The sequence below is a fragment of the Pinus tabuliformis genome, chromosome 9 (assembly GCF_031772625.1).
Source record: "Pinus tabuliformis cultivar Carrire ecotype Pingquan chromosome 9, CPIR1, whole genome shotgun sequence".
NCBI lineage: Eukaryota > Viridiplantae > Streptophyta > Pinopsida > Pinales > Pinaceae > Pinus > Pinus tabuliformis.
The window spans coordinates 1,574,540,434-1,574,612,522 of NC_142307.1; positions in this window are offsets into that span (position 1 = coordinate 1,574,540,434).

Here is a 72,089-nt window from a genome sequence, read left to right on the forward strand (position 1 = left end):
GATTCACTGTAACTTCTTCATGGCTTGTAGACTGATTGTTCCTGAGTTGGCTGGTTCTTCTTGTCGTAATTGACCGAGTTCTCTCCTTCATTGCTCATTGTGTTATTTTTGTAGTATGCCACTACTTCTTCTAGATGCTTGCATTTGGTTTTTAGATCCATGATCTCTTCTTTCTGCATCGCCATGCTTCTTTTTTGGTAGATGTATTCCATTCTCATCTCCCTTCTGAGATCCTTGAGTGACTCTTGCAGTCGATGAATCATTCTTTATCTTCCTCTTGTGTTGCTTATTGTTCCTTTCTCTGCTATGATTCCAGGGCCATGTCTTGACTTACCATTTATGGTGTTCATCTAATTCCTGGGTTGATGACTATGTTCTACTATGTCTTTTTCAGTGCACACTTATGGGTATTCCTGCAAAATGGTACATCAAGTTGCCTCGAGATGCTTATCAAGACTTCAATTCTTTGGCAATGGCCTTCCTTACTCACTTCCAGTTACCTGTTCGCTATGAAACTGGTACCCATCTACTTATGTCTTTGAAACAAAATATCGCTACCCACATCTCTGACCATATCCATGAATGGAGACGTCGACGTCACCTTATCAAGTTTGATATACTTGATGAGTTATTAATTGAATGGTTTACCAAATCATTCGTCAACAAAATTGCTGCAGACATAACTATGGGAGGTTTTGTAACAGAAGATCAAGCCATTTCTCGTGCTGAATATTTAGATTTGGTGTATTCCCAATCTGGCATGTTATATGATCTCTTGCATGATGCTCCGAGACCATCTATGGATCCAAAATCTTCTAAACCTCTAGATGTACCACTTGTCGATGGTATTATTGGATTAGTGACTCAAACTTCCAATAAAGCTTGTTCGAAGCAAAAATCCATCTCGAATTCTGCATCCAATCCTCCTTCGAATCCCTCTCCAAATCCTGGTAAAACCTCTGAGGTTAATGTTGTTCACTCTACCATGGCAGAAAAAGCCTCTAAGGGTAAAAACAAGGGTAAAGGAAAAGCAAAATTAGATACCCCAAAATACGATCCACTAAAGTCATATGCTAATGGTGCATCTAAATGTAAGCTCAAATTAATATCCTTGCCTATTTTGTGAGGAAGATCAATATACCAAGGATTGTCCCCATCGTGCAGAAGTTAGTTGCTTGTTAAAAGGCACTCAAGGGACACTGAATGTACTAAAAGAACCTTTCCCATCACAATAGACCCAATTGGTAAAACAACCGCAATCTTCCATGTCTTCAGGTTCTCATGTTTACATGAGTGGAACATTGCCTATTTCTATTGCCACCTAGTCAAAAGACTATCAAACTCCTCAAAAACAGACTATGGAGAAAGAATTTATTGATACATCTTCTACTTCTTCTCTGCCTAGTTCTGGTCCTATTCATATTAAGAGACCTAGCAATGACTCCGTTATCCAACCACCTCCCATGTGTGCCCTTTGGAAATCATCTTACAATATGAATGCGTGAGCTGCTCAGAGTTACAATATTATCGAAGATTTAGCTCAAGCACCTTCGACGATGTTTGCCCTATAAGTTCTCCAAACTTTTCCAACGCAACAGAAATCATTAATATCCACTATAGGATGAATTGACCCTATGGATTTGAATTTGATTACTTTTGACCTGGAAAATCATGTTCCTCATCTTCCCCATCAACTTGCATTTTTAATCAAAGTCATTATAAAAGGGAAGACGATTCATTGGATTGTGATTGATGAAGGTGCATCCACCTACATCATGTTTGTTTCATGTTGGAATGTTATCGGCTCTCCGCCTCTCAACCAGTTCCCGAACACCTTAGAAGCCTTTGATGGCAGAAGATCTTGTCCTTACGGTATTCTCACGAGTTTTCCCATCACGTTGGAAGGGAAAACTATCAAAATAGAAGTAGAAGTTGTTGATGCAAATTTGCATTAAAACCTTCTACTTGGACGAAGTTGGACTCATGCTATGTTTTGTGTGGTCTCTTCTTTATTCTGCATGCTCCGTTTTCCTCATGAAGGGAAAATAGTCACTATTGATCAGTCAGCCTTTTTCTCTTCTGGTTCTTCGAATGGCAACGTCCCATATGTGGGAAATATCGACATTCCTTATGAGAGTGTGGGGGCGGGTATTTTTAAAGAATCTGCTCTTATGGGAAAATTTTCCCTCCCACCTCCTCATGTCGCTTATGTCAACATGATCTCTACTTCTTACAATCCTTGGATCATTCCTTCACTCGATCAGGTTGATTCTTTTGGTGATGTTATGCCACTCATCCCAGTAGAACACGCTTATCAAGTTGTTTTTTGGCTTCAGCGGCTGCTTCTAAAAGTCATACTACTCTTAGTATGCATCTAGACACGTATTCACAATCCCCTTAGCTTGGTGCTTTGGATTCTCCAGATCCCTTGAATGAGACATTTCCCACTGACGAGAGTATCATCGAGGTTATGTCTCTTGAGGAAGCTCCCTGGAATGATGCTCATCATCGTTCCTCATTTCTCCCAAGTCTTGGATAAATTTCATCATGTTTGGATACCTTTGTTTCTTGTACACTCACCCTTCCACTTCAAATGCCCATCTTGGTGCATGAAGTTTTGTCTGAGGGAAACATGGGGAACATCACTACTACCTTTCCCATTGACATTTCAATCCAACCTGAGTTTGTCAAAAGCTTTCAACTGGGGCCATCTTTTTCTTGCCATGAGATTAAGATTTTCTTGCCTTCTTTTATGAGATCTTATCGCTGAATCTTTACTGTTCGTCCGTTATCACAATGGGGTATTCATCCTATTATGCATAACCCTCACTCGCCCGAGGGGTATGAGTGCATTATCATTTATGTGTGTTATTCCACTATTTGGTTGAGTCGATGATTACATGTCATGCCAACGGTGAAACTTCGGTTTTATTCTCTATTGATCGATTACCGAGTCTGCAAATAGGCTCCATATGAAAACATTTACACATTTTCCATGTAAATACTTATGTACATTAGTGTGCAGTGTGGTTTTGTTGTGTTAGTTTTCTTTTGCAAACCTTTTCCTCTACTTACCTCGTGCTCTACTTGGTTTGCAGATGACATCCAACCATTATGTCGGTTTTGTTGATGGTGCTTGTCATAGTACACATAATCTATCTTCTGCTGCATGGGCAATCTATGACCCTAATAGCAAGTTAGTGAATTTACAAGGTATATGTTTAGGTCGAACAACTAATAAAATTGTTGAATATAGTGCAGTCATCGAGCTTTTTTCAGAAGCTATTTCTCTTGGCATTACAAAGTTAATTGTAAAACTTGATTCATAGCTCATTATGCTAAACTTAATGGACAATATTCAATTTGAAACCCTCAAATTTTTAGAATTTATTTGCAAGTTTGTTTATTGGAATGAGAATTTGATTTTATTACTTATCATCACATTCCAAGATGCATGAACACATTGACAGATGCATAGGCTAAATATGTTTTAGATATACATTTGTGAAACTTGTAAATCATAAAACATCACATATCAGATATGGCAAACATGAAAACATGTATATATATATATATATATATATATATATATATATATATATATATAGCGATATATTTGCAAAAGAGTTTTCTACATCAAAATAACAAAATTTGTGTTCCAAGACACATGGCTTTATAAGCCTACATAGTGTAGAAAGTAAACTAGAAGTTAGCTATTCGCCCACATGGTACTCATGATAACATGAGACAACCCTAATTACTTGGCCCAACAATTGACACAATATGGTGGAAACCCCTACAATGTGCCTCTGGTAGCATAATGGCACCTCGTCAATTGAGGCATACTCAAGAATATGCCTGGTTAAATCTTCTAGGTTGCAGTCTACCTCGATGATAGGATCTGCTCCCTCCACATATGGAGGAGCCTGCTCAATCTGGAATTTCACTCTCCTGGCTATTAGAGAAACCCCTGGAGGTCTCTCTGGTCCAACATCTACACAACATTATAAGTCGAATCTCAGTACACATATACAAAAAAAATGATAAAAACTTCAAAAATTTCAAAAATAGTTTTTTATCTGAATCGGTCCACTGTTCCCCTGGAGGGAATGAAAGATTTGGATCCCCTCATAAATTTGTCCCTACATACACCCAATCATCGGCCATGATTAGCTGCTGACGCGTCCATCCAAAAAATGCTGGAGGGAATGACATCTATTGACGGCCCCCATGTCGCAACATCAACTCTCCCCATCTGAGTAATCATGGATCTCTAGGCGCAGGTGGATCCACTTCTAACCAATGATAGTGGAACAATGGCACACGTTCTAGGATGAATGTCACTAGAATAGATCTGAAACCAAATTGTTTCAAATTCCCCCTCTTTCACTTGGTTAGTTGGTGCTTCATGCAAACCAAAAAATCTTCACACCAATTGAAAACCGTGGGATTTAGGCACTCAATCACATACTAGAAATGAGACTTTGATGCCTCATGCAATGCTTGTGCCCCAGCTATTCGGGCCATAGTGTGTAGGATTGTTCATAGTGGGAGGTTGGTAATGGTCTTTATGTCAATTTTCCCACTGTTACCCTTTTTGGCCCCCAGACAATGCCTCGCAATGAGCATATCCGTGCTCTCTCCCCTAATACGTGATCTAGATAACTGCACTCATTATCCCTTTCTAGACAACCCAGTAATGAATTAAATGTTAGTGACCTTTATTTCGAGCTCTTGATCCCTGAACATGAACAGTTGGCAATCTACATCCCACCAACTGATTAAGTGTTGCAATAACTCAGGTTGTGCTCTGATCCTAGGAATCATGAATAACTTTATTAATCCACATGCTAGCAGGCATCAATATAGTCTTGATCCTGCATAGCATGATGGTCTTCAGCTTCATGACCCCTCTCTTTCCATTCAATCACCATTTTGGACTGGTTATCCTACAAAAAATCAACAAACCAACATTTCATGAGCATCCATGGAGATAAAATCCAATATTAACTATTGTACATGGAAGTTTCACTTCAAATTTTTTACCTCGGCACTAGTGCGTCTATTTAGGAATTTTCTTGCGCTACTAGCGAGAGTGCCTAATTGACCTTAGGGTGAACAACACAAGTCTGATGGGTGAAACCCGCGCTGATCACCCACGATGTAATTTTTTTGCAATCCTTCCTTGCAGCATATCCTATGGATGAAAATGCATAAAATGACTACCAAAATGAAGGGAAGGGACTGATCTCTTACTTGCAACAAGCGGCTCGTAAAATGGTGTTCTGAATTGACTGTGCTCCTTGCCTAAAAATTGATGCAAAATGAGGTAAAATGCTCTCACAATTGAAAATCGGTAAAATGGTAAAAATAACTTACTTTTTGCCCTATTTATAGTTTTTAGATAATATTTTTTACCAAATTAGGACATATTTCACTTATTTTTTAATAGTTTTCCTCGAAATCGGTAATGTGTGTTTCCTTGTGTAGCAACAGGTCAGATGTTCTTGGTGATGGTGATTTATATTGACTGATTCAATGAGTTTTATTTTATCACTTTTTCGTACTTGTAAAAAATAAACAAAAAGTGACCCCCTGGAGTCATCTTTAAGCTTTTTTCTGACTCTTGAAAAATGAAAAGATCGTCGAGTACTTGTCGTTTCGAACTTGTAAAAGTAAATGAAATGACGTCTACTCAGTATAAGTTTAACCCTTTTCCAGACTGAGATAGACTATTGTATGAAAAAGGAAAACCTTAGTCGAACATGGCTACGAGGTTCTCTTGGATATTGTTTTCTACCTTTTGGGGTTCAACAGATGATTTACGAAAAGGGACAGTTGGAGTTTTCTTTTTCGCTTCTTTTTCAAACTCTCTAAACATGAAAAAGATGCCAAGTTCACCTCCGTCAAACTTGTAAAACTTAAACGATGCAGGACTTGTCACCATGACGAGACCAAGTTCCTCCTTCCTATGGCTCGTAAAACTTACTAGGATGGATTCATCTGAAGGGTGAAATTATATGGCAAGCATATGCTATACCCTTCAAGCTTGCGATAAAAAATATATGGGGTACTCGCCAGAAATGGTGGGGGAAAAAGTGAAACTGTTCATCTCTTGTATCCTATAAAGGTAGCATGTCGCTCTTGAACTTGAAACTCATTTGTTACTCATGTTGTGTTTGGGACATCCTCACTTGGTCACTTTCCTTCTTGGATTTAGGGAATCCATTTTGTCTCTCATCTGATCCTACCATTATATCATAGTGACCTCTGATCCTATGTTGAGTCGAATGTTTCCAAGCTCCGGTGTCATGTCACCAATATGTTCAAGAGAAGTGCTATCTGCGGTTCTTTACTACCTATACATTGTCTTACTTTCTTCCACAGTCCTGGATCACACTTATCAACTCTACTACATCCTTTTGTTTCATGTCAATGATGTGGAATTTATTATGGCCCACCTTTGACGAATCACTTCCCGTCGACTTCGGTTCATTATCTGGGAAAGATGATCTAGGAACTCCCTTCCAGTACCTTAGAGCTTGCATGCCTCAATGGCAAGTTCTTTGCATTCGATGACATGTTTACATTATTGACCTTTGATCAGATGATTCCACAGGTGTTCGACTTTAATTTCACTATTCACAATTGTGGATTGCGCTGATTGTACCTTGAGAGCCATTGTCATTATTGGTGGTTTCTCTCGTGCATGTTAATTATTTACATCATTGACTGGTAATCAGGTGTTTTTTTATCATGTTCAACTTCGACACATCTATTCACATGTTAGAATTTGTACATTGATCGGGTTGAGATGGAACACAAGACCCTGGATTTTGTCTAATGAAGTCCAGGTTGCATGGAGTTATGAGTCATTCATGATTGTATACATGTTTCCTCTAGACAGATGGTTGCAACCATACTGTTGATCCATATTTATGATCCTTTCTATTAAGATAGTTGCGACCATACCGAGGATCTTTGCACATGATCCCTTTTATATGGATGGTTGTGTCCATATTGTGGATTCATGTATTATTAAATGCCTATTCTTGTATCATTGGGCATGATCATCAAATATGTCAGATATGTATATGTATATGCATATGCTTGTAGGTCTCCTAACGGTGTTGTTCTCATCCTTGCACTGACTTGTAAAGCATCTCAGCCATCACTCCATGTTCTTCCTTCATTCTTTAGGGGGCATCTATTACACAATATTTTGTCATACCTCTTGTTCACTTCCCGTACCATATCCTGAAGTGCCAAAACATTGACTACTGTGCAACATATCCATCATGATATATAGACCATAGCCACCCTGAAGAATCAAAGGAAAACTACCCTGAATCCATTCTAGAGAAGGTTGCCTAAAAACCTAATATTTGGCATCATCACATTTTGCTCCACTACATTCCCATGTTGATAGAAGGTTTCTCAGTTATACACTCATGTTTCCAGCATGGGTTTTTATAGGAAAACTTGCGCTGAACCAAGTTTTCCCAAACTGGAGGAGAAGCTTTTGTCACTAGAACCTTCGAGAACAATGAGATGGATATTAGTTATTGTTGATATGGTCAAGCTCTCTCATTTGGGCCTCTTGATCTTATCATCATGAGATCTCCCCTTGAATGTGGACCTTCCCATCTCTTTTGTGGATCCCTAACTCCCTCTCCCTTCCTATAAATTCACTCCCTTCCATCCCAAAATGGTTGGTCATTGATTGTTGCATCCCTATGTTGAGATTATGCTTACATGCTACCCATTCTAGCTTGGAGAAGGAGTGCTTGAAGAGTCTTTGCTTGGACTTGGACATCTACCAAAAGGAGGTCTCCAACATCAAGGCATAGGTTGTATGCTTCCCTTTTTATATTATTAATACATACATTTGATGTTCACTTTCCATAATTGTGTAAATGTTTATGTTATTAGCTTAATGTTCCTTGATTTGTTAAGTAGTTTATGTTTGATGTATGCCATATATGCTCTTGTATCTTGCATAGTAATTTGATCTTCCTTGCAGGTACCCAAACGTGAAGAACAATTAAGGAGCGAGGCCTGGAGTGAAAGATTCAAATCCATCTCCAAGGATTGAGCGATTAGCATCAGAGTGAGGTAGGTTTCTCCTTCTCTCTGCATTTGTCAAACATAAGCTAGGAAAGTGTATGTTAGTTTGTTTAGTTTGTTTCTAGACCCACTCATTGGGCTAGAGGGATCGCCTTTGTCTGTAGAGGGGATTTTCCTTCACAAAAATGTGTTTGAGCTAACTCGTGTTTTTATTATTATTGTAAACATGCTTCTTTTTCTTATAAGTAGGTTTTCTAGTGGTGGAATCATTATCATTACCTCCTTCTGTAATTTATTGTTCCCTTATGAAAAAATTAATATAACAAATTGAAGCTAGGTGATCCATCAAAGTTCATTATGGATCAAAATCATTTTATGCTTTAGTCTCTTTCAATTGAAAATGATTCAAAAACTTAGCCATCTCGGACAAATGAGACAAGATTTTAATTGAAATGTTTGTAAATTTTAAAGGTAAAGGAATAAATTGGGTTTTATTTTCTTGTCAAAGAAATAAGACAACTTTATAATGTCTAAAGACTTCAACAATAAAAAATATATCATAGAAAAAATGGGGAAGGATAAAAGGTTTCCCTTCAAAACCAAAGAGTTTGATATGAGTGAATTATTTTTCATATATATGAGTTCTCTTTCTAGCCGAAAAATATCCTCTATGAATATTGTGAGATCATTAGGGGATTTTTGAGGTCTAAAATGGGCCTCCTAAGCAAATTATAAAATAATAGTGGAAATAATAAAATAAGAATAGATTACATCATCAAATTTTAGAGGGAAAAAAGAAAAAACTACTTTTTCAACTTGTATTTTAAAATTATCTCCCTACGGATTTACTCAAATTTCGAGCGGGAACACTCGTTGGATGCATAATTTGATTCCTCATCCAAGGAGTACCCATGTTGCATGCTTTCGATGGACCTTGTTACACGAAAAATGAGAAATACGTAAAAAAATGTGATTGCAATCACATTTTTTCATGTAGCAGGGTCCATCGAAAGCATGCAACATGGGTACTCCTTGGATGAGGAACTAAATTTTGCATCCAATGAATACTTCCACTTGAAATTTGAGTAAAACATTAGGGAGATAAGTTGAAAAAGTAGTTTTATTATTTTTTAATCTTTTTACTTTTTTACCACAAAAATGGTGAATCCTCCCCCATGATTGACATCATCATCTTGAATCCTGTTGGTTCTTATAAATTTTATTTTGGTTGTACATTTTTCTTAGGAGGCCCATTTTAGACCTCAAAAGTTCTCTAATGCATCTCCAATGAGCATATATCTAAACTCCTTGATAAATAATATTGAACTTGGTAAAAATTGAACGGTGACTTGTGTCTCAACAATGTGGGGTACGATAACTTAACTATGTAATCATCAACATTAGCACTGCCCCTTTGTGGTAGGCCTTTAAATGTGTTGCAATATACTAGGGAAAATACCAAATATGAGATCATGAAGAAACTTTTAATTTGAATGAAGTTAGAAAGTTGGTAAGAAATCCCACAGGAGTTCATCAATGCCCAATTCAAAATCAATTTCATGTGAATGGAGAAGTGTGGGGCATACAAAACATACCTTGGAATATAAGTGGTGGTGTCTTGAACAACAAGCCATGAGAAAAGATAGGTGAAATATTGATAACATTCAAATAACATGCATATATAAATTTGATAGATTAGCTATCATGTAAATTGGTTGAGCTAGAAAATATTTTAGAAAACTTATTCCACCAGCTTAAAAATCAAGGAAATGGTCTACCTCAAAGAGTTTAATTACTTTATCTAGAGTTAGTAATTGCAACATTCTTCTAAATATGATTGGGTTCAAAGAATATTAGTTCTTCCACTTTCCTAGACTTGAATCATCCTATGTTTAGAAACAAATGTTTGCATATGTTGAGGGTGAATTTCTGATACTTCACACAAAACACTTGAATCTCTTCAGGTGGCAATATCACCTTTGGTTTATAGCCCTTAAAAATACACCAAGATTTCAAGATACAAAAATTATTGAAATCTCAAATTTATTTTTCAATATAAAATTTTATGTTTTTCATCTATAACAACTCTAAGAATAAAAGAATAAACTAATTGTACAAATACTTATGAACGGAAATTTTTCCAAATAAAATTTAAAATTCCTATAATAAATTATGAAATTGGAACAACAACATAAATTTAGAATAACTTTTTTCAGTAAGTCAATTAGATAAAGAAATTAATGATGATATTAATATAAAACAAATCTGAATATATGACCAACTATATTTACATATCCATGCAAGGATCAAGATCGAAGATGTCCTTAAAAGCCTTATATGTTACAATAACTCATTCAAAGGAAAATAAGTGCCACAAGAAAAGAAGAAAAAGAACAATAAATATAATCTAGACCACTTCAAGAGATGTGAAAAAGATCAACAAATGTCTATAAGATTTACACTAATTAGCACTAAATAAAATTAGAACTTTTAATAAGTGCAAACAAAACAAGAAAAATGGAAAACCTTGAAGAAAATCATAAATCAGTGCCAATTTATTTTTCCTTGCCACTTTTCACGATATCCCTTATATTAACAAGATAGTTTATCCCACATAAAATTCAAAACGGAAAATGAATATCACATAAAAAATCATTATCAAAACTTGGGAATACTTTCACTACCCGAAATTCCTCCATCTCTTCATGACTTCTCCTTTCTTTAAAGTACTTGAATAAAACAATTATTAAGTTCAACTATTTTCCTTAACAATTTGTTTGAAATTTAGTTTTAAAAATAGCATAGCAAAATAAAGTTAGTCGTAAAAAGACCATGAAGGTTTAAACATTCTTAACTAAAAGTAAATAATAGCTCTAAATCATTGTACACAATATATATTCTCCATATAATTAAATCATCCTTCAATAAAACTTTTAACTTTAAAAATAATATCAACCTTCCTCTTCTTTTTATTTTGAAAATAAGGTTGTAACTTTCATTTAAAACCATATGCTAATCATTTTCTAATCTTCAAAACATAGTACTTTCAACAAGTTAAGAAGTTCTATGCAATAGGAACATGAATTGGTTGGGAACCAAAATGAAAAAGTGGTAAGTATCAGTGAAATAAAAATCCATAATCATCATTTTAACAATATTTCACTAACATTTATTACAATTCCTTTCATAACTTAAATGCATTCACAAACATATAGGAGAATAATATTTTTAAACAATATATTTTCAACATTATTCATTTCATACATGACCAAATAGAGTATTCTAGCTAGTAGCATCATAAAGAAACAAGTGTATAATATATGAAAAGTGAGATAATGAATGATTGGAGTATGAAATCCTTGTAGGTTTCATTTTATCTTATTTTTTGAAGTGAAATAAGGATTCTTCATAAACATTAACCTTAACCTTTTGTACCTTAACACATAGTATTTCTCAAATCTCGGTAATTAAGTGTTCAAAGTTAATTTTTTTTAAGGGAAGGGTTAGTAGAATGGAAAATGAGCATGTGAGTGAATGGAGACTAAACAATGAGCTAACCTAGAACAATACAACATATTTTTTCAAAAGCCCTAAACTTGTCACCACACTCCCATCACTACAACAAAACCCTGTGATTAGCAACCCTTTTTTCTTCCTTTTTTGCGTCTAGAGCCCATTTTTGGTGCTATTTGTGTCCATTTATCAAATATGGTGCAAAGCATGATGCAAATTTTGCACCGAGTTTTTCACCAAGTCTTACACCAAGTTTAGCACCACGTATTGTAATAGGTTTTTCACCATGTTTTACACCAGGTTTTATGCCAAGTTTTGTGCTATCCTTTGCAACATGTTTTGCATCAAGTTTGGCACCTAATTTTGTTTCACCAACTTTTGTATCATTTATTGCATTCACTTTTTGTGCCTACACTTGCATCAACTTTTGCATCATCTGTTGCATCCTCTTTTGCATCATTTTTTAAATCATTTTTTGCATCCATTTTTACATCGTTTTTTGCATCCCCTTTACGTCAAGATTTGCATCAGGTTTTGTGTCTCATATTGCATCTACTTTTGCATTGAATTTTGTTGCATTAACTTTTGCATCATATTTTTCATCCATTGTTGCACCCATGTTTACGTCCACTTTTGCATCCCTTTTTGCATCTTATTTTTCATCTTCATTTGCTTATTTTTTTGCATCTATCATTACATCCACTTTTGTTGTGACACTATTTGTGCCATGTTTTGTACTTACTGTTGTACCCACGATTGCTTCCAATTTTGCATCCATCTTCGCATCCAATTTTGCATCAAAATATTACATCTATTTTTGCATCCACTTTTGTGTTGGGTTTTGCATCTCATTTTGTATCTTCTTTTGCATCTACTTCCATTGCATCCATATTTTTCATCCAATTTTGTTTCTAATGTTGCACCCATGTTTGCATCGGCACTTTTGCATCCCTTATTGCATCTTGTCTTGCATCCAAGTTTGCATATTTTTTTGTATTATTTATTACATCCACTTTCTCATCCACTTTTGTTGTGCCATATCTTGTGCCTATCATTGAAACCCACATTTTCTTCCAATTTTGCATCCACATTTGCATCTTCTTTTGTGTCCAAGTTTGCACAAAATATTTTTTTAGTTTTTTGCATCCCATTTTGCATCTATTTTTACATCCACTTATGGTGCGTCTAATTTTGTGTCCACTATTGCACCCATGTTTGGTACATGTTTACATCCATTTTTGAATCCAATTTTGCCTCCTTTTTGCATCCAAGTTTGTGTCTTTTTTTTGTTCATTGTTGTATCCACATTTATTTCACAACAATTCATGCTAAGTTTTTGCGTACTATTACACCCATGTTTTCTTCCACTTTTTCATCCATGTTTGCATCCTATTTTGTGTCCAATTTTGCATCAACTATTGCATCTACTTTTTATCCACTTTTGTGTCAATTTTTCTGTCTTGTTTTGCATCTACTTATGTTGTGTCCACCCTTCATCCAATTTTATGTCTATTGTTGCCCCCATTTTTTTTTACTTTTGCATCCATTTTCCAACACTCATATATTTTTTGCATTGATGATATTTCTTATGACATTAACAATTATGAAAAAATGATGACAATGTCAACAGTTATGACAATGATGATAATGAAGATGATGATGATGACTTGAATTGTGATTATTATGATAATCAAAATGATGATAGAGATGATGGGGGTTATAATGACAATGATGATGGTGATGCAAATGACCTTGGACTATCTTCCCAATTTTTAAATGTTGTCATGGTCATAATCATAATCATTATCTTTGGAGTCATCTTCCAAGTCATCATCATTTGATTGTCATTATCATTATTTTCATCTTGGTCATCATCAACAACAATAATGGCATGAATGATGATTATGATGTTCATGATGAAGTTGACAACAATGATGATAGAAATTACATTAATTATGATGACTGGGATGATGAAAATTATAATGATGATGATAATGGTACCGATGATGATGATCATCGATCATCTCTAAAAAATAAAGTTGTCATTTCTCTTGCATATATCATGTGTCCTAATAACCCTATTTAAGCACTCATAATATTTTTTGGGTTGATGATATTTCTTACGACACCTATAATTATGAGAAATTGACGACAACGTCCTTAATCATGATGATGATGATGACGACGACAACATGAATGGTGGTTATAACGATAATGCAATGATGAGATTGATGGTGGTGATGATGATGATAATGAAGATGAGGACACTCCCTCTAAACTATGGAGGTACTCATAATGAGACAAAAAAGTACTCTCAAGTTGAAATATTCATATAAGAATGGATCTGGATTGATAAGCATCAACGATGATTTACATCATCATAGCCAACATTGTCAAAATAGAAAGGCCTTGACTAACAAGTTATATCTCTCCATTAGATCATAGAACAATGTTGGAGGCATAAATTTGGACATCACTACCTCTTTAGGCACTTACCGTACTAGGATGTTCATCAGGCATGTCCTTGCATGATCATTTCATAATCCACTGTCATAATATTTGACACTAGGAAATGTCGATCCTCATGACTATTCTTATCTTTGATTAATGTACTTGACTTATGGCGGTTAGTCCTAGTCAAAGCACAAATTCTCAAATAATATTGGTCCCATATGTTTATCTAATCCACAATTCTTCCTACTAGTGTCTTTAGTAGGCTTATGACTATTAGTCTCGACCATAGTACATGACAAATGGATAATATGGTGCCAATGCTCACTCCCTCTCAACCAAGGAGGAGAAATCCACAAGCATAAGCGTTTCTCAAGAATACCCATCATTTTCATAGGGAATAACATCATTAATTTGTTTTCATCGCATGACACCTTTATGATTAAGCATTCATAGATTTGTGGCAAAATATTTCCCCTTTTGCCATTTGTGATGAAAGAAAATCAAAAAGTGAAAGCCAAAATCATTAAAGATACACTATAATGATTTATCTAAGTATAAACTCTAATGTTAAAGTGAAAATTTATGTAAATATTATATCTATGAGTTGTTCAAAACTTATGAAAACCTTATTTCCTAAGTCCTATATATAAGAAAAATCAAAAGAAAGAAAAATAAGGCCCAATGAATGGTAACTCATGTATTCACACCCTCTTTGGAAAACATATGAGTATAAACACTCCTAGTCACAATTGATCACATGTTTGTGATGGTTAAATCATGAAGTCCTCTTTTCCCCTTTCATTTTCACTTGATCATTTAAGCACCTAATTGAGGATCTAGGGAATTTCTCTTGCCTAATGGTTCCATGTCTACTCTTGGTTTACTTATGTCACACTACGGTCAATCATGTGACGGAGTGAAAGACTTAAGTTTGTGGAGTTATTAGAACAGTGTATTAAGTTAGTCACCACACACACATGTATTACATCTCATTGATCCACATGTGTGGGTTGGAGACTCATTGCTTGAGAACTTTAATGGATACTACTTTAGGGCTTTGATGGTATATCTTACAAAATCTCTTGGTAAACATTGTGATTCATCCTTTCTTTTCCTCGAGACACTTGATAATATTGAAGTCACTCCCAATAATCCATGGAGATGGGGAGTATAAATTACTTGTGCTGGAAATAGAATTGAGAAATAGAGGTTTTCCATTTGCGATATTGGAGTCATAGACATTGGATACATGGTAGTAGTACTCGATGTCAATTAACTAAAATTGTATTGTCATAATGTGAAAAGAGGTAAACATATTGGTAAGCTTGATGTCCTGATCATTCCAAATAATAGCCATTCCACCCAAGTATATCTAATAATCAATCACTACTACTTGGAAATTCCTCCCCCATTTGCTAATTATATGAGGTAGAACCTCACTTAATATTTTTATTTCTTATATCAACATTATTGGTGGGTACTTTGCGTACCATTTTTCTTTTAGGAGTATTTGTTTTCCTTTACTGTTGAGGTCCCTCATGCTCCATGAGACTATTTTCGTGGAGAATTTACACAAAAAGGAAGTATAATGTGACTAAAAAAAACATGTTCCAAGATTTAAGTTCTTGGACAATGCCACTTCATGACTCCTATATTTCCTTCACCTGGGACTGAATGGTGAACTTGATAGCCTTAAGGGAAATTAACCAATGAAAATCTCAAAAATAGGTGACTTTTGACTTTATCACATACAAGTTAATATACTAAAAAAAAATCCATAGAAATTTCATCAATCAATGAATCTTTAAAAAAATATCCAAAACAATTTCATCAAGCAATGAAGCATTACATTTAAATTACAATCTATAAACCTTTTCAGAACTTTTTGCTAAACCATGTTCAAAACCAACATATTTAATATTAATATTTAACAATAATATGGAAAATAACACATTTTCATAAATTAAATAACATGTTATCAATCCTAAGAAATGTCATTAACATAAAACTAAAAAGAATGCAACTAATGGGAGTGACCACTCAAGGCCACCATAAGACAATTAATCTATTAAGACAAGGATTAATGGGGAAATAAATCTACAGAGGACAAAGGAAAACCTATTTTAACTTTATTGTTTTATTAGGTGCAAGTTGAACATCTCAAGATATAATGAAGAGAAGAATTACTTTTATTGCATTAAGAAAACACAAGCACATTTTATAACTTAGCAAGGAAGAGATGTATAATACCCATCTCAACAACACAACGCATGGCATTAAGTTACTTTTTTATATATAATTTAAACTTATATCATAAAATCACAAATTTAGCATGAATGGATGTTTAAAATCCATTTTTATAAAAGAAAATATAAATTTTGTTATAAAAAAAGAAGAAACTAAATATCTTTTTTTAGAAAATAAAAAAAATACTAAACTGAATATATATTAAAAAAAAAAAACTAAACTTAAGCAAATAATTATTTTTTTTAATTTATAATATTTTTCAGAATTTTTTTAAACACTTCCCTCCATTCTAAGAAGCAAAAATAATAATAGAAATAAGGATGGACCAAAAATATTCCTTTCCTTGGTAAGTGTTTCCCACCATTCATTCCACTCACTCTAATTATTTGATAAAACAGAGATAAGTGTTATTTCACACTCTTTTGGCAAAGCCTATTGAGCTTCTCTTATGATATATCTATTCCTTGATGGAGTCCTTGATATATTGATCAAGTTTTGATTCGTTGGAGATTAATTAGAGCAAAGAAAACATGAGTACTCTTAATTCCAAGTTCAATGCCTCTAATGGTGGACGTGAGGCAAGGGAGGGGTTGCTATCGTGGTTATAACTCCAAGTTCACTATCTCTGATGGTGGACGAGGCAAGGGAGAGGGTTGCAGTCATGGTCATGGTCATGGAGTTTTCTCTTTTACATTATATTTAGGGAGTTCAAAGCAATTTGAATGGAATCATTGTCGTCACTAAGTATGATGGATTAAGTGTGATAATGGATAAAATGAAGTAATTATTTGTCAGCATTTGTTCTTGAACAAACATTAGAATCCATTTTATTATAGAGAAAAGTACATGCATTAAAAACAACTCAATATTTCATGTGACATTCATATTGTATGAGACTTATTTTTCATTAAAAACAATTTACTTTTTCATGTGACAATATTTTTTTGTTAAAATTTCCTTCTATTTCTAATCTGAATTACAATTGTAATTTGAAATAAAGCTTCCAGTAAATATTCATTTACCAATTGTGCATGGAAATCATACGAAACATTCACAATATAATATGAAGAACAAATGGGTACCTACTTCATATGGATTAAAAAATGCTTCTACTACTTAATGTGAATTACAAGTGTAATCTTAGTTGGATCTCCAATATATCTTAGGCCATATTGTCACTTTATTTTTAGTAATATTAAATTTTATTATGTCCTACCTCATTTTATTGTTAGCATTGTAATAAAAATATGCATTTTGCTATAGAATTAGTACTAACATGTAATATTGATATTTTTTCTAGAACACTATAGGTAATGACCACGAAGATGATGATATAGACTATGTTTAGATTACATCATATATCAGAGATGATGATGATGAGGATGGCGATGGCATTGGTTATGATTATGTGGATGATATTATCAGGATGGTTAGGATGATGATCATGGAAATGATCATGAGGATGAGCTTGACTATGATTTTCGTGGTGCTAGCTAGCCATGCGTTATTTTTTATATTTAGTTGGATGTCTTAATATGGTAATCATACATTTGAATTTTAGTTGATTTGAATAATGATGATGATACTATCGGTACTATCTTGTTACCTTATGAATATGTTTAAAATTATTTACAATTTTTTTATGAAGAATTATTGTGTATGATGAGATTCCTATTTTTTTATGGATGTTGTGAATTTAACTTAGCATAATGATATCTATGAAACATTTTTATTTGGTAATCATACATTGACTTTTAGTTGATTTGATTAAATATGATGATGATATTATCATTTTTATCTTGTTATTTTATGTATATATTGAAAATTATCAACATTATTTTGATGGAGAATTATTATGTATGATGATATTACTATCTTTTGATGGATGTTGTGAATTTACCTTAGAATAATGGTGTTCATGAAATATTTTGATATGATAATCACACATTTGAATCTTAGTTGATTTGATTAAAGATGATGAGGATATTATTAGTATTATCTTGTTACTTTATATATGTGTTGAAACTTGTCAATGCTTTTTGATGGAGAATGATTATGTATGATGATATTACTATTTTTGGATGTAATGTTGTGAATTTACCTTGGAATAATGATATTTGCGATAAGTGTTGATTTAGTAGTAATATATGTATATTGAAAATTGTCAATGATTTTTTTATGGAGAATTGTTATATATGAGGATACTGCTATATTTTTTTATGAATGTTGTCAATTACCCTTAAATTTGTTTACAAATACTAAGTTATCAATTTGAATTGTGATATCTTCTTAAATGTGTTATACATGAAAATACCTCCTCATCATCTTGGAGGAGAATACTATGTTGTTGGTTGAAATACCCCTTTCTCCTAAACTATATAAGACTATAATACAAGTTATGTACCATGAGGACCACGTTATCCTAGTCTATAACAAGTTGTCCCCTTCATCTAACTTTTGTTACCAAAATTCTCACATTAGAGGAATTTTCAACTCAAAAATAACCACCTAAGAAAAAATTAAGAAACTAATAAAATAATGCCATGTAGACAATTTTTTAATATATCATTTTTATTATTCTTTTACCAAAATTACCCAAATAAATGTCACATTTATCAAAATAACTGTATATGTATTTTATATTTAAATTAATATATTAGCACAAGATTTAATAAAATTTAAATTAAAAAAACGAATTCAAAATTTAAATTTAAATTTAAATTACCCAAATAAACATCACTTTTATAAAAAATAACCATCTACATGTATTTTATATTGAAATTAATTTATTAACACAAGATTTCAAAAAATTTAAATTTAAAAGGAAAATTTAAAATATAAATTAAAGTTAAATGTAAATTTAAGTTACTCAAATAAATGCACTTTTATCAAAATAACCATATATTTATATATTTATATTTAAATTAATTTATCAATACAATATTTAATAAAATTTAAATTAAGAAAGTAAATTTAAAATTTAAATTAAATTTAGGATTTAGGATTTTATATTTAAATTTATTTATTTAACACATCGTGATTTACCCTTCATTAAAAATATTCTCGATATTCTAACTTTTATAGATTAAGATATTAATTTTATTTTTAATATTTAATATAGTTTTGGGTCACTTGGGCACCATTCACAGTTAAATTAGGTAAGTTATATTTTAAAATGAAAATTCCTCTAATGCGAGGAAAAAAGCTCGAGTTAACTAGAATTTGACACACTTGTTCACTTTCGAAAACTCATATGGTAGAATGTGGTCTCTTTATCCTCATCTTTAGATTTTTCCTAAAAAATAAAAGCATACAAAATTGGGAAAGAGCCATAAAGCATGGGGCAGCTTTTTTCTAAGCACAAAAGCATCTAAAAAGTGGAAAATGCCATTTTTATATGAGGAAACATTATTCACCCAAAAGCTTTTGCCAAAATTGAACTAATGAGGAATTTGGGAAATCTTCATAGCCTTCACTTTCCTATATATTGGAGGCTTGACCATTGAGGAAATGATGGGAATTCATGTATTGTCACGTTGCTGAGATCTATCTTGAGAAGGAGAGTTTCGGAGCTAGGAGTTGGGGGAGGTGTTGTTGCAACTACATGATGGTTGTAATTTTCCTCCAACTCCTTTATTAATATAGATTAGTTGTTCTTCCTTCCATATGCTACTATTCATTCTTTACTTATCCTATTTAACTAATGAATGTATGGGATTTTGGTTTATATTTATTTATTCAGTAATATTTATATGTTTATGATAGTTTCAATTATCAAGATATTATGTTGTGAAGTTTTCTTTGTTCTCTCTCTTGTGTGTAGGACCAAGATTTGGAGCTAGCTAGGAGCACTTCCCAACTACACTAAAAACTCCAACAAGACCTACATGCAAGGATTCACATGAATTCATTCTCCTTTTCTTAATCTATACTCTACATCTTGATCTACTAAGAATCCTGAGCCTTAGAACAACCTTTCTCTTAATCAGTCTATCCTAGGTTTCTAGGATAAACTGAGAGGGTTTTATGTTCATCTAACTATGCATTAAATCCTATAGCAAAATGATATTTAGAAACTATAATATATTTCACTATGTAATAAAATTAGTAAAATGGAAGTAAAAGTAAAACTCTAAACAAGAAGCCAAAAGTGGATGTAACGATCGATGCAAAATTGGGAGTAGAATTGGATGTTAAACTAGCCATCAAAAGAAGATGCAAACAATGAGACAAAAAGGATTTTAAAGTAGAATTAAAAAGGGTGCAAAACTAGACACAAAGAAGGGAACAAAATAGGGCATACAAAGAGATACCAAACTGGGTGCAAACAATGATGCAAAAATGGAAATCAAAATGAGGATGCAAAGAATGGTGTAAAATTAGGATGCAAAATTGGGTGCAAAAAGGATGTAAGAAAAGACACAAAACAAGATGCAAAATGGGACTAAAAAGGGTGAAACTAAGGATGCCAAAAATGATGCATAACTAGATGAAAATTCAAACTAAAATCTAGGTGCAAAATGAGATGCAAATGTGGACACAAAATGTGGAAGAAAAAATGATGCAAATTTGGATGCCAAAATGGATGCAAAATTAGACACCTAAAAGGATGCAAAATTGGACATAAAAAATGGTGAAAAATTGGACACAAAAGTAGAAAAAATGGTGTGAAAATGGGCATAAAAATGGCTCAAATTTGGATGCAACATTGGATGCAAAATGAGGTGCAACAAATGATTTAAAACTTGGTGCAAAAATAAATGCAAAAGTAGATGAAAAAAATGGCTCAAAATTGAACGTAACATTAGACACAAAATGGGGTTTAGAGGTGGACGCAACACATGGTTCAACATAGGGTGAAAATTTAGATGCTCAAAAGGATGCAAAATTGGATGCAAGAAATGTTGTTAAAAATGATGCTAAATTGGATGCAACAAATGATGCAAAATTAGGTGCAAAATAGGATGCAAAAAAGGGAGACAAATGAAACGAAAAAGTGGATGAAAAAAATGGTGTAAAAATGGATGAAAATTTTGGCACTAAATTAGATTCAACATATGGTGCAAAATTAGATGCAAAAAATTGTTGGACACCTAATCCTCTATGGGTTGGTGTTGAATGTGAACAACCATGAGAGTCCAAGAGACCTTGGGATGTGGAACCCAACGGTCACACAACTGTATATAAATGTATATCATTGTCAAATAATAGAAGTACTCTCCTGCTTTTCTTTAATATTCTGTTGCTGCCATGTGTGTGTTTAACATGGTATCAGAGCAAGCGATCTCCTGTCGTGCTCAAGTATGAGCCACTTGTTTATGTGAGCATGTTTTTTTGTGGCCTTTCTATACATGTCAGTCTTGTACCTCTGTTCTAGACTGCCATCTTTGTCAAATCTCTATTGTTGAATGAGTTTGTCGAGAGTTAAACGTTATACCATACCTTGAATTTCGTGAACCGCCTTAATATGATTTCCAGACTCTATCTACACTGGTCAGAGCGCAAGTCTTAAATTAGTTTTATATAGGGTAACTCCTGTCAGATTTCTCTGCCATATTTTCTGCCCTTTGCATGATAATATGGTGTAACACCTAGTGTAACACTTGGTGTACCTCCCCTTACATTAAATTGATTGAACACTCAATTGTTGAGCATTGAAGGACTGTTCTCGGTGCCTTTGAAGGACTATGTTTTGTGCCGGTGAAGGACTGTGCTCAATGTGCGTTGGTGTTGTTCTTACCAGCATTGAAAAACAAAACTTCATTGACTGACAATGCGTTGTATACTCCATTTGAAAACTGGTTATCAAAGTATGGCGAGTGTATTGGCATCGGTTGATGGTATTTACTTATTATATGTGACTGGTGTTGAACATTGTGCAATAAAAACCGCTCCACTTCCTGAAGCATATCACCAAACCCAATAATCCCACTCCACTATGTCATTGTTGTGTGCGATACCACAAGCCTCACATAAGCCTGAATCCATCATTACAGACCTACCCTGCAAACCGCCCTTCGTGGACCCATAATACTGGAGTGTTAACACTGCCATACTTGGTTGGTATACCACTGCCATAGATATCAGATGGTTCCTTTTCATTGTCATTAATGCCTCTACTGAATACTGTGTGGCTCCTCTTTTGCCTACATCAATAATATTCCAATGACAGACACGAAATTTTGACAGGATAAGTCTCTTTTTCGGCAAACGTTTGTGTTGTATGATGAGTACAAGGCATCCTACAACCACCAGAGGGTGAAGATGGGGCTATAAAGAGAGTTTCTTTTTCATCACACATCAAAGCTAATGTACCTGGTGACATGGCTCTTTGCTTAGAAGAATTGGCATCACTATCAAATTCTGCCTCTTTAGCACAGTTAGTAGATGATGCACCAATAGCAACCTTGTACCCTTGGAGAAGGAGATGAATAACCTATAGGTGCAGTTGTTCCAGACATAGAAGCTTTTGATACAGGTTGAGGATAATTTAAGCTTCTGGTAATATCACTTTGATATAGAGCCTTTCTTTCTTCACTGTTTTCGTAATTCTTGCAATCAATGCATTTGCAATTTTCAGAGCATAAAATATTTCCTTGGATCCATCACAGGTTGGAGATCCAGATTTTGCATCTAGAGAGCTCCCATCACCTTCTCAAGCCTGAACAAGGACCACTACTTTTTCCTTCTTCTTCTTGGTATACTTTCTTCGCTTGTAGCAGCGCTCTAATGAACGGGTTAATTCTGAAGGGGTTGGTGCACATAACCGAGGCTGGAATGAAGCGTTGAACTTCTGTTGATCCTAAATCATTTGATGTGCCACGAGAGTCTGAATTGTGAAACACGATATCAGAAAGATTGTCCATAATACGCTCGGTTCATATTAACGTTGTCCATTAGTTGTATTGTAGTCGGAGATTGCTAGAAGAAAAACACTGAGCAACCTTTGAATACTAGTCTTACCATTTAGGTTTCAAGGGTGGATGCTTCTCTTGACCTCAATCATAAAAAAAATATTGGAAGAATGATAAAAGATCATTTCCCGTATTCACAGTTTATTATTTCGCTAAAGGAAGGCATGTTTAACAATGCCAATGTAATATTCGGGACAAAGTTCGTGGATTGAGTATCTACTGTAACAAGAACCGTGCCGGAAAAACAAAAATAAGAAGAATTCAGAGGGAAGCTCTGAGCGGAGGCCATTGAAGGAGAATAAAGTGATAGAGATCAAACAAGTTCTTATAAACTATTAATCGAATCGAATCTCCACCTGCTTGAACAGAAGTTCAAGTGTTATTTCTCATGCATTGTTTCATTAGGGATATCGTTGTGTGCATTACTAGTCTGAAAGAAATGATTGAAGAGGAAGCTGCAAACACAACTATTGAGAATGTTAATGGTATGCTATTAGAGGGAAAGAAAATATAGGAATGATAAGATTGGACCTTCTGCCGATAAAAAAAATTCACCAATTTGTATGTCAAGAATCTGGAAGATGATTGCATTTGTGAATCTAGAATAATATATATATATATATATATATATATATATATATATATATATATATATATATATATATATATATATATATATATATATATATATATAGATATATATTGCAAGTAGGCTCTAGAACTGACAAATTTCATTTGCAAAGAAAGTAGAAGATTGGCTTTTCTTTTGCAGTGTGAGAAGTTTGAGAAGTAAGTGCATTAAAGCAGTTAGTCATTTGCTGCATTGAAATTGGTATTGCGTCATCTGCTACAGTGACTTGGTGATATTGGTATCCTGCTACTCATCTAATAGTTTATCATTTTATAATTCAAGTTGTAGTTGAAGATAACATCATTTCTCTGATTATATTGGTTTGAAATGGATCGAATGGATGATGTATTGAAACTACTGAATAATTTAATACATTCCCTTGTTGATGAGATGGCTAAGATCAACAAAACCTCTCTTTCCAATATTAAAATTTGTCTCCAAAATGCACAAGAGAATATTGAGTTTTTGTAGCTTAAGACAAAGCTACAACAAGAAGAGCTACAACATCGTAAGCATCATTCTATTCAGAACATTGAGATATACTCCCATCAACAATAAGTCAATATTGTTGATGTTCATTCAGATTTAGTACCCAATGAAGCAACAATTGTACATATAGATGCATAAATTCAGTGTGCACTTCCCAAGTCGGTCATCAGACCTTGGGAAGAGCTTGTCCACAACAAGCACAGAACTGGTCTTGGATATGAAAAGGATGTGTCCTTTCATATTCTAGATTACTCAAAGCCCATCCAGTTTCAGAGTGCTGGATTCCTTCATGACAGTTCACCTTTAGCTGTTCTAGATTTTGCTCCTCTTCCTCTACAACAGATTGTGAAATGCCAACACTGTGACCGAGTTGGCCATCTAAAAGATCACTATTTTGATCTTCATCCATGTAAGCACTATCATAAAACCAGTCATTCTTCAAACAAATGCTTTAGAAACAAACCTCCTACAAGAACAAAGATTCATCTTGGATGGATCGCTTCTTGGCAATGGGCATCAACAGCCAAGAAGATATTCCAGTCACATGTCAGAACTTGTTCTAGAGTATTGAACAATCTTGTAGTTGAATTTTCTTCATCATCTCACCTTGTATCTGACAGGAGGGGAAATGATGGTCATCTACAAGCTTCAAAGCCACATCAAGCCAGCCTGAGCCACAACCTGCCATATCAAATTCAGAGTTGTAGCCAGAGACAAAGATGCCACTAAGCATGCCTTCAATCGATGATACCTCTTCAAAGAACTGGGGACACTTCCTCTAGCAAAAGACTTCAGCTTCTTGCCAGTTTTGGAAGAGTTCCAGGAATTGCATTAAGCATTCCAGAGTTGGTGGTAATCCTTAAACCATCACAAGTTGAGACCTCCCTTTTCAAGATGAGGTTCTCCCTCTTATTTTAGGCCCCTATACTACTAGTGTAACCCCTTATTGTTATTAGTACAACCCCCTTATTATATTGATGTACCCATGTAGTGCCCATATTTTTACTATTGTGCCCTATAGAAGCCCACTATTGTTATTATTGTGCCCTTACATTATTATTGTTATGTCGGCTTTGATTATATTATGACCCCTTAGACTCCTACATATAGAAAGGAGGTCTTGTCATTTGTATCATCGAAGAATTGTTCATTTGTGTAATGTAAAGGAGGTTTCCCCCTCGAAGAGGCTGAATTATAAGGTGTTCAACTATCTTTTCTATCTTTTTGTGAGCTAGTTTCATAATATTTGGTATCAAGGCTTTGGATTCTAGGGTTTTGCTGCTCCAATTAGGTCATCGTGGCATTTTCGCTATAACTCTTGTTCTGCGACATTTCAGAAGTGAACAAAAAAACCCATTTGAGACAAAATTGCGTTGAACCTCGAGTCCGAATTTCGGAGCTTTTTGCGCTATATTTGCGAAGATATGATCTGAGAGAGTTGGTCTTTTTGCAGACTCCTAAATTACATTCCAAATAGGTGACCTTGGGAAAATTGTCATAACTTTTGTTTTAAGCATCAGATTGCAATTTCGTCAGAAGTTAAAAAAATAGGATGGACTATAGTTTCCTGTATGTATTTTTTAGACTCGAAGGTCAAAACCGTGACACGTGGCACTTCATACAAGTTCACTCTTCTGAAAAGGTATATAATCAGGTTATCTTGGGAGATTGTGCATAACTCTTTCTTAGAGAATCTAAATTCGATCAGACTGGTGCCATTGGAAAGAGGACAGAGAGGGCTACTGAAGATCACAATTTCAGAACTTGAAGAATCGAAATTATAGAGTTATAGTCATTTCAAGATCAAGCTCCTAAAATCAAGAAAAGACGATATGAGGAAGTTTGATGGCAAGGATCCGGTAAATTGGATACTTTAGATGGAGAATTATTTTGATCTACGTGGTGTACCACTATTACAAAAGGTATGTATTGCATCTTCATATTTAGAACCTGTTATCACTCAGGTTGTTCCCCAAAAGTTGTGAGAAAAGGGAATACGGCCGAGGTAACCACTAACCAATATTTTAGATGTAGATTCTAGCCAATCTGCAGCTAGAGAGGGCTCTCTCTTTATGATTTAGCTTTTTTTGGGGTATATTAGGCTAGTTATGAAGTACAAAGGTTTGTTTGATTTTTGGATGGTGACATTCAATAGAACAAGGATGCAAAATATGAGAAGTTCAGTCCATTGGGTTAATGGAGTCTATGAAGATGAACTGTTGGATATGGTTTCTTTGACAGAGGGGGGTACTACAGAGCAAGGTAATCAACCATGAAACAAACTGTAAGCTGAAATCAGGTGAAATGGAGTCAGGGGGTGAAGGGCAATCAAGAATCCTTCATCATGTTGACAGAGGGAAAGTGTATGAATATTACCAGGGAGTAGTTAAGAATTCCTTGGTTATATTCAAGGTGTAAGAACCATGGAAACAGGAGTAGTTAAGAATTCCTACTTGTTAAGAATTCCTGCTTATCCTAATTCTGAAGAAAACATTTAAAATAACAGAGATTGAACACAGAGTACAGTTAAGTAAGTTCTGAGTTATTCTTTTTCCCTGTAATTTAGAATATGGTATATAAATGATATATAAAACACAGGAACAGTAAAACATGAGTTTAAAAAGACTTATTGATCCATGAGATGATTTGAGAATTCTGCAACATAGTCTTCTGCCATCAATTCCACAACCAGAGAGTTCAGCAACAAAGCATTCTAGCAATCTTTTATTCAGAAGAGTTCTCAGAGCTACAGCGCAGTTCTAGAATGGTATCACCAACCTCTGATACTTAGCTTGGGGAGGCATTTGTACAAAATGTTTACAAAATATCTCAATGAGATAATATCTAGCAATAACTTTTTCCACCTACTCTACAGGAGGAGTAAATGATCTTGAAAATAGAGAGAAATGAATGCAGAAGTAAGGGATGTTGTGTTGGCCGCTCAGTTGGTGAGATGCATTGATTATTTGCTCAGTGAGTTGTCCAATGGATACTTTAATGACATTCCGCGCTGCTGGCGTTGCTTTCCTGGGTGCTTTAATTGCGCTTTAATAGATCATTGCCCAACGTGATTTTTATCTGCTCTTTTCTCCACTTTATGATATCTGTTGTGTTCTGGGAAAAATAAACAAAACTTTGAAATCCGCCTACAAAATTTCCAACATACTCTGCCACCACTGGTCATCTGGTAATTGGTGTCTACGCATTTTTATTAGAGTTTCATCAGCATCCGTGTACCTGAAGAAAGTGGGCTAGACTGTGAAAAGGTGCCTCACTTCATGCTCAATAAAAAACAGATTTTCTAAATTATCATAAAGGCTCTGTCCAGATAGGAGTGCCTTCTCTACTGCAGAACTTGATGATGTTGTGACTTGATTATCCACATATGTATTCAACCTGTGTACATAGTCTGCATGTGTCATCAGTCTATAGTCATTGGTTAATAAACTGGGCAGACCCTTTTCCTCCAAAGCTGTAAACTTCTGTGTGAAAGCATTTATCTCCATTTGCATGTCCTGGCACTTCCTCTCCAGATTTTGTATGAAGTTCCTCATAGTCAGAACTCTTTTAATTGTTAGGATAGTGCTTGTCCTGTCCTTGATATTCAGTGCTGCCAGCTCTTCCTTGGTGTGGGTTTTCAAAAATTGTATTAGCCTATTGGCCTGTTCGAGCATGTGTCCTAATGAATTCCTGGCCTTTTGAATTTCTACTTGAGCTGTTGTTACCAAATCAATCTGCTCATGAATTATCTGTATTGATTTCCATTCATTACTAATTGATTCACTGATGTTAGCCCACAAAATGCCCCTGATTTCTCCCAGAGGCTTGTCTAAGGAGAGGTCCTTTTCCAATGCCTTTACTTTATTCTCTAATGCTTTTACCTCCCTTGTTTTTTCTGCCACAGTCATTTTAGATTTGTCATAGCTTATTTCCAACTTGGCCAGTTTCTCTTTAGCATCCTTTAATTCTGATACTTGGAGTCTTAGATCCTCCATAGCCCTTATCAATTCCTCAGTGGTCATGGTAGTACTGCTACTTGCTACTGTTGTTCTTGAAGTACTTGGTGTTGTTGATGTGGGGACATTAGGAGGGACTATTGTTGTAACTGGCGGAGGAGCAGTTGTAACTATTGGAGCTGTTTGAGATGGCTGGGAGGTCGATACTCCCTGCTTTTCCTGTAGTGCTTTCTCTAATGCCTGCTCTGTTTCTACCAATCTCTCATTCATTTTCATTAGCAGGTCCATCATATCTTCCTATTATTTCTGCTCAAAAATCTCTGTAGTTTGGGGATGCATAGTAATGGGCAGCTTGAGCTGTTTCCTGAGAGCTGCAATGTCTTCTTCCTTCTTTTTTATTAATGCTTTAATGCCTTTGGCATCCTTGGGATCATGTCCCAGCTCAATGATAATTTCTTCCAAGGATTTTATCCTGTTATCCTTGGCTAAAGAGGAAGCCTTTTCCAACTCTAATTGGGCAGAGGTATTATTTAATGAATTCTGCAATTTGTGGGCCAAGAATGCCTTATCTGCCAATGTGGAGTATACCATTTCTCCAGTTTGTTTATGCAACTCAATCTGGTCCATTGGATGAATGTCTTTGGCTAATACTTCCAGATTGGTCCTGATGTAATCAGCAGCTGACTGTGGCTGCTGCATTTTGGGCTTAAAGTGACTAAGAATCATCTTTCCTTCTTGAATGTCATATGCCGACATTAGCCTTTGTTGGTTTGTGGGGGCCATCTTCAGCAAGTGATTATAAAGTTGAATTCTTATTGGCTCATTCTTTGCCTTTATTTCAGTAAATGTCTTCTTAATGTCAGAGCCTTGCCTGCTTTGTGGCCTGGCAGAAGAGAATTCCACACTATGTTGTCTTCCGATCTCCTGCCTGTGTGAACTGGCCGATGTTTCTGTGACCGGGGATGTATCCTGGCTGACTACTCTTTCTTCCCTTAGACTGTCTGTGGTCTCCTTGATAAACTCTTCTTCTAATAAGGGGTTCAATATTTGCCTTTTCCCCCCTGGTTTCTCTTCAAAACCATTGATCGGTGTGTCTTCTTGCCCATCCCTTTTCTTGCCTCTTTCTTCATTTAGAGGAGTTTGTAGTGCAGGGATTTCTAGGGCCTTTGTTTGAGTTGGAGGAACCTACCCTTGGCCTTGTTCCTTTGATGTAGCTGGTTGTTTTGTCATTATGTCCTGCTCTGAACCTATTACCTCTTTGCCCTTTGCTGACCCTATGCTGGATTTTTGTGTGGGCTACTAAGAAGTCCTAGCAAAAGATGTATCACCTCGTGTGTGCTGAGGCAGCTTGAAGGATACATGCCCAAAAGAGTCCAAGTCAAGCATTTTTTCAAACTCTTTCATGACTTTTTCCAATTTCTCTTCCTCAGTAATCTCTTCAACTAATGTGCCTTCTACCCATTCTTGTTGATTAGCATACTGTTGAATTTCAAGGATCTTGTGGTGAACATATGCTATTAGATTATTTTTCAATTTTCTATAACTTATGAAATGTTCAGGGTCATATGGTGCCCAATAAAAACTTTGTTTCAACTTAAGTTGCTCCCCTAAAATCTTGTCAGCCTCTTCCCAGGCTTCCCTTTTATTGAAGACGAATGGGCCCAATTGATTTCTTATTTTCAGCTGTGCCTTTTTCTTGGCAACATAGAAATGAGTCAAATCTGAGCTAATAAATTGCCTAAAGTATTCCAGGCAAACAGTCTCATAGGCACATATTTTGGCAGCTTATAGGGGCAAAGCTCACAGCCATATATCCTGATCTCAGTGTGATTTTGGTAAAAGTACCAGTCACCTATACTGTAGCCTTTTGAGAGATGTACAATTTTTTGCATTTCACAAGAGAGTCTAGTAGGAGGAGTTGTCATCAATAAAGAAGAGGCTGGATGTATGAACAGGTCAATGAATTCACAATAAGTATAAGGGGAGTCATTAACACGGTGGAAGACTAAGGTCCAGAAGATTACAGACCTTCGCTCTCCTTTGAGATCCAATTTTCTAAGGGGAATTTGAAAACTATTTGGTTGATTGTACAATAGCAGATGATATATGTATGATGTGTATTTAAACACTCTTTCTCTGTCTAGGTTCATGAACTACTCATGGATCTTATTAGCTATGAACGTGGCATAATCATATTTGACAGCAGGGGGCTATCATGGAGTAAACATGGACAACAAAACTAAGGTAGTCTCATCAACATACTCACTGGTTTTAAATCCTAGGATGTAGGAAACCATGTCTACAATGAATTTCCCTGCTTCAATGAACCAAGTATGTAGATAAGGAGGAGGTTGCTGGGGCTGGCAATTTGGTTTCATGAATAATTGAGCTATTCTGGTTATCTCTGAATTTGGCTGTTTGGTACCTTGGTCAAGCAAGAATCCCATGGAGAGAGGGGCCAGAGGCTGAGTTGGCTTAAAGTGTAGCATCTCATTTATGGATTTAGGGGTAATGTAAAATAAGACAGTCCCAGATGGAGCCATAACTGCTCTTTGAGTGGGGTCATAATTGGCACAGCATAAGTGGATGATATCAGGGAGCACATTTACTGAGGGGAGGTAGTACATGGGCATGTTGGACTCCCAAATTCCATAGACATCAGTATTGCTGCGGTAGCTATTCCTAATTTCACAAAAAGCTTGGAGGTGAGGCTTGTCACCAATTAAGTCATTAATCTGGAAATCTCTGTCAGCAAGGGGCAACCATTCCAATTCTTTGTGTGGTGCATTGAGGGGGGCAACATTGAGGGCCACTGGAGCCTCCATTATTCAATCTTCTGTGATTTTTCAATTTGAAATTTGGGTTTTATGCAGCAACAGTAGGTAAATAACACTTTTGGGTCCTTTCTGCGGAAATTGCAGGCCGAAACGAGCTTGAATTTAGCTTAGTGGGCGAAATTTGCAGTGGGAGACGGAGTTTGAGGGATTTCTCGGTAAAAATGAGCACAAACAGTGGTTCTGGTGCGCAGGTTTAAAGGCAACACGATGTTTTTAATTCAAATTTGGGTTATTCGGGCAATTTTGTAGAGAAAAATTGGAAAAACACAGGGTTTAAGAATGAAATTCGGGTAAATACCTGTTTTGACAGTGTACTGTGCGTTTTGCAGGTTGCGCAACGAGCTGAGGGGCTGAGCTGTGGACTCAATTTAGCTGGGTGGCAGACTGTGTAGTCAAAATGCTGCTTTGGACGTGAAACAACATGCAAAAGTCGCGCAGAAGAAACAAATAGAAATGAACGAAAAACGACATTTTACGCCTTTTTGACAAAAATTTGATTTTGGCGGGTTTTGGCGCACTTCGGTCGGGTGACATTAGCATGACGTAATATTTCTTGTGTAGTGGGGGTACGAAGGCTGACTTGGCGGTGATGTGGCGGATGACACGACGGATGATGCAGAGGTGAGGTGGCAGACGACGTGGGTGATGACATGGGTGACTACGTCAGTGGGGGGAAGCGGGGGTGGTAAATGGTATTATCCCCCACTGCTTTTTGACAAAATTTGTTTCGGGCGGAGGGGTCACGATAACACCGGGTGGGCGCCACGTGTTTTTAGTACGATGGCAAAACCGCCATTTTCCCGGGCGCTAATCCTCGGCCATTGGAGGGGTTCCGATATTGATATGGGTCATCCGATGGGAAAGCCCGGATCGGACGGTCGAGAGCGGGTGGAGTTGGCGGAGGAGTATGGCGTGGGGACCCGCACAATAATTCCATGTTTTATAAGGTTTTTGCGAGGTTTTTGCCTTTGGTTGGGTCTGCGGGCTCGGGGGTTAATTCAATTAATCAACCGGATGTTGATTAATGTTTTATGAATTGCGTGGCAATGAACTGTTGAAAGGTTTCAAATAAACCTTTCAATTCCCTTTGAAAAATAATATATGGCTTATATTGTAGCCGGGGGCGGGATATTTACGTTTTTCATGGGATTTTTATGTATTTTATATAATAGGGGCGGGGAAAACATTTATATAGGAATTATATAGTAAAGTTAGCATGTGAATATGAAAGGTAGGTTTGATTAAGACACTAAGTTTTAAAAAGTAAAAACTTAGGCTTAGGGAATAAAAGGGATCCAAGTCATGAATTTTGGAAACTTAGCAACATGGAAGAAAGGCATTTTTACATAAGAAATGTGGCTTAGTTCTCTTAAGTAAAACCAGAATTTCACTTGGTCTTTTTCATGAAATGAAGTGAACTAGGAACACTGAGCAGATCTTAAGGTCTTTGTGGGGAGGTTAGTGAGTGTTTTTTGGGAGGAATGGGAAGGGAAATTAGTCATGCTCCATCTGTTTTGTAGCCACCTTGCCATGGCACTTATGATATCCATGAGATAAATCACCTTTAAGAGACACAATTGCTCACAAACCTGCTTCTGCAACATCAAAACTGCCTACCCAACCTAATACACCTAACATTTTTTCTTCCTTTTCTTTGGGTGCATTTGAACTAGCAAACCCTTACTCTCTTCTTTTCTTTTAACTGCCCTCCTATCTAAGTCTGCCCTTATTTCTTCCAAGGGCTCAGATTTAAATGTTGAGCACCCTCGCTTCTCTACTTAACTACTTATCTGCCAAGCTTGAACTGTTTGGACAGAATTCACTCTCTATCTCTAAAACAAGAAATTTAAACATGGACTGGCCAAGATTAAGCTGTTTGGCCATCCATCAACTGTGACAGAAGTCACTGATTGCACATGTTGAACTTCTTTGCAAAAATTAGGATGGTAGTGGCATTTTGGGCTCGCACACTTTCCTGGTCTTTCCTTTGGGGTTCATTTTCTTTCTTTTTAACCAATTTATTCTTTTTGCCCTTTGATTTTTCTTTTAGGGCATACCCTCTTTTAATTTTTTTTAATTTTTTATTCTTTCAAAATATGGAACCTTTGCAGCATGGCAAGGATGAACATATTTGGCATTTCATTAGTCAATCATGAAATATGACACCTATTGGTATAGGAGCATAACACTGGCTCCACTTGGGGATGGCTTTTCTAGGTGAAAGGCTAAGAACAGCAGGTCAGATAGCCTTATATTCAACTCTTGTTGCAACCTGAAATTTCCCTTTGCTGTAAATAAACAAAACTGTAGCTCTGCAACATATATACATTTCTCATAAGCTCATTTAAACAATTATAGCTCTGTTTTTGATAGTTTGTCTGAATGTTTGCCATCATATTTTTAGCTCCCAAGTCTTCTTCTTCAATTCCTTTGATAAACTGAGAAGGTACTATAAAAAGGCAGCACAGTTCCTTGACTTTTTCTCAAAATTTGCTGCATATCCCTGCTATCTGATTGCTGTAATAAATTACAGAAAATAAACACTTTTATGTACAAGTTATAGTCCTGATATCTTAACAAAGTGGATCAAAATAGTGCTTGAGCATCTGACCATTGACTGGCCCATCTCCTGCTTCTGTACCATCCAGGCTTTTCAAAAAGTAGGTGTTGTTTCCTTGTACAGCCTGAATAACAAACGATCCTTTCCATAGGAAGTCAAGCTTTCCATGTTTTCCTTTATCTTCCCTTCTGGAATCCCATTTGAGTACTTTGTCTCCCATGAAAAAATCCTCTGCCTTTGTCCTTTTTTCAAATATCTTCTTAAGTTTCTCTTGTAGAATCTAAGATCTTTGATACACTTATTCTCTAGTCTGTTGTAAATGAATTGTTTGATTAACTCTCCTCTGAATGTCATTGGGTTCTTCTTGTATTTCTTGCGGCAAATTTATCACAGGGATTCCCAAAGAAGAATGGAATATAGCTTCCATGTCATAAACCAACTCATAGGGGCTTGTTCCGATAGATCTTTTTGTAGTCAACCTGTCTGCCCAAAGTGCATTGATAAGCTTCTTATGCCAATTTTTCTTGTTTTCCTCCAATACTTTCTTAATGATGTTGATCAAGCTTTTATTGGATGATTCAACTAGACCATTACCTTGAGGGTAATAGGCAGTGGAGTGGCCTAAGATAATATGGTATTTGTGACAAAAATTGATCATTCTTTTGGATTTAAAAGCAGCAGAATTGTCAGTTATAATCCTTTCCGGACAACCAAACCTGGATAGGATATTGGTTTCTAGGAATTGTATGATCACTGAGTCATTGGCTTGTCTGCAAAGGATGGCTTCTATCCACTTGGTGAAGTAATCTCTGGCAATCAAAATCCATTTATGCTGGCCAGAAGAGGGAGGGTGAATTTCCCCAATGAAATCTAAACCCCATTGTTGAAATGGTCTTTCAGTGGAAATGGGTTTTAGGGGTAGAGGTAACATCTTTCTTTTGCCTTCAAATATTTTACATTTATGGCAAGAAACTACAAATTTCTTTACATCAACAAATAGGGAAGGCCAATAAAATCCAGCCCTTAAGGTCTTGTCAGCAGTTGACTTCTTGTTAAGTAATTCAGCAAAATGCCTTCATGATTTTTCCAAAATAAAACATTATCTACAATACATAATTTTGAAGCTTTCATTTTGAGAAATCTCTTTTTAGTTCTAGATAACCCTGGAGGAGCCTGCAGGTTTAACAATACATAAATTATATCAGCATACAAAGGTGATTGTAAAAAGGCTTGATTGATCTGTGGAGTCGCCATCTCCTGTTCATTATCCAGTTCATTGATGTCAAGGGCTTGAAAGTTGGTTTTAGTCATCAGTTTGGCTAATCCTTGTCCTTTTATCAGCTTTGTTGGTTTAATTTCAATGTCACATTCCAAAATGTTAGCTATCCATTTGCCTCTTTTGCCCTCAAGTCCTTCTTGAGTTAGGATATCCTTGACCATAGTATTTGGCACATAAGCTATTGCATGAGAGTATAAGATATAAACTCTAAAATCCTTGATAGCCTTTACAAGGGCATAGCCCTGTTTTTCCATGATTTGATATTTCAAAGGTGCATCTCTAAGTGCTTTGCTGAAAAAAGCAATGGACTTCTCACATCCTTGATCATATTTTTGTAATAGGTGTATAAATTTTGAATAATAAACACTTATTCACAGAGATTATACTGATTATACACTATTTCGGAATACATGCATAATACATAACCTCCTCTACGTTGATCATCAATTTAGCAGCATTCAAAAACAATCACATGCACACATTGAGGCATCAATCACACATATCAACACAGTATATCATGGGGAAAGCATACAGCTGAAAACCCCCAACTATCTGTATATTATATTGATTGAGAACATGTAATAATACATAGTACAATACTCCTCATAAGTACTTAGTACTATCTCCACCTGTTACACACAAAACTAGCTCAAATCCGAACAAGTCACAGGTTCAAATCTCCTCCGCTGCTTTGCCTGCCTCCACTGCACAATGCTAAGTGAAAATCACGTGAGCACAGGCTACAATTGCCTTGATATTGGCCCACACTACGCAATCCTCATTGGCATTACTCAATCCCATGCATGTGCAAATCACATGCACAACTGATAGTCACAACTCACCCTTTCACTTACCTCTAACACCTGTCTCTGTTGAATTGTCCATGCACTAAGTTAACTGATGTATTCTTTAGTTTCTTTATGAGTTAATAATTAGTACAATCAATTCACACAACTCATCACTAGTGTATTCTTTAGTTAGACTAAATACAACTAGTTCAACTAAGTCAACTGAACACAGCTCCATCAACTCCACATCCAACTCCACAGAACTCACATGCATGAGTTCTAGCTGAAGTCCTCCATCCAATAGCTCAACTAACACATAAGAAACCACGTGATTTCTTCTTTCAGCTGCATGTGCCACATCCATAGCTCGAACTGAAGTGATCCAAGAGAATAAGATAAAGTTTAGAGTCCAAATATTACTAAGGGCTAATAATATTTGACTGTTTCTATTTTTAACCAGGCAGTCTAAAAATAGACTCTGATCACACCACTGTGAACCAAAAATAGAAGTCCATCTATTTTTCCCAACATGACCAATCTTCCATAAACAGCATCCTGCAACTCATAGACCATTATCCATATGTCTAAAAATAGACTTTACGCCAAAACTTGCCTGCGGGACCACTTAGTGAAGGCGACTCCTTTCCACTAAGCTCCATCATCTTGTTGCATTCTCAACAAGCATTTCTTGTTGCACACTTTTCAACACTCCCTCTCAACAAGAAATGCTTCCTCTCAAACCCGATCCTGTAACTCTGGAATGTTTTGCATGCAACACATCTGCCCGGTCCACTTTGCTCCAACAACACTTGGAACAAAAACACTCCCAACTGACCACTCTGTTGGGCTAGGAACATACTCTGATGCTGAAGCTCTACCTGCTACTGACAAGTGCTCCCTCTCTGACATCTGCACTACTGCAACATCTCCATGCATCTCGCACCATTGTACACTTCTCTGTGCCACCTAGCACTGTGCAAAACACTTGTGCCTCTCGCATTGCTGCAGCCTGCTAGCTATGCGCTGTCCTGGGATTCCCTACACTATCGCTGTCTCTGCTGCTCCATCCACATCTGTCTCTACCCAATCAGTCAGTTCCTACTACTCCACATCGAGGTTCCCGTAGCAAGGTCTCATCCAAGAGGTTGGGTACCTCAAGGATCCTGCCCCTCCTCCTTGGGACTATCAATCCACATCACCCCACCTCCTACCTAGAGGTATGGCTGCATGTGATCCCTCAACCCACCTGGCTTGAAGTTTCCCCCTACTAGAGGTCTCTGCATGAGTAGATGTCTCTACTCAATCTCCTCTTAGCTTCCCTTGTTGTGGCTGCTCCACAACCTCCTGAAGCTGCTGCACCAATTGTGGCTCCTCCACAATCGTCTGAGACTTCTTCTGGCTCTGCATGTTGAGAGGTAATATACGCTCCCTCTCAACCACAAAGTCTCCATCAGTTGCCTCGCTGCTCAAGGCTTTGCATGCATATACATGCAACTGATAAAGGTTCCTGACTCGAACCCCTATCTTCCGGGTTTCTCCAGTTGTCTTGCTGCGCAGGAAAGCCTTTCCCTCGCTGAAGACAACATCATATCCCTTGTCTTCTAACATCGCCACAAGGATAAGATTCTTCTTCAATCTTGGAACATGCATCACTTCCTTCAATCTGAAGGGTTTACCAGACTCCCTCTCAAAGGAAATGGTACCAATACCAGTTGCACTGTATTTACCATCATCGTTCATCTCGATGTGCACTCCAAGATCTTTCTCGTCCAGATCAGAAAACAAATCTCGATCTTCTGTCATGTGAAAAGACGCACCACTGTCCAAGAACCATACCGATCCCATCACACTTGATACCAAGCATGCGATCAATGAAAAATCAAGCTCAAACTGTGAGGCTAAGGCCTCTCTCACTGCAAATCCAACAGCTTGCTTATTTTTCTTCTTCTGCGGACAATTTGTGGCATCTCCATTCTCATCTTTGATGTTTCTGAGTTTATCCTTGAGCACCATTCCACCAGCTCAAAACTCAACCGCTTTTGATCTAAAATTCGTGAGAACAAAGTATTTCTTGTACAGAGATCGACTGTATGGGAATTCACCGGATATCTCACCTTCCAAAAGAAGGATGAATCCAAAAGCTACCTAGCCTGATTACAGACTTTGCCTGAAGAAATAAAATGTAAACACTTTCTGAATAATAGATCTGATGATCAATCCTCGCTTTGATATCCTGTAGAACTTTTTCTACAAATCAACCGAATCCAATACCATGTATAAATTTTGAATAATAAACACTTATTCACAGAGATTATCCCGATTATACACTATTGCGAAATACATGCATAATACATAACCTCCTCTACGTTGATCATCAATTTAGCAACAATCAGAAACAATCACATGCGCACATTGAGGCATCAATCACACATATCAACACAGTATATCACGGGGAAAACATACAGCTGAAACCCCCAACTATCTGTATATTATATTGATTGAGAACATGTAACAATACATAGTACAATACTCCTCACAAGTACTCAATACTATCTCCACCTGTTACACACAAAACTAGCTCAGATCCGAACAAGTCACAGGTTCAAATCTCCTCCGCTGCTTTGCCTGCCTCCACTGTACAATGCTAAGTGAAAATCACGTGAGCACAGGCTACAATTGCCTTGATATTGGCCCACACTGCGCAATCCTCATTGGCATTACTCAATCCCATGCATGTGCAAATCTCATGCACAACTGATAGTCACAACTCACCCTTTCACTTACCTCTAACACCTGTCTTTGTTGAACTGTCCATGCACTAAGTTAACTGATGTATTCTTTAGTTTCTTTATGAGTTAATAATTAGTGAATTAATTAAGAATCAATTCACACAACTCATCACTAGTGTATTCTTTAGTTAGACTAAATACAACTAGTTCAACTAAGTCAAACTGAACACAACTCCATCAACTCAACATTCAACTCCACAGAACTCACATGCATGAGTTCTAGCTGAAGTCATCCATGCAATTACTCAACTAACACATAAGAAACCATGTGATTCCTTCTGCCAGCTGCATGTGCCACATCCATAGCTCGAACTGAAGTGCTCCAAGAGAATAAGATAAAGTTTAGAGTCCAAATATTACTAAGCACTAATAATATTTGACTGTTTCTATTTTTAGCCAGGCAGTCTAAAAATAGACTCTGATCACTCCGCTATGAACCAAAAATAGAAGTCCATCTATTTTTCCCAACATGACCAATCATTCATAAACAGCATCCTGCAACTCATAGACCATGATCCACATGTCTAAAAATAGACATAGTCTAAAAATAGACTTTGCGCCAAAACTTGCCTGCGAGACCACTTAGTGAAGGTGACTCCTTTCCACTAAGCTCCATCATCTTGTTGCATTCTCAACAAGCATTTCTTGTTGCACACTTATCAACAATAGGACAGCAGCAATAGTATGTTCAGATGCAAAGGAAAAGATTATAAAATCTCTGTCAAATTGCGAGCTTGTGAGGACTGGTGTTTTAGTTAAAGCTATTTTGATTTCTTCAAAGGCTTGCTTGGCTTCTATTGTCCACTTGACTTTGGAATCTTTCTTCAGCATGTTAGTCAACAATATTATTAGTTCAGCCAGGTTGGGTATGAATCTTCTCACAAAATTGATCTTTCCTAGAAAATCTTGTAGTTCTTTGATATTTCTTGGGTGAGGAACTTGGAGAATAGCCTGTATTCTATCTGGGTCAATTCTGATGCCATCTTTTGAGATTATATGACTTAACAGTTTGCCCTCTTCTAGGCCAAACAATAATTTCTTTGGGTTCAGTGATATGCCATATTTTCTGCAAATTAAAAACACATGTCTTAAATTTTCTAAATGTTCTTGATCTGATTTGGAAAAAGCAGTGAGATCATCAAGATATATGACTAGGAAATCATGAATCTCTTTTGCAAAGGCTATGTCCATGGCTCGTTGAAATGTTGCCCCTGCATTCTTAAGTCCAAAAGGAATTTTTACATACTTGAAAGTTCCCCAAGGTGTTGTAAAAGCAGTTTTATCTTGATCATCAGGGTGAACTAGGATCTGATTAAAGCCTGAGAATCCATCTAACAATGAAATTCTAGAAGCTCCCACTACCCTTTGTAAAATGTGATCCATCTTGGGTAAGGGTTAATGATCTTTTAAAGAGACTTTATTCAGATTTCTCAAATCAACACAGCCTTATTTCTCTCGTTTTCTTCCTAGTGGGTACTAGATTTGAGATCCATTCTGAAAATCTGATGGGCGCAATTATTCCAGCTTCATACATTCTTTTGACTTCCTTTTCAATGAGAGGAAGGAGTACAGGATTGACCCTTCTAAGTTTTTGTTTGAAAGGTTTTTGATTTTCTTTTAAGGGTATTGTATGCTGGATCACAGAAGTATCATAGGACTTAAGGTCTTCATAGCTCCATGCAAAAACATCCTGAAATTCTTTAAACAGTTCAATGTATTTCAGTTTTTGGTCAGGAGGTAAAGCTTTAGACAATTTTATCATCTTAGGATTTTCTATAGTTCCTATGTTGCAGTCCTCAATTTCTGCATTTTTGGCTTTCTTGGAATATTATTAGAGTCAAAAATATCTTCTAGAGGGGTCAAGCCTGTGGGTAAAAAATTATCCTTTAACTCGATCACTTCAGACTCTCCCTCAACAATTTCATCAAAGTTTGTTTCTTTCAGCTCTTGTAAATTTTTTATGGTAAAGATTGTTCGATGTAAAATCTGATCTGTTGTTTTAGCTGAAATGTGTTTTTCAATCTTATCTATTTGATTAGTTTCACAGACAGTGCTTATGTCTATATTTGTACTGGAAAATTCCTCTTTTAAAGTTAATAAATTGTTGATTTGTGTGTCATTGTCAAACACCTGCCAGTTTTTGACATTGTCTGGAACAGCAGGTTTGTGTTGGCAGTAAAATGATGATTAGGCTCAAATGGCAGCTTACAAGTGCTGGCAAATGTTGCCAAATTGTGAGCATGCAAATTGTGGTTCCTTGAAATTTTGGTAAGCTATGATTCCAAAAAGGTGTTAAGTATTTCTATTGCTGCCCCTCTATAAGCTCTCAACCTGAGATCATTTGTGACAAAGTTTCCTTTCATATGTTGAATAATCAAATCAGAGTCTCCCAAAATTGAAATCCTAGCTGCCCCTAGACTTTTGATCAGTTTGAGTCCTAGCAGGAGGGCTTTATATTCAGCCATGTTATTTGTACATCTGAAATTCAGCCTATATGCATGTCCTTCGACATGATCATTTTGCATGTTATGTATCCAAATCCCTGCCCCTGCTCCTAGTTTATTTACTGACCCATCAAATTCTAGATACCATAGGATTTCTTGATGACAACCAGCATCAGGAGTTTTAGAAACTCTCTTAGTGGGCAGATTTGGATTTTGTAACTCATATGGTTTGTCTTGTGTGTTTTTTGCATCAATTATTTCAACAATTTCTAAATCTTGAGCAATGGATTCTTCATTTATGCTTCTTCCTTGTGCTGATTCTAGAACCTTGTCATCAGTTTTGGGACAAATTTCAGCATTGTATAGGATGAAAGAATCCATATCAGAATGCATGGAATAAATGGGGAAATTTTGGGGTTTCTCTTGACTGCTGACCACATATTTCATCAATGTTTCCCAGTATAATCTCTTTGGGTGGCCAAAGACTGAGATGGTAGCATAGGACATGTCCAATTGTAGAGATCCCTGGAGTTTTGCACCCCAAGATCTGGACAAAAGCATTCCATATTTTGGTGGGATATCAACTACCACCACATCCATTAAAATTGTCTTGGCAGGGTATTGCACTAGAGATACACACAAATCTTTGATTAGGCCTAGACACCTGACCTGGCTAGAATCAAACGAAAACAAGTCTTTATATGACCTTGTGATATCTAGGTCCAAATTCTCCATCACAGACTTAGGCACTAGATTATGGGAAGCTCCCGAATCAAACATTGCATTGTGAAGTACTTTGTCATGAATGTTTAGACTTACATAAAATGGAGAAATTCCTCCATCTACTGTTTTACCATTTACTTCAGGGCCGAAAATTAATTCTGGCTGGTCATCTAAGACATTCCCTGCATCTCTATTCTCTAAAATTTGAAGTGGTCTACTGATTTGTTCTCTATAGACCTCATGTTTAGCCAATTTGGACAGTGGAATGGCTATTTTCAACTTGCCTATTTCGGTTTTTAGGTTGAAATGTTTTTCCACTTGAATCTTTACATTCCGGGCAGCAAGATTTTCTTTTTCTATTGTGTTTTCAAAGGGTTTTTTCTCTATCAGGTGTGCTGTTATGAACTAAATCTGCTTTAAAGTCAATTTCAGGAGATTTGTTTACATTTTCTTTAGGAGGAAAGGAGGTGGATGGCTGACTGTTTGATGGTTGTAGGTCAGATATGTCCTCAACCTTGGGCTCTTTTGGGTCGAGGTCTGTTTTAGCAGGGAGTTCTATAGGGGAAGTTTTATCCTTTGCTTTTTTAGGCTGCTTGGTATCTTTCTGCTTGTTGGGTTCAGGAACATCTATTGTTCTGCTTCTTAATTTGTATTGTTTGTGAACCTCATAGACAGCTGCATCATATCCCTCTCTGAAATCAAATGATTCTCCCGATTTGGTTTGAAATTGATTGAAAGTATGAGCTTCTTGGTCATCCTGGGTTAAAAAGATTTGTTGTTCACTATTTAGACCCATCAAATTAATCTAAGTATCCTCTGTTGGCTCACTAGAGGTTGAAGCTTCAGCATAGTTTTCTTGGAATGGAGGTCTAATGTTTTGGTCAGGACCAGCCTTCCCGGTGTTAGGATTCTGATTTTTCCTGAAGTTTGGATTTCTTGCGGTGTTACTTGGTTGACCTTCCCAAGAATATTTCCTTTCAATGGTTTCTACTCTATCACCCAATCTATCCATTCCTTTGATGATTGCATCTAGTTTCTGTTCAAATGCAGAAGGTTCTTCTTTGAAAGGAGTCCTTCTTTCAGCTCTAGCTCGAGCTCGTTTAGAAATAAGATTGGCCTCTACACTAACAGCTATGCTCTGCATGTCTTCTAAGCTTGGAGGAGCTCTTTCCCTTAGCTGATATGCCATGTCAGAATCAAATCCATCAAGAAATTTGATCAAGGCCAAGTCAGGTGGAGGTCTAAGGTTCTGAGGAATAGCATTGTACACATTATTGAATCTGGCACAGTAGTCTTGGACAGTTTCTTGTGGGCCCCTTTTCAAGCTTTCATATTCTGATAGGATATGTAATGGGTCCTTCTTCTTTTCCCATCTGTTCAAAAAAGTTTGGTAAAGGGAATCTGGATCAATAATTGTGTTTACAGAGAGTGCCCTAAACCATGTCCTTACATCACCGTGTAGGCTTTGGACAAAAATTTTCATTCTGACATCATTATCATCAATTTCATAGTTCTCAAAATAAGCCATCATTTTCTTAGTATGTTGTTCTACTGTGTGGGTGCCAGTACCATCAAAATAGGTAATCTTGCTTTGATAATCTTGAGGCATAGCCTCTGGATTTGCAAGTAACTGTAGTGGAGCATACCGGTTTTCCATATTTGCAGGTATAAATGGGACAGCTGGAAGCACAGAGATAACAGTTGAGATATGGGTAGTGGATGGGGGAGTGGAAAAAATGTTCTGAAGTGATAATGGTGAACTAGAAGAAGCTGCAACAATGGAAGAAGGACTGCTGCTTTTCTGGGAGTAAGCTTAGTTTGGATAGAGTTCAGCTGAGGTGTGTCAAGATTTAAATCAACAGAATTTTCTTGATTATCTCAGCTTCTAAGGTTCTTTAGGATCAAATTAGGATTTTCAAAGATAGCTGGAGGATTCAGATCTGGATTTGATCTAGTGTAACAGACTTTCTTCTTTGGAGCCAGCTTCTAAATCTGTTTTTGGGTTTTTTCTAGAAGTATTTGAAGAATACAAGTTTGACAATATCTTTCTAGGAAATTATGAATTGTGAGAGTGTTGAATTTTCCTGAAAATCTTTTGAAAACAAAAAGGAAACTGATCAAATTTTTTGAGACAATTGTTCAAAGCCTAAAACTAGACTGAAGATAAACTCAAGTAGCATTTATTTAATCCTGTAATTGCATAGCAAAAACAGTTTCAAAGGCTGCCTAGCTAACTTCAGGCTCCATCTGTAGCTTTAGAAAATAGACAGCACTAACAAACGGTCATTCTGTTCCCCAGTGGAGTCGCCAATGATGTTATCACTCAGGTTGTTCCCCAAAAGTTGTGAGAAAATGGAATACGACCGAGGTAACCACTAACCAATCTTTTAGATGCAGATTCTAGCCAATCTGCAGCCAGAGAGGGCTCTCTCTTTATGATTTAGCTTTGTTTTGGGGTATATTAGGCTAGTTATGAAGTACAAAGGTTTGTTTGATTTTTGGATGGTGACATTCAATAGAACAGGGATGCAAAATATGAGAAGTTCAGTCCATTGGGTTAATGGAGTCTATGAAGATAAACTGTTGGATATGGTTTCTTTGACAAAGGGGGGTACTACATAGCAAGGTAATCAACCATGAAACAAACTGTAAGCTGAAATCAGGTGAAATGGAGTCAGGGGGTGAAGGGAAATCAAGAATCCTTTATCATGTTGATAGAGGGAAAGTGTATGAATATTACCAGGGAGCAGTTAAGAATTCCTTGGTTATATTCAAGGTGTAAGAACCAGGGAAACAGGAGCAGTTAAGAATTCCTACTTATGCTAATTCTGAAGAAAACATTTAAAATAACAGAGATTGAACACAAAGTACAGTTAAGTAAGTTCTGAGTTATTCTTTTTCCCTGTAATTTAGAATATGGTATATAAATGATATATAAAACACAGGAACAATAAAACATGAGTTTAAAAAGACTTATCGATCCATGAGATAATTCGAGAATTCTGCAACATAGTCTTTTGCCATCAATTCCACAACCAGAGAGTTCAGCAACAAAGCATTCCAACAATATTTTATTCAGAAGAGTTCTCAGAGCTACAGTGCAGTTCTAGAATGGTATCACCAACCTCTGATACTTAGCTTGGGGAGGCATTTGTACAAAAATGTTTACAAAATATCTCAATGAGATAATATCTAGCAATAACTTTTTCCACCTACTCTACAGGAGGAGTAAATGATCTTGAAAACAGAGAGAAATGAATGCAGAAGTAAGGGATGATGTGCTGGCCGCTCAGTTGGTGAGATGCATTGATTATTTTCTCAGTGAGTTGGCCAATGGATACTTTAATGACATTCCGCGCTACTGGCGTTGCTTTCCTAGGTGCTTTAATTGCGCGTTAGTAGATCATTGCCCAGCGTCATTTTTATCTGCTATTTTCTCCACTTTATGATATCTGTTGTGTTCTAGGAAAAATAAACAAAACTTTGAAATCTGCCTACAAAATTTCCAGCACAATCTGCCACCACTGGTCATCTAGTAATTGTTGTCTGCGCATTTTTATTAGAGTTTCATCAGCATCCGTGTACCTGAAGAAAGTGGGCTGGACTGTGAAAAGGTGCCTCACTTCATGCTCAATAAAAAACAGATTTTCTAAATTATCATACAGGCTCTGTCTAGATGGGAGTGCCTTCTCTCCTGCAGAACTTGACGATGCTATGACTTGATTATCCACATATGTATTCAACCTGTGTACATAGTCTGCATGTGTCATCAGTCTATAGTCATTAGTTAATAAACTGGGCAGACCCTTTTCCTCCAAAGCTGTAAACTTATGTGTGAAAGCATTTATCTCCATTTGCATGTCCTGGCACTTCCTCTCCAGATTTTGTATGAAGTTCCTCATAGTCAGAACTCTTTTAATTGTTAGGATAGTGCTTGTCCTGTCCCTGATATCCAGTGCTGCCAGCTCTTCCTTGGTGTGGGTGTTCAAAAACTGTATTAGCCTATTGGCCTGTTCGGGCATGTGTCCCAATGAATCCCTGGCCTTTTGAATTTCTACTTGAGCTTCTGTTACCAAATCAATCTGCTCATGAATTATCTGTATTGATTTCCATTCGTTACTAATTGATTCACTGATGTTAGCCCACAAAATGCCCTTGATTTCTCCCAAAGGCTTGTCTAAGGAGAGGTCCTTTTCCAATGCCTTTACTTTATTCTCTAATGCTTTTACCTCCCTTATTTTTTCTGCCACAGTCATTTTAGATTTGTCATAACTTATTTCCAACTTGGCCAGTTTCTCTTTAGCATCCTTTAATTCTGATACTTGGAGTCTTAGATCCTCCATAGCCTTTATCAATTCCTCAGTGGTCATGGTAGTGCTGCTACCTGCTGTTGTTGTTGCTAAAGTACTTGGTGCTGTTGATGCTGGGACAGTAGGAGGGACTGCTGTTGTAACTGGCGGAGGAGAAGTTGTAACTATTGGAGCTATTTGAGATGGCTGGGAGGTCGACACTCCCTGCTTTTCCTGTAGTGCTTTCTCTAATGCCTGCTCTGTTTCTGCCAATCTCTCATTCATTTTCATTAGCAGGTCCATCATATCTTCCTGTGATTTCTGCTCAACAATCTCTGTAGTTTGGGGATGCATAGTAATGGGCAGCTTGAGCTGTTTCCTGAGAGCTGCAATGTCTTCTTCCTTCTTTTTTATTAATGTTTTAATGCCTTTGGCATCCTTAGGATCATGTCCCAGCTCAATGATAATTTCTTCCAAGGATTTTATCCTGTTATCCTTGGCTAAAGAGAAAGCCTTTTCCAACTCTAATTGGGCAGAGGTATTATTTAATGAATTCTGCAATTTGTGGGCCAAGAATGCCTTATCTTCCAATGTGGAGTATACCATTTCTCCAGTTTGTTTATGCAACTCAATCTGGTCCATTGGATGAATGTCTTTAGCTAATACTTCCAGATTGGTCCTGATGTAATCAGCAGCTGACTGTGGCTGCTGCATTTTGGGCTTAAAGTGACTAAGAATCATCTTTCCTTCTTGAATTTCATATGCCGACATTAGCCTTTGTTGGTTTGTGCGGGCCATCTTCAGCAAGTGATTATAAAGTTGAATTCTTATTGGCTCATTCTTTGCCTTTATTTCAGTAAATGTCTTCTTAATGTCAGAGCTTTGCCTGCTTTGTGGCCTGGCAGAAGAGAATTCCACACTATGTTGTCTTTCGATCTCCTGCCTGTGTGAACTGGCCGATGTTTCTGTGACCGGAGATGTATCCTAACTGACTACTCTTTCTTCCCTTAGACTTTCTGTGGTCTCCTTGATAAACTCTTCTTCTGATAAGGGGTTCAATCTTTTCCTTTTCTCCCCTGGTTGCTCTTCAGAACCGCTGATCGGTGTGTCTTCTTGCCTGTCCCTTTTCTTGCCTCTTTCATCATTTAGAGGAGTTTGTAGTGAAGGGATTTATGGGGCCTTTGTTTGAGCTGGAGGAACCTGCCCTTGGCCTTGTTCCTTTGATGTAGCTGGCCGGTCTATCATTATGTCCTACTCTGAACCTATTACCTCTTTGCCCTTTGCTGACCCTGTGCTGGCTTTTTGTGTGGGCTGCTGAGAATTCCCGGAAAAAGATGTATCACCTCCTATGTGTTGAGGCAGCTTGAAGGATATATGTCCAAATGAGTCGAGGTCAAGCGTTTTTTCAAGCTCTTTCATGGCTTTTTCCAATTTCTCTTCCTCAGTAATCTCTTCAACTAATGTGCCTTCTACCCATTCTTGTTGGTTAGCATACTGTTGAATTTCAGGGATCTTGTGGTGAACATATGTTGTTAGCTTGTTTTTCACTTTTCTATAATTTATGAAATGTTTGGGGTCATATGGTGCTCAATAAAAACTTTGTTTCAACTTAAGTTGCTCCCCTAAAATCTTGTCAGTCTCTTCCCAGGCTTCCCTTTTATTGAAGACAAATGGGCCCAATTGATTTCTTATTTTCAACTGTGCATTTTTCTTGGCAGCATAAAAATGAGTCAAATCTGAGCTAATAAATTACCTGAAGTATTCCAGGGAAAACAGTGTCATAGGCACATATTTTGGCAGTTTATAGGGGCACAGCTCACAGCCATATATCCTGATCTCAGTGTGATTCTGGTAAAAGTACCAGTCACCTATACTGTAGCCTTTTGAGAGATGTAAAATTTTCTGCATTTCACCAAAGAGTCTAGCAGGAGGAGTTGTCATCAATAAAGAAGAGGCTGGATGTATGAACAGGTCAATGAATTCACAATAAGTATAAGGGGAGTCACTAACACGGTGGAAGACTGAGGTCCAGAAGATTACAGACCTTCGCTCTCCTTTGAGATCCAATTTTCTAAGGGGAATTTGAAAACTATCTGGTTGATTGTACAACAGCAGATGATATATGTATGATGTGTATTTAAACACTCTTTCTCTGTCCAGGTTCATGAATTGCTCATGGATCTTATTAGCTATGAAGGTGGCATAATCATATTTGACAGCAGGGGGCTGTCCTGGAGTAAACATGGACAACAAAACTAAGGTAGTCTCATCAACATACTCACTGGTTTTAAATCCTAGGATGTAGGAAACCATGTCTACAATGAATTTCCCTGCTTCAGTGAACCAAGTATGCAGATAAGGAGGAGGTTGCTGGGGCTGGCAATTTGGTTTCATGAATAATTGAGCTATTCTGGTTATCTCTGAATTGGGCAGTTTGGCACCTTGGTCAAGCAAGAATCCCATGGAGAGAGGGGCTAGAGGCTGAGTTGGCTAAAGTGTAGCATCTCATTTATGGATTCAAGGGTAATGTAAAATAAGACAGTCCCAGATGGAGCCATTACTACTCTTTGAGTGGGGTCATAATTGGCACAGCATAAGTGGATGATATCAGGGAGCACATTTACTGAAGGGAGGTAGTACATGGGCATGTTGTACTCCCAAATTCCATAAACATCAGTATTGCTGCGGTAGTTATTTCTGATCTCACAAAAAGCTTGGAGGTGAGGCTTGTCACCAATTAAGTCATTAATATAGAAATCTCTGTCAGCGAGGGGCAACCATTCCAATTCTTTGTGTGGTGAATTGAGGGGGGCAACATTGAGGGCTACTGGAGCCTCCATTATTCAATCTTCTGTGATTTTTCAATTTTCAATTTGGGTTTTATGCAGCAATAGTGGGTAAAATAACACTTTTGGGTCCTTTCTGCGGAAATTGCAGGCCGAAACGAGCTTGAATTTATCTTAGTGAGCGAAATTTGTAGTGGGAGATGGAGTTTAAGGGATTTCTCGGTAAAAATGAGCACAAACAATGGTTCTGGTGCACAGGTTTAAAGGCAGCATGGTGTTTTTAATTCAAATTTGGGTTATTCGGGACATTTTGCAGAGAAAAATCAGAAAAACACAAGGTTTAAGAATGAAATTCAGGTAAATACCTGTTTTGACAGTGTACTGTGCGTTTTGCAAGTTGCGCAACGAGTCGAGGGGCCGAGCTATGGACTCAATTTAGCTGGGTGGCGAACTGTGTAGTCAAAATGCTACTTTGGACGTGAAATAACATGCAGAAGTCACGCAGAAGAAACAAATAGAAATGAACGAAAAACGACATTTTACGCCTTTTTGACAAAAATTTGATTTTTGCGAGTTTTGGCGCGCTTCGGTCGAGTGACATCAGCATGACGTAATATTTGTCGTGTAGCGGGGGTACGGAGGCTGACTTGGCAGTGACATGGCAGATGACATAGCGGATGATGTAGAGGTGAGGTGGCAGACGACGTGGGTGATGACGTGGGTGACTACGTCAGCGGGGGGAAGGGGGGTGGTAAATGGTATTATCCCACATCGCTTTTGGAAAAAATCTGTTTCGGGCGGAGGGGTCGCGATAACACCGGGCGGGTGCCACGTGTTTTTAGTATGGTGGCAAAACCACCATTTTCCCAGGCACTAATCCTAGGCCATCGGAGGGGTTCCGATATTGATATGGGTCGTCTGATGGGAAAGGCCAGATCGGACGGTCGATAGCAGGTGGAGTTGGCGGAGGAGTATAGCGTGGGGACCCGCGCGATAATTCCATGTTTTATAAGGTTTTTGCGGGGTTTTTGCCTTTGGTTGGGTCTGCGGGCTCAGGGGTTAATTCAATTAACCAACCGGGTGTTGATTAATGTTTTATGAATGGTGCGGCAATGGATTGTTGAAAGGTTTCAAATAAACCTTTCAATTCCCTTTGAAAAATAATATATGGCTTATATTGTAGCTGGGGGAAGGATATTTACGTTTTTTAATTTTAATTTTATGTATTTTATATAATAGGGGCGAGGAAAACATTTATATAGGAATTATATAGTAAAGTTAGCATGTTAATATGAAAGGTAGGTTTGATCAAGACACTAAGTTTTAAAAAGTAAAAACTTAGATTTAGGGAATAAAAGGGATCCAAGTCATGAATTTTGGAAACTTAGCAACATGGAAGAAAGGCATTTTTACATAAGAAATGTGGCTTAGTTCTCTTAAGTAAAACCAGAATTTCACTTGGTCTTTTTCATGAAATGAAGTGAACTAGGAACACTAAGCAGATCTCAAGGTCCTTGTGGGGAGGTTAGTGAGTGTTTTTTGAGAGGAATGGGAAAGGAAATTAGTCATGCTCCATCTTTTTTGTAGCCACCTTGCCATGGCACTTATGATATCCATGAGATAAATCACCTTTAAGAGACACAATTGCTCACAAACCTACTTCTGCAACATCAAAGCTGCCTACCCGGCCTAATACACCTAACATTTTTTCTTCCTTTTCTTTGGGTGCATTTGAACTAGCAAACCCTTACTCTCTTCTTTTCTTTTAACTTCCCTCCTATCTAAGTCTGCCCTTATTTCTTCCAGGGGCTCAGATTTAACTGTTGAGCACCATTGCTTCTCTACCTAACTACTTATCTGCCAAGCTTGAACTATTTGGACAGAATTCACTCTCTATCTCTAAAACAAGAAATTTAAACATGGACTGGCCAAGATTAAGCTGTTTGGCCATCCATCAACTGTGACAGAAGTCACTGATTGTACATGTTGAACTTCTTTGCAAAAATTAGGATGGTAGTGGCATTTTGGGCTAGCACACTTTCCTGATCTTTACTTTGGGGTTCATTTTCTTTCTTTTTAACCAATTTATTCTTTTTGCCCTTTGATTTTTCTTTTAGGGCATACCCTATTTTCATTTTTTTTAATTTTTGATTCTTTCAAAATATGGAACCTTTGCAGCATGGCAAGGATGAACATATTTGGCATTTCATCGATCAATCATGAAATATGACACCTATTGGTATAGGAGCATAACACTGGCTCCACTTGGGAATGGCTTTTCCAGGTGAAAGGCCAAGAACAGCAAGTTAAATAGCCTTATATTCAACTCTTGCTGCAACTTGAAATTTCCCTTTGCTATAAATAAACAAAATTGTAGCTCTACAACATATATACATTTCTCATAAGCTCATTTAAACAACTATAGCTCTTTTTTTTATAGTTTTTCTGAATGTTTGCCATCATATTTTCAGCTCCCAAGTCTTCATCTTCAATTCCTCTGATAAACTGAGAAGGTACTATAAAAAGGCAGCACAGTTCCTTGACTTTTTCTCAAAATTTGTTGCATATCCCTGCTATCTGATTGCTGTAATAAATTGCAGAAAATAAACACTTTTATGTACAAGTTATAGTCCTGATATCTTAAAAAAGTGGATCAAAATAGTGCTTGAGCATCCGACCATTGACTGGCCTATCTCCTGCTTCTATACCATCCAGGCTTTTCAAAAAGTAGGTGTATTTTCCTTGTACAGCCTAAATAACAAACAATTCTTTCCATAGGAAGTCAAACTTTCCATGTTTTCCTTTATCTTCCCTTCTAGAATCCCATTTGAGTACTTTGTCTCCCATGAAAAAATCCTCTGCCTTTGTCCTTTTGTCAAATATCTTCTTAAGTTTCTCTTGTAGAATCTGAGATCTTTGATACACTTCTTCTCTAGTCTGTTGTAAATGAATTGTTTGATTGACTCTCCTCTGAATGTCATTGGGTTCTTCTTGTATTTCTTGCAGCAAATTTATCACAGGGATTCCCAAAGAAGAAGGGAATACAACTTCCATGTCATTAACCAACTCATAGGGGCTTGTTCTGATAGATCTTTTTGTAGTAAATCTGTCTGCCCAAAGTGCATTGATAAGCTTCTTATGCCAGTTTTTCTTATTTTCCTCCAATACTTTCTTAATGATGTTGATCAAGATTTTATTGGATGATTCAACTAGACCATTACCTTGAGGGTAATAGGCAGTGGAGTGGCCTAAGGTAATATGGTATTTGTGACAAAAATTGATCATTCTTTTGGATTTAAAAGCAGCAGCATTGTCAGTTATAATCCTTTCCGGATAGCCAAACCTGGATAGGATATTGGTTTCTAGGAATTGTATGATCACTGAGTCGTTGGCTTGTCTGCAAGGGATGGCTTCTATCCACATGGTGAAGTAATATGTGGTAGTCAAAATTCATTTATGCTAGCCAGAAGAGGGAGGGTGAATTTCCCCAATGAAATCTAAACCCCATTGTTGAAATGGTCTTTCAGTGGAAATGGGTTTTAGGGGTAGAGGTAACAGCTTTCTTTTGCCTTCAAATATTTGACATTTACGGTAAGAAACTACAAATTTCTTTACATCAGCAAACAGGGAAGGCCAATAAAATCCAGCCCTTAGGATCTTGTCAGCAGTTGACTTCCAGTACAAATGTCCACCACAGTCCCCTGCATGAAATTCCTTCAGCACTTTGCCAGTTTCATCCTTTGTTAAGAAATTCAGCAAAATGCCTTCATGATTTTTCCAAAATAAAACATTATCTACAATACAGAATTTTGAAGATTTCATTTTGAGAAATCTCTTTTTAGTTCTGGATAACCCTGGAGGAGCCTGCAGGTTTAAAAATACATAAATTATATCAGCATACCAAGGTGATTGTAAAAAGGCTTGATTGATCTGTGGAGTCACCATCTCCTGTTCGTTATCCAGTTCATTGATGTCAAGGGTTTGAAAGTTGGTTTCAGTCATCAGTTTGGCTAATCTTTGTCCTTTTATCAGCTTTTTTGGTTTAATTTCATTGTCATATTCCAAAATTTTAGCTATCTATTTGCCTCTTTTGCCTTCAAGTCCTTCTTGAGTTAGGATATCCTTGACCACAGTATTTGGCACATAAGCTATTACATGAGAGTATAAGATATAAACTCTAAAATCCTTGATAGCCTTTACAACGACATAGGCCTGTTTTTCCATGATTTGATATTTCAAAGGTGCATTTTTAAGTGCTTTGCTGGAAAAAGCAATGGGCTTCTCACATCCTTGATCATCTTTTTGTAATAGGACAGCAACAATAGTATGTTTAGATGTAAAGGAAAAGATTATAAAATCTCTGTCAAATTGCGGGCTTGTGAGGACTGGTGTTTTAGTTAAAGCTATTTTGATTTCTTCAAAGGCTTGCTTGGCTTCTATTGTCCACTTGACTTTGGAATCTTTCTTCAACATGTTAGTCAACAATCTTATTAGTTCAGCCAGGTTGGGTATGAATCTTCTTAGAAAATTGATCTTTCCTAGAAAATCTTGTAGTTCTTTGATATTTCTTGGGTGAGGAACTTGGAGAATAGCCTATATTCTATCTGGGTCAATTCTGATGCCATCTTTTGAGATTATATGACCTAACAGTTTGCCCTCTTCTAGGCCAAACAATGATTTCTTTGGGTTCAGTGATATGCCATATTTTCTGCAAATTAAAAACACTTGTCTTAAATCTTCTAAATGTTCTTGATCTAATTTGGAAAAAGCAGTGAGATCATCAAGATATATGACTAGGAAATCATGAATCTCTTTTGCAAAGGCTATGTCCATGGCTCGTTGAAATGTTGCCCCTGCATTCTTAAGTCCAAAAGGCATTTTTACATACTTGAAGGTTCCCCAAGGTGTTGTAAAAGCAGTTTTATCTTGATCATCAAGGTGAACTAGGATCTGATTAAAGCCTGAGAATCCATCTAATAGTGAAATTCTAGAAGCTCCCACTACCCTTTGTAAAATGTGATCCATCTTGGGTAAGGGGTAATGATCTTTTAAAGAAACTTTATTCAGATTTCTCAAATCAACACACAGCCTTATTTCTCCCGTTTTCTTCCTAGTGGGTACTAGATTTGAGATCCATTCTGAAAATCTGATGGGCGCAATTATTCCAGCTTCATACATTCTTTTGACTTCCTTTTCAATGAGAGGAAGGAGTACAGGATTGACTTTTCTAAGTTTCTGTTTGAAAAGTTTTTGATTTTATTTTAAGGGTATTGTATGCTGGATCACAGAAGTATCATAGGACTTAAGGTCTTCATAGCTCCATGCAAAAACATCCTGAAATTCTTTAAACAGTTCAATGATTTTCAACTTTTGGTCAAGAGGCAAAGCTTTAGACAATTTTATCATCTTAGGATTTTCTGTAGTTCCTATCTTGCAGTCCTCAATTTCTGCGTTTACTGGCTGCATTTTTGGCTTTCTTGGAATATCATTAGAGTCAAAAATATCTTCCAGAGGGGTCAAGCCTGTGGGTAAAAAATTATCCTTTAACTCGATCACTTCAGACTCTCCCTCAACAATTTCATCAAAGTTTGTTTCTTTCAGCTCTTGTAAATTTTTGCTGGTAAAGATTGTTGGATGTAAAATCTGATCTGTTGTTTTAGCTGAAATGTGTTTTTCAATCTTATCTATTTGATCAGTTTCATAGATAGTGCTTATGTCTATATTTGTACTGGAAAATTCCTCTTTTAAAGTTAAGAAATTGTTGATTTCTGTCTCATTGTCAAACACTTGCCAGTTTTTGACATTGTCTGGAAGAGTAGGTCTGTGTTTAATTTTGGCAGTAAAATGATGGTTAGGCTCAAATGGCAGCTTACATGTGCTAGCCAATGTTGCCAAACTATGAGCATGCAAATTGTGGTTCCTTGAAATTTTGGTAAGCTGTGATTCCAAAAAGGTGTTAAGTATTTCTATTGCTACCCCTCTATAAGCTCTCAACCTGAGATCATTTGTGACAAAGTTTCCTTTCATCTATTGAATAATCAAATCAGAGTCTCCCAAAATTGAAATCCTAGTTGCCCCTAGACTTTTGATCAGTTTGAGTCCTAGTAGGAGGGCTTCATATTCAGCCATGTTATTTGTACATCTAAAATTCAGCCTATATGCATGTCCTTCGGCATGATCATTTTGCATGTTATGTATCCAAATCCCTGCCCCTGCTCCTATTTTATTTACTAACCCATCAAATTCTAGATACCATAGGATTTCTTGATGACAACCAGCATCAGGAGTTTTAAAAACTCTCTTAGTGGGCAGATTTGGATTTTGTAACTCATATGGTTTGCCTTGTGTGTTTGTTGCATCAATTATTTCAATAATTTCTAAATCTTGAGAAGTGGATTCTTCATTTATGCTTCTTCCTTGTGCTGATTCTAGAACCTTGTCATCAGTTTTGGCACAAATTTCAACATTGTATAGGATGAAAGAATCCATATCAGAATGTATGGAATAAATGAGGAAATTTTTGGGTTTCTCTTGACTGCTGACCACATATTTCATCAATGTTTCCCAGTACAATCTCTTTGGGTGGCCAAAGACTGAGATGATAGCATAGGACATGTCCAATTGTAGATATCCCTGGAGTTTTGCACCTCAAGATCTGGACAAAAGCATTCCATATTTTGGTGGGATATCAGCTACCACCACATTCATTAAAATTGTCTTGGTAGGGTATTGCACTAGAGATACACACAAATCTTTGATTAGGCCTAAACACCTGACCTGGCTAGAATCAAACAAAAACAAGTCTTTATATGGCCTTGTGATATCTATGTCCAACTTCTCCTTCACAAACTTAGGCATTAGATTATGGGAAGCTCCCGAATCAAACATTGCATTGTGAAGCACTTTGTCATGAATGTTTAAACTTACATAAAACGGAGGAATTCCTCCATCTACTATTTTACCATTTACTTCAGGGGAGAAAATTAATTCTGGCTAGTTATCTAGGACATTTACTGCATCTCTATTCTCTGAAATTTGAAGTGACCTGCTGATTGGTTCTCTATAGACTTCATGTTTAGCCAATTTGGACAGTGGAATGGCTATTTTCAACTTGCCTATTTCGGTTTCTAGGTTGAAATGTTTTTCCACTTGAATATTTACATTCCAGGCAGCAAGATTTTTTTTTTCTGTTGTGTTTTCAAAGGTTTTCTTCTCTATCAAGTGTGTTGTTATGAACTAAATCTACTTTAAAGTCAATTTTAGGAGATTTGTTTACATTTTCTTTAGGAGGAAAGGAGGTGGATGGCTGACTGTTTGATGACTGTAAGTCAGATATGTCCTCAACCATGGGATCTTTTGGGTCGAGGTCTGTTTTAGGAGGGAGTTCTATAGGGGAAGTTTTATTCTTTTCTTTTTTAGGCTGCTTGGTATTTTTTTTCTTGTTGGGTCCAGGAACATCTATTGTTCTGCTTCTTAATTTGTATTGTTTGTGAACCTCATAGATAGCTGCATCATATCCCTCTTTGAAATCAAATGATTCTCCCAATTTGGTTTGAAATTGATTGAAAGTATGAGCTTCTTGGTCATCCTGGGTTAAAAAGATTCGTTGTTCACTATTTAGACCCATCAAATTAATCTGAGTATCCTTTGTTGGCTCACTAGAGGTTGAAGCTTCAGCATAGTTTTCTTTGAATGGAGGTCTAATGTTTTGGTCAGGACCAGCCTTCCCGGTGTTAGGATTCTGATTTTTCTTGAAGTTTGGATTTCTTGCGGTGTTACTTGGTTAACCTTCCCAAGAAGATTTCATTTAAATGGTTTCTACTCTATCACCCAATCTATCCATTCCTTTGATGATTGCATCTAGTTTCTGTTCAAATGCGGAAGGTTCTTCTTTGAAAGGAGTCTTTCTTTCAACTCTAGCTTGAGCTCGTTTAGAAATATGATTAGCTTCTACACTAACAGCTACGCTCTGCATGACTTCTAAGCTTAGAGGATCTATTTCCCTTAGCTGATATGCCATGTCAGAATCAAATCCATCAGGAAACTTGATCAAGGCCAAGTCAGGTGGAGGTCTAAGGTTCTGAGGAATAGCATTGTACACATTATTGAATCTGGCACAGTAGTCTTGGATAGTTTCTTGTGGGCCCCTTTTCAAGCTTTCATATTCTGATAGGATATGTAATGGGTCCTTCTTCTTTTCCCATCTATTCAAAAAAGTTTGGTAAAGGGCATCTGGATCAGCAATTGTGTTTACAGGGAGTGCCCTAAACCAGGTCCTTACATCACCAGTTAGGCTTTGGACAAAAATTTCCATTCTGACATCATTATCATCAATTTCATAGTTCTCAAAATAATCCATCATTTTCCTAGTATATTGTTGTGTTGTGTGCCAGTACCATCAAAATAGGTAATCTTGCTTTGATAATCTTGAGGCATAGCCCCTAGATTTGCAGGTAACTGCAGGGGAGCATATCGATTTGCCATATTTGCAGGTATAAATGGGACAGCTGGAAGCACAGAGATAATAGTGGAGATATGGGTAGTGGATGAGGGAGTGGAAAAAATGTTCTGAAGTGATAATGGTGAACTAGAAAAAGCTGCAGCAATGGAAGAAAGGATTGTTGCTTTTCCGGGAGTAAGCTCAGTTTGGATAGAGTTCAGCTGAGGTGTGTCAAGGTTTAAATCAGCAGAATTTTCTTGATTATCTCAGCTTCTAAGGTTCTTTGGGATCAAATTAGGATTTTCAAAGATAGCTAGAGGATTCAGATCTGGATTTGATCTAGTGTAATGGACTTTCTTCTTTGGAGCCAGCTTCTAAATCTGTTTTTGGGTTTTTTCTAAAAGTATTTGAAGAATACAAGTTTGACAATATCTTTCTAGGAAATTATGAATTGTGAGAGTGTTGAATTTTCATGAATATCTTTTGAAAACAAAAAGCAAACTGATCAAATTTTTTGAGACAGTTGTTCAAAGCCTAAAACTAGACAGGAGATAGACTGAAGTAGCATTTATTTACTCCTATAATTGCATAGCAAAAATAGTTTCAAAGGCTGCCTGGCTAACTTTAGGCTCCATTTGTAGCTTTACCAAATAGACAGTAGTAACAAACGGTCATTCTGTTCCCCAGTGGAGTCGCCAATGATGTTATCACTCAGGTTGTTCCCCAAAAGTTGTGAGAAAAGGGAATACGACCGAGGTAACCACTAACCAATCTTTTAGATGCAGATTCTAGCCAATCTGCAGCAAGAAAGGGCTCTCTCTTTATGATTTAGTTTTGTTTTGGGGTATATTAGGCTAGTTATGAAGTACAAAGGTTTGTTTGATTTTTGGATGGTGACATTCAATAGAACAGGGATGCAAAATATGAGAAGTTCAGTCCATTGGGTTAATGGAGTCTATGAAAATGAACTGTTGGATATGGTTTCTTTGAGAGACGGGGTACTACAGAGCAAGGTAATCAACCATGAAACAAATTGTAAGTTGAAATCAGGTGAAATGGAGTCAGGGGGTGAAGGGCAATCAAGAATCCTTCATCATGTCGATAGAGGGAAAGTGTATGAATATTACCAGGGAGCAGTTAAGAATTCCTTGGTTATATTCAAGGTGTAAGAACCAAGGAAACAGGAGCAGTTAAGAATTCCTGCTTATGCTAATTCTGAAGAAAACATTTAACATAACTGAGATTGAACACAGAGTACAGTTAAGTAAGTTCTGAGTTATTCTTTTTCCCTGTAATTTAGAATATAGTATATAAATGATATATAAAACATAGGAACAGTAAAACATGAGTTTAAAAAGACTTATTGATCCATGAGATAATTCGAGAATTCTGCAACATAGTCTTCTGCCATCAATTCCACAACCAGAGAGTTCAGCAACAAAGCATTCCAGCAATCTTTTATTCAGAAGAGTTCTCAGAGCTACAGCGCAGTTCTAGAATGGTATCACCAACCTCTGATACTTAGCTTGGGGAGGTATTTGTACAAAATGTTTACAAAACATCTCAATGAAATAATATCTAGCAATAACTTTTTCCACCTACTCTACAGGAGGAGTAAATGATCTTGAAAATAGAGAGAAATGAATGCAGAAGTAAGGGATGTTGTGCTGGCCGCTCAGTTGGTGAGATGCATTGATTATTTGCTCAGCAAGTTGGCCAATGGATACTTTAATGACATTCCACGCTGCTGGCGTTGCTTTCCTGGGTGCTTTAATTGTGCGTTAATAGATCATTGCCCAGCGCGATTTTTATCTGCTCTTTTCTCCACTTTATGATATCTATTGTGTTCTGGGAAAAATAAACAAAACTTTGAAATCCGCCTACAAAATTTCCAGCATACTCTGCCACCATTAGTCATCTGGTAATTGGTGTCTGCGCATTTTTATTAGAGTTTCATCAGCATCCGTGTACCTAAAGAAAGTGGGCTGGACTGTGAAAAGGTGCCTCACTTCATGCTCAATAAAAAACAGATTTTCTAAATTATCATACAGGTTCTGTGCAGATGGGAGTGCCTTCTCTCCTGCAGAACTTGATGATGTTGTGACTTGATTATCCACATATGTATTCAACGTGTTTACATAGTCTGCATGTGTCATCAGTCTATAGTCATTGGTTAATAAACTGGGCATACCATTTTCCTCCAATGCTGTAAACTTCTATGTGAAAGCATTTATCTCCATTTGCATGTCCCGACACTTCCTCTCCAGATTTTGTATCAAGTTCCTCATAGTCATAACTCTTTTAATTGTTAGGATAGTACTTGTCCTGTCCCTGATATCCAGTGCTGCCAGCTCTTCTTTGGTGTGGGTGTTCAAAAATTGTATTAGCCTATTGGCCTGTTCGGGCATGTGTCCCAATGAATCCCTGGCCTTTTGAATTTCTACTTGAGCTGTTGTTACCAAATCAATCTGCTCATGAATTATCTATATTGATTTCCATTCATTACTAATTGATTCACTGATGTTAGCCCACAAAATGCCCCTGATTTCTCCCAGAGGCTTGTCTAAGGAGAGGTCATTTTCCAATGCCTTTACTTTATTCTCTAATGCTTTTACCTCCCTTGTTTTTTCTGCCACAATCATTTTAGATTTTTCATAACTTATTTCCAACTTGGCCAATTTCTCTTTCGCATCCTTTAATTCTGATACTTGGAGAATTACATCCTCCATAGCCTTTATCAATTCCTCAGTGGTCATGGTAGTACTGCTACCTGCTGCTATTGTTACTGAAGTACTTTGTGCTGTTGATGTCGGGACAGTAGGAGGGACTGCTGTTGTAACTGGCAGAGCAGCAGTTGTAACTATTGGAGCTATTTGAGATGGATGGGAGGTCAACACTCCCTGCTTTTCCTGTAGTTCTTTCTCTAATGCCTGCTCCGTTTTTGCCAATCTCTCATTCATTTTCATTAGCAGGTCCATCATATCTTCCTGTGATTTCTACTCAACAATCTCTGTATTTTGGGGATACATAGTAATGAGCAACTTGAGTTGTTTCCTGAGAGCTGCGATGTCTTCTTCCTTCTTTTTTATTAATGCTTAAATGCCTTTGGCATCCTTGGGATCATGTCCCAGCTCTAGGATAATTTCTTCCAAGGATTTTATCCTATTATCCTTGGCTAAAGAGGAAGCCTTTTCCAACTCTAATTGGGCAGAGATATTATTTCATGAATTCTGCAATTTGTGGGCCAATAATTCCTTATCTGCCAATGTGGAGTATACCATTTCTCTAGTTTGTTTATGCAACTCAATCTGGTCCATTGGATGAATGTCTTTGGCTAATACTTCTAGATTGGTCCTGATGTAATCAGCAGCTGACTGTGGCTACCACATTTAGGGCTTAAAGTGACTAAGAATCATCTTTCCTTCTTGAATGTCATATGCCGACATTAGCCTTTGTTGGTTTGTGGGGGCCATCTTCAGCAAGTGATTATAAATTTGAATTCTTATTGGCTCATTCTTTGCCTTTATTTCAGTAAATGTCTTCTTAATGTCAGAGCCTTGCCTACTTTGTGGCCTGGCAGAAGAGAATTCCACACTATGTTGTCTTCTGATCTCCTGCCTGTGTGAACTGGCCGATGTTTCTGTGACCGGGGATGTATCCTGATTGACTACTCTTTCTTCCCTTAGACTATTTGTGGTCTCCTTGATAAACTCTTCTTCTGATAAGGGGTTCAATATTTGCCTTTTCTCCCCTGGTTGCTCTTCAGAACCGCTAATCGATGTGTCTTCTTGCTTGTCCCTTTTCTTGCCTCTTTCCTCATTTAGAGGAGTTTGTAGTGCAAGGATTTCTGGGGCCTTTGTTTGAGCTGGAGGAACATGCCCTTGGCTTGTCCCTTTGATGTAGTTGGCCGGTCTGTCATTATGTCCTGCTCTGAACCTATTACCTCTTTGCCCTTTGCTGACCCCGTGCTGGCTTTTTGTGTGGGCTGCTGAGAAAACCTGGCAAAAGATGTATCACCTCCTATGTGCTGAGGCAGCTTGAAGGATACCTGTCCAAAAGAGTCCAGGTCAAGCGTTTTTTGAAGCTCTTTCATGGATTTTTCCAATTTCTCTTCCTCAGTAATCTCTTCAATTAATGTGCCTTCTACCCATTCTTATTGGTTAGCATACTGTTGAATTTCAGGGATCTTGTGGTGAACATATGCTGTTAGCTTGTTTTTCACTTTTCTATAACTTATGAAATGTTCGGGGTCATATGGTGCCCAATAAAAACTTTGTTTCAACTTAAGTTGCTCCCCTAAAATCTTGTCAGCCTCTTCCCAGGCTTCCCTTTTATTGAAGACAAATGGGCCCAATTGATTTCTTATTTTTAGCTGTGCCTTTTTCTTGGCAGCATAGAAATGAGTCAAATCTGAGCTAATAAATTGCCTGAAGTATTCCAGGGCAAACAGTCTCATAGGCACATATTTTGGTAGTTTATAGGGACACAGCTCACAACCATATATCCTGATCTCAGTGTGATTCTAGTAAAAGTACCAGTCACCTATACTGTAGCCTTTTGAGAGATGTAAAATTTTCTGCATTTCACCAAAGAGTCTAGCAAGAGGAGTTTTCATCAATAAAGAAGAGGTTGTATGTATGAACATGTCAATGAATTCACAATAAGTATAAGGGGAGTCACTAACACGATGGAAGACTGAGGTCCAGAAGATTACAGACCTTTGCTCTCCTTTGAGATCCAATTTTCTAAGGGGAATTTGAAAACTATCTGATTGATTGTAAAGCATCAGATGATATATGTATGATGTGTATTTAAACACTCTTTCTCTGTCCAGGTTCATGAATTGCTCATGGATCTTATTAGCTATGAAGGTGGCATAACCATATTTGACAGCAGGGGGTTGTCCTGTAGTAAGCATGGACAACAAAACTAAGGTAGTCTCATAAACATACTCACTAGTTTTAAATCCTAGGATGTAAGAAACCATGTCTACAACGAATTTCCCTGCTTCAGTGAACCAAGTATGCAGATAAGGAGGAGTTTGCTGGGGTTGGTAATTTGGTTTCATGAATAATTGAGCTATTCTGGTTATCTCTGAATTTGGCAGTTTGGCACCTTGGTCAAGCAAGAATCCCATGGAGAGAGGGGCCAGAGGCTGAGTTGGCTTAAAGTGTAGCATCTCATTTATGGATTCAGGGGTAATGTAAAATAAAACAGTCCCAGATTGAGCCATAACTGCTCTTTGAGTGGGGTCATAATTGGTACATCATAAGTGGATGATATCAGGGAGCACATTTACTGAGGGGAGGTAGTACATGGGCATGTTGGACTCCCAAATTCCATAGACATCAGTATTGTTGCGGTAGCTATTCCTAATTTCACAAAAAGCTTGGAGGTGAGGCTTGTCACCAATTAAGTCATTAATCTGGAAATCTCTGTCAACAAGGGGCAACCATTCCAATTCTTTGTGTGGTGCATTGAGGGGGGCAACATTGAGGGCCACTGGAGCCTCCATTATTCAATCTTCTGTGATTTTTCAATTTGAAATTTGGGTTTTATGCAGCAACAATAGGTAAAATAACACTTTTGGGTCCTTTTTGTGGAAATTGCAGGCCGAAACGAGCTTGAATTTAGCTTAGTGGGCAAAATTTGCAGTGGGAGACAGAGTTTGAGGGATTTCTCGGTAAAGATGAGCACAAACAGTGGTTCTGGTGCGTAGGTTTAAAGGTAGCACGGTGTTTTTAATTCAAATTTGGGTTATTCGGGCAATTTTGCAGAGAAAAATTGGAAAAACACAGGGTTTAAGAATGAAATTCGGGTAAATACCTGTTTTGACAATGTAATGTGCGTTTTGCAGGTTGCACAACGAGCCGAGGGTGTTATAGACATTTTTGTGCCTTACAGCATGGAGCATGAAATGTCAATAATCTAAGGGATCCAAAGTCCCTAAACTTGTTTTTCTTACCCTTAGAGGAACAAGGTCAGCAAACCACAGCTCTGCAAATCAGTTCTCCACTGAAAAACACTCAAAAACAGGTCAATTTTGGATCAAAGCAGCTGCTCCACTAGGCTTCTGCGCTGAATGTCAAAAGCTCTATGGTGTACCTGCGCTGCATTGCAAGTGCAACAAAGGCTACCTGCGCTGGGCGTACTTGGACATGTGGACGAATCTTTTTCTCAATGTGCCAGTGCCCAGGAAGCTTCTAAAAAGACACTTGATCATAAGATTCACCTAATGATGAGTTAAGAGCTTCTAAAACACCAAGTGGAAGGCAGAAACTCCGAGTGAAGAACTGAAGAACAACTGGAGTTGAAGAGGACAACAAGTCACACATCAAGCTGACTTATCTTCACTCCAAAACTCTATATAAGGATCTCATCCCATGGGATCTGGAGGGGGGAATTTTGTGCAAAGAATTGTTGTCGGTTTACAGTTGTGAGCATTGGGTGATTGCTTGAGGGAGGTGAAGAAGAGATTTCTCTCCGTCGGGAAGGTGATGCTGGATTGGACCTCTCATGGTTGTATCGCCGCCTGAACCTTACTTCCATATATTAATAAAGCATTTGAGGTTCTTCTATTCGCATGTGTTTCAATGGTGTATTGTCTTACTTGCGTCTTTGATTTATGCTAATCCTTGAATCGATTATGAATGCATGCCTCTTGTAGTTTCCTTTTCTTGTCTTATTCGCAGGATCTCGTGTAGCTGGGCCCGTGAAAAGACTTGGATCTGGGAGCAAGCGGAAAACAAAGGAGATTGGATCGACCATTTGCGCAAGACATCGGTAAGTGGATCTCTTCCTTTTATCTCTTGCATGTCATAAAGAAGAAACTTTAGATAGCTTTGATTTCAGCTGTTGCTAAGGAACTGTCACCCTTAGAGTGGGTTAGGGTCATTCCGAGTTGGATACTTTCCCCCACAACAGACTAGCGACTCCACTGGGGATCGTGTCTTGTTGGTAGCTTGTGTTTCTTGCTATTCATTTCTTAAACAAAGGAGTACCGAATCGAACTGCATTCGAGTCCTTCGAATGCAAAGTAGAGGGCAGCTACTCTAGCCCAGTGCTGGGCATGTTTATGATTTGAAGAGCTGATCCACAAGGACTCTTTTTAGCTTTTTGTGATAGTGTTCATCTTCCCTCAATCATCCTCGAGTGTATACTTGACTGATAGCCTCTGATTTGGCCAAAAACCGTTGATTTTTTAGCAAACTGTGACCCGGAATCTGAGAGAGATGAGAGTTGTCTCATCAGTGCAGCTGCAACAAAGGCTACCTGCACTGCAACGCAGGTCCCGAAGGGGCTACCTGCACTGCATCGCAGTTTGACAGTGCAGCACCTGCGCTGATCCAGTTTTGCCTTGTGCAACTGGGATTCCCCACTGTCTGTTGCCCAGTTTTCAGTATTGTTTTTGCAGCCTGTTGTCAACCTGTATACCCAGCTGAAACCACTTCTCTTTGCCTTCATTCCGCCTCAGTTGTATGAAGAAACCGTGATTGTTCTTATTGTATTTCTTGCCGTCATTCACAGTTTCCCATAGCGAAAGTGAACTAGTCTTGCTATGACCTCTTGGATCTAGACCTATGAGAAAGTGTCGTTGTGATTCTAAGAGCTAGTTTATTGCTGTTCATAGCCACTTGAGCATTTGCTTTCGTTATATGGTTCAAATTTCAGTATTTCTTGTGTTGAAACGAGTGAATCTTAAGGTGTTCTTTTGATTATTGGACACAACTTGTTTGCTTTCGCTTGAAATTGAATTCGAAATCATACAACGACTTTCTTTTTGTAATACATCAACATTAAGGAAGAAGAAAAGAAATACTTGCATTGTGCATGTGCATTTTGACAGTTTGCATGTCGATTTAGGAAAATTGCATCAGTGTGTGCTCTATGATCTGTTTGAAAAGATTATGTCTTTCTTTTCCTTCAGTAGTTAAGGTTTTCATAAGTTGAAAGAATTGAAAAAGCTTGCTTATCATTCTTAGACTGCATTTAGGAGTTGTATCATACATCACGTGGTGATCCATAAAGGCAAACTGCTAAGCAAGATCAACCTAAAAAGAACTGAATTTATCTAACAACGCTTTGAAACATAACGAAACACAGTAGAGGTCTAGGTAGAGACGTGAACCGGCGTCTTTAAACATAGTGACTGTCGATCTCTACGAAGGTGGGTGATTCCTCCTGAGGGACGATAGCACTAATACGGACTTGTGCCCCCGCGTACCGTCGCGTATATTGGGGGACCCTTATAGGAACAAAGCCTTTATCCATAGGAAGCCGTGTCGGCCGCCCTACTGATCGCGATGCAGTGAACACAGCATTCACGAAGATCGACCACTCGTACCGTAAAACGTATTCTGTGGTTTCGCAAAAAGTTTGGCACACCCTCTGCCTAGAACTCCAGAGTAGTTTCTTTTGGCCTTTTTCAAACTCTATAACTGAAAAAGTCCATCCGAGCATTTGTCACTTCGGGCTCGTTAATACATCGAAGGAGACTAGAGTCATCTTTAGCTTTTTCTCGACTCTTAAAAAGTGAAAAAGCAAGTTGTGTCTAAAGCGTCGTCATAATAAAATTCATTTTAAATGGAACATAATCACCTCCTATTCCTGCGTTGATCTTCGAAGTTAGTCTTTTGGCATCGTAAGTTCTTGTAGAATCGCTAAAATCTTTTGGATAGACTCAAAATGTCTGAACAACCGTCAACATCTAGGACTGTGTCGTCCGACACAGCAACAGCAGAGCCTCCTGCTGCCACTCCAACGATGTTTGCTGGTATACCATCTGTCCCAGCAAATTGCCAACAACAAGCTGGAGTCCCAACAGGGACAACAATATGGTTAGTTCCTATTTCTTTAACCGGATTATCATCTGGTACTTCTTATGTTGAAACTCAAAAAATTGATCCAATGTGTCTTCAAAGGCCAATTTACCCTTTAAGTACTGGATTTCCACCATGTGGAGGGCAGTATGCTCTTTCATTGTTCCCTCCCGGAGAACAACCATGTGGGAGTTTACAACAAAGTTCAGGTCAAACTGGAATCACATCTAGCGGTTGGGTACCAATACTGCCTCAACAATCAGGAGTTGCATATTCAATGCAACCAGTACACCCTGTGTCGAATATTCCCACCACACCTGCTACGGCGAATGCGTCGCAAGTACAAGCGCTACCTGTTGTAATACAACAACCTCTTGTCTCGGCGGCTCAATCACAATCTCAGGGTAGTGCCTCCTTATCTGGAGTGACTCAGGCTCGAACAAGTACTGTGACTCCTCATCTTGGTCAATCATCCAGTATTGGTCAACATCAAATGGTCCAACAACCAGAGCTGGTTCAATCTCAACAACCACCATTCCAGCAATCATATCAAGGACCTGAGCAACAAGTCTTTGTAAGTAATGGGCAACCATGCTATAATGGTTATGCCCATCAACTTTGTCAAAGTTGTCAGCACTATGCTGGTCTACAAAGACCCATTGCTCAGGCGATACCATCTTATCCTGGATATGCTTCGCCTAACCTGAACCAACAGTTGCCCTTTGTAGCAACTCTAGAATTGCCAGATCTAAACCGGCTGACGAATGATCCAATTGCTTATGCCCCTTGGTGGCCAACGATTCCGCATAAACTTCCATCGGACATTCCTAAATTCAATGGAAATCCAGGTGAAGACCCGTCGAATCACGTCATGACTTTTCATCTGTGGTGTTCATCGAACACTCTAAACGATGATTCGATAAGACTTCACCTCTTCCAGAGGACATTGACAAGTCCAGCGGCTAAATGGTATATTGAATTGCCAAGAGCCTCTTTCGACAATTTCAGCTCCTTAGTCACGACTTTCTTAACCCATTTTCAATTACCGATAAGGTATGAAACAGGAACAGAACTCCTTACCAACTTCAAACATACAAAGGCCACTCACATATCTGATCATATACATGAGTGGCGACGTCATCGTAGGATGGTGAAAACTTACGTTCCCGATCAGCTGTTAGCTGAATGGTTTATAAAGTCGTTACTTCCGGCTATAACGGAAGATGTGGCCAAGGGAGGAGTTGTAACAGAGGAGCAAGTCATTGCTCGTGCTCAATACTTAGACTTAGTATATACTCAGTCGGGCACGCTCTACGACAAAATACCTGACGCCCCTAGACCTGAATTTTCAATTCCTCCCCCTCCTAAATCAAATACTAACTCTCACGCCAGTAATGGCGTGACTGGAAAACGCAAAATTTCTAGTCAAAATGCAGATGAGGAACTTCTTGCCTCAGAAGTAAATGCCATGTCGACCGACAAGGGAAAACGACTGAAGCAACCAGGGGGCAAGAAGAAAAAGAAAAGGAAAGGGAAGCCCCCGACAGGGTGTCATATATGCGATGAGGATCATTGGACGAAAGATTGTCCACATATAGCTGAAGTTAAGAAGCTCTTTAAGAGTTCGAAAACCCCAGCAATATTGACTGATCCGTTTCCTAACCCAGGTCAAAATCTAGTTGCTAATCGAAATGCTTCCCGATCCCAAGTGCTTATGTTGTCTACCTCAAAGCAGCAGAATAATGCTTTGACAAGGAATAAAGATTACAGGAATCCAAAGCAGTTGAACAACAAGGCAAATAAACAACCTAGTAGTTCAACAACAACTTTGACCAAAGTCGTGCCACCCATCATTCCTGAACCAATGATAAAGTCGCCAAAGGGAGTAGTACACAAATCTACATTTAATCCTCATGAAAAAATAACACAGGATTATAATATAATAGAGGACCTGGCCCAATCGTCGTCCGCTATGTCGACAGTTGAGGTAGCACAAAATTGCACCTCCCAAGAGCAAGCTTTATTATCAGCCATCGGTGGGATTGGCCCAATGGATTCCAATCTTGTGACCTTTGATCATAAAGGATATGACCCTCAGTTACCAGCTCAACAAGCTTTCCTTATTCAAGTGAAAGCCCTCAACAAAACTGTTCATCGAACAATCATTGATGAGGGGGCATCTACATGTCTTATGTCGATGAGTTGCTGGAAAAATTTAGGCTCACCACCCTTGTCAAAATCATCAACGACATTAAAAGCATTTGATGGAGGATCATACACTCCATACGGGATTTTAAGTAACTTGCAAGTTGAACTGGGGGGCAAAACAGTAGAAGTTGATGTGGAAGTAATCGACGGAAACCTCGATTACAACATCCTACTGGGAAGGCCTTGGATATATGCCATGGCTGCAGTTGTGTCGACCTACTTCAGGAGGATTGTATTTCCTTTTCAAGGAAAAATTACAATCGTCGACCAACAAACATTTCTCCCCAATAGTTCTCAAGTTACGGGAAGCAGCACAATGATCCATGAAAGTAATCAATCGCTCCAAAATATTGGAGTAGGTCTCCTAAAAGACCCTGCCTTAATGGGTACTTTTGCCCTACCGCCGGCGAGTAATCTGGCGGAAATAGCCACAGTGGAAACCTACAATATGAAATCTTCTATATCCAACGGATTCGGAAGATTCCTAAATATTTTGTCAGCATGGATCATCGCCCTAATGGAAATACTGTAAATACAGTGGGCTCCGAGGACGGTTCTTATCTCATGTCAACCTCGTTAAAAAATGAAACAAGGAGTCACGAGGATAGTTCTTTTACTATGTCAACCTCATTAAAAAATGAAACAAATCCCCTTTTCAAAATTCAAAGGTAAACCTTCATTCCAACCACCAAGTTGAATGCAATGAAGCTTGGGGGGCACCCTCCTTTGACATGCGTTATTATGATGCTGGGGGCATGCAAACTTAACGAGCAGTTTTGGCAAAGTTCATGCTCGTTAAAAAATAAACGCAAAACCGAGCAGTTTTAGCAAGAGTTCATGCGTTATTATGATGTTGGGGGCATGCAAACTTAACGAGCAGTTTTGGCAAAGTTCATGCTCGTTAAAAAATAAACGCAAAACCGAGCAGTTTTAGCAAGAGTTCATGCGTTATTATGATGCTGGGGGCATGCAAACTTAACGAGCAGTTTTGGCAAAGTTCATGCTCGTTAAAAAATAAACGCAAAACCGAGCAGTTTTAGCAAGAGTTCATGCTTGTTAAAAAATAAATGCACTTGTGAGCAGGCTTTCCCCAGAGTTCAAGCTCATTCAGAAAAAATGAACCGGTAAATAACCATTTGAGACCGTAAATTCATCAGCCATAAAAGCCTTGGTCGTGTTTGTGTACCGTCACCTCCACCTGTCATTTGGCCGATCATTCACATCCACTTGATTGTTTACCCATTTTGAGGAACAGCTGCGAAGAGTGATCCCACCTAGCCATCCTTGTAATACTGCCGTGATTGGAAAATTCCAACCTGTACCTGGAATCTGCTGCTATCCCTGTTTATCACTCGTTCCTCAAAAGACGAGTCTTCTTTGAGCTCCTTTCACTGACACGTAAAAAATGAAAAGTTTGCCGAGTTTTGGCCTTCCAACTCGTTAAAAGGACTAGAAGAGCTATCCCTCCTCTAGATTTTAATCTTTTTGGACCTGAGGGATTATTGCACAAAAAGATCGAGCGCTTGTCTAGTTCGGCTCGATAAAGATATCGAACATTCATCCCTTCTGTATTGTTTTATACTTTTTCGGACTACAGGGATTAAATGACGAAAAAGGACCCCTGGAGTCCACTTTATGTACCCTTTTCAGACTCTCTAAAAATGAAAAGGACCGAGTTGTCTTTGTCGCTGGGCTCGTTAAAAATATTAGATAGCGACAAACTTGTCTTTAGACGAGAACGAGTTTCCCTATCGCTAGGCTCGTTAAAACATAGCGATGGGCTTGCCCGAAGGGCAGGTTATAGAACAAGCATATGTTATCCTCCTCAAGCTTGACAAAAATAAAGAGGTACTGGTCAGAAATGACTGGGGAAAAATTGGGAAGAACCTCAAAGCTTAATGGTAGCAAGTCGCTCTTGAACATGACACGTTTGCCTCCGTAAATATCGGGTTGGGTTATTATCATTCACCGGTCCCTTCACCATGGTCTCGCCATACCATCCATACATGGGGTAATGCTACCGATCCATCACATCAGTGTCGTTATATGTTCAAGAGATGTCATTCAGAAAGTGTCAACCGGGTCCCATCCACTACCGTACATCATCTTTCATCCTTCCATGACCGCCACCCTGAATCATATTTCACAGATCGTTTTCACCATCATCACTAGCTCCGTTCCGTGTCACTGATGTGGGATTCATTAAGGCCCTCCTTTGACGGATCACTTCTTGTCGACATCAGCTCACTATCCAAGAAGTTGATCTAGGAAGACCCCCTCAGTACTTTGAAGCTTGCATGCCTCAATGGCAAGTTTCTCACTCCCGGCGATAGGTATACATTAATGACCTTCGACCAGGAGACTTTGCGTGGTGTTCGACGTCAGATCCTATATTCACACCATGTGAATTGTGCTGCAGTACCTTGAGGGTCATCATCATTATCGGTGATTCCTCTCGCGCTTGTTAACAGTTTACATTATTGACTGGTAATCAAGCGATGTCTTTCCATGTTCGACTTCAAGAAATTCTCACATGGATCGACTTGTACTAGAGTGAAGATCGGACAAGTTTGAAGACCCCGGATCTAGTTTCATCCATCCGGGCTGCGATATATATTCAGGAGATAAAAACATAGACATGTGCAGCAGATGATCATCCTACTGAAACGATGATAATTGAAAGCAGAGAATTATCAGTCTATTATCAGACGATCGTCTGTTTATGTACAACAAATGTATTTATAAAGCTGAGCATGGGAAATGCCCGCCTCAGCTAGATCATGAAAAGAAAGTATGAAAAGATAATGTATTGTATTGTATTTTGTTATAGGTCACCTCCCGACGATTGAATGAACTTCGGATCCTCCTAATAAAGCATTTCACCCGATAAACGACCTCATACTTTAGGGGGCAACTGTTATAGACATTTTTGTGCCTTACAGCATGGAGCATGAAATGTCAATAATCTAAGGGATCCAAAGTCCCTAAACATGTTGTTCTTACCCTTAGAGGAACAAGGTCAGCAAACCACAGCTCTGCAAATCAGTTCTCCACTGAAAAACACTCAAAAACAGGTCAATTTTGGATCAAAGCAGCTACTCCACTAGGCTTCTACGCTGAATGTCAAAAGCTCTATGGTGTACCTGCGCTGCATTGCAAGTGCAACAAAGGCTACCTGCGCTGGGCGTACTTGGACATGTGGAGGAATCTTTTTCTCAATGTGCCAGTGCCCAGGAAGCTTCTAAAAAGACACTTGATCATAAGATTCGCCTAATGATGAGTTAAGAGCTTCTAAAACTCCAAGTGGAAGGCAGAAACTCCGAGTGAAGAACTGAAGAACAACTGGAGTTGAAGAGGACAACAAGTCACACATCAAGCTGACTTATCTTCACTCCAAAACTCTATATAAGGATCTCATCCCATGGGATCTGGAGGGGGGAATTTTGTGCAAAGAATTGTTGTTGGTTTACAGTTGTGAGCATTGGGTGATTGCTTGAGGGAGGTGAAGAAGAGATTTCTCTCCGTCAGGAAGGTGATGCTGGATTGGACCTCTCATGGTTGTATCGCCGCCTGAACCTTACTTCCATATATTAATAAAGCATTTGAGGTTCTTCTATTCGCATGTGTTTCAATGGTGTATTGTCTTACTTGCGTCTTTGATTTATGCTAATCCTTGAATCGATTATGAATGCATGCCTCTTGTAGTTTCCTTTTCTTGTCTTATTCGCAGGATCTCGTGTAGCTGGGCCCGTGAAAAGACTTGGATCTGGGAGCAAGCGGCAAACAAAGGAGATTGGATCGACCATTTGCGCAAGACATCGGTAAGTGGATCTCTTCCTTTTATCTCTTGCATGTC